This window comes from Martes martes (assembly GCF_963455335.1).
Source record: "Martes martes genome assembly, chromosome: 5".
NCBI classification, from domain to species: Eukaryota; Metazoa; Chordata; class Mammalia; order Carnivora; family Mustelidae; genus Martes; species Martes martes.
The window spans coordinates 38292645-38364733 of NC_137892.1; positions in this window are offsets into that span (position 1 = coordinate 38292645).

A 72089-nucleotide genomic window follows, 5' to 3' on the forward strand; every position below is an offset into this window, starting at 1 on the left:
GAACAAACTGATGGTTACCAGAGGGGAGGTAGGTGGGGGATGGGCAAAATAGGTAAAGGGGATTCAGAATACACTTACTGTGGGGCATCCAGGTGGCACAGTTAGTTAAGTGTCCAACTCTTGATTTTGGCACAGGTCATGATCTCAGGGTCATAAGATCAAGGCCCACATCAGGGAGAGATTCTTTCTCGCTCTCCCTCTACCGATCCCACTCTTGCTCTCTCTCTCAAATAAATAAATAAATAAAGAGTACACTTATTGTGATGAACACTGTGTAATATATAGAATTGTTGAAATCATTATATTGTAAACCTGAAACTAATACAACACTATATGTTAAGTATACTGGAATTAAATAAATAAATAATGAATAAAATAAAAAGGAAAAGGAATAGTCTAATAGATACATTATCCAATAACCACCAGGCAAATCACTAAAAAATAAAAAAGGATAATAAATATAACAAAATATTCAATCTCATTAACCAAATAAATGTTAATATGCCATTTTCATCTCTCCCACCCCCAAAACACCTTCATAGGAACATCTAGACTGGTGGTGATCAAATATTGGGGCACTATAAACCTAGCCAAACTGACACATAAAATTAACCATCACACTAAATGCATGTATATGAATTTCTAAATAAACGACTCCTTACTCCCTAATCTTATGCTTTTTGCAGCCTTTCCCATCTCACTAAATGCTCTTAGCATTTTTCCACCTATACAAGCCAGGTACCTACAGTTGATAGTTTTCTCCCTTATTACTATATCAAATCCTTCACCAGGTTCTATGTATTTCAATTTTTAAGTGGTGCTCCAATCTACTTCCTCTTCTCATCCTATGCTACTGCCCTGGTTCCAAACCCCCACAGCTTCTAGTCTGTACTACAGCACTCTTGTTCTGTCCAGTTTTCAACCTGGCAAACCAAGTCATCTTTAAAAATCCAAGTTCCTAGTTAAGAAATCTCCAAATTTTCTAATTTATCTAAGAATAAATATTGATTCCTTAGTACTATCTACAAGGCTATGCATGCTCTGGTCCCTGTCTACCCTTCTGAACACATCTCTTGCTTTCTTCCTAAACTGACTCACTCACTCTCCAACACTGCTGTCTTAGTTCCTGGAAACTGCCTTACTCATTATTGCCTGAAGGCCTTTGTATAAGTTGTTTATTCTGCAAGTTCCCTTGCTCCCTAATTCTTTGCATGCATGTCTTTCAAATTCCAAAGTCTTAGTTTAAATCTTCCTCTAAGAGCAGTTTTCCCTGGATACTCTACCTACAGCTAACCTTTGCATAGTACCTTATTCTTCTTCTCATTTAAATGGCTACAATATGCTGTGTGTAGATTTATTTATTGAATGTCCTTCATACTAGTCTGTAACTCCCAGGAAGGCAGCATGGACCATGGCTGCTTGATTTACTGTGGTACATTCATTGGTTAAAATACTGTATGAAGAAGGCATTTGTTCAGTATTAAATAGATGAAATAATGAACACAGACTTACCTAACAGGTAAAAGGGGCTAGTTTTTTTTTTTTTTTTAAGATTTTATTTATTTATTTGACAGACAGAGATCACAAGTAGGCAGAATGCAGGCAGAGAAGGCGGGGGAAGCAGGCTCCCTGCTGAGCAGAGAGCCTGATGCAGGGCTCGATCCCAGGACCCTGGGATCATGACCTGAGCTGAAGGCAGAGGCTTAACCCACTGAGCCACCCAGGCACCCCAAAAGGAGCTAGTTTTTATAATTTATTATTATCAAAATGACAAGATTATAATATAATTTGTTTTTGGTTAAATGGGGTGACTGGCAGCCCCTAAAGAGGAATGTCCATGTCCTGATTTCCAGAACTTATGAATGTGGCTTTATTGGAAAAAGGATTTTTGCAATGTAATTGAGATTCTTAAGATGAGATCATGCTGGGTTCTCTAAGTGGATCCTAAATCCAATGACAAGTGTCCTTGTAAGAGACAGAAGAGGAGAAGACACAGACACCCAGAGGAAAAGTCCATGTGAAAATGGAGGCAGAGACTGGAGTGATGCAGTAGTTGCAGGAATGCTGACAGCCACCAGAAACTGGGAGAGGCAGGGAAGGATTCTCCCCTAGAACCTCCACAGGGAGCATGGCCCTGCTGACCCTTTCCTTGACTTTGGACTTCTGGCCTCCAGAACTGTGAGAGAATAAATGTCTGTTGTTTGAAGCCATCCTTTTCAGAGTAATTTGTTACGGCAACCCTAGGAAACGAATACAGTGCTGAAGAATCTAAAGAAGAAACTACAGGTTTGTATATTCTGGAAGACACATTTTGAAATTTTCAGCAACCTTTTAGTATGAGGATGTTCACAGCATTAAAGTCATTAGAAGTGTTATATGAGTAAAATCCTGACATTACCAATTCAGAATATAAACCACTGTATTGTAATACTCATTATCATCACCACACAAAAAATTACTACTTATTTGCTGAGACGAAGGATGTCTGCATTTTTCTTTATGTTTTTATATCAGTGATTCCTACTTTTACGGATTTTTCTTCCTTAAAATAAATGCATCAAATATTATTATGAAATGGGTTCCATTTTTCCTTCTGCACAGAGGGAAGTTTAAATAGATTTAGCCGTAAGTTGTAATGAAACAATGATTATTGCTACTTAATACTTACAAGAATCTAAGGTCAGTATTTTTGCTAATTATACAAGTGAGAAAGCAAAGGCTCACAGAGAGTAAGTAACCTGCAAAATCTACAGCACTACTAGTCAGTAGAGAGTGGCACTTCAATATGGGCCTAACCTGTGTTCTAAGATACCATAATCCACATGGTGGATGCTGCTATGTCTCTTCTATAACCCATAGGAAGTGACTTGAAAAACCCATTCGTTTTAATTGGTTAGAAACTTAATGTAATAGTTCCTCTTAGGAGACATTTTTATTTGAAAGAATACCTGAGCACTAATAGTAGAAGGGGAGGATATTTTTAGGGCAATTCTCTTAAAGCCAATCTAGGATATGAAATTGCTTACTGTGCACACACAGAAGGTTGACCCTGAATCTGTAGGATATGACTCACTTGAAACAGATGAAAAATTGAAATCTGATTCAGTGATCTGGGCTGACTGTACAGTTTTATTCAACTGAATAGCTTCATATATATTTGTATGGAACATCACCTGTTCCGTTCAGGGAAAGGAACTTAGAGATATTGTGTCTTTATTATAACGTGGGTTGCCAAAGACCCTTCTTATATGATCTGTGGCTGCACTGATCAATGCTAAATAGCTCAAGGATGAGAGTGTGAGAGTCTTCTACCTTTCCAACCATTGATGATCTCTTACTCAGTATACTTTCCTAATGGTGAAAGCAACAAATAACCTCACTTTGCCAATCCAAAATCTTACATGGCAAAAAAAAAATTGGTTAGTGTTCAAATTCTCATTTTGTTACTTACTAGCAGTGTGATTTGAGTGGATGAATCAACTTTGCGGAATTTTGGTTCCCTCATCTTTAGCATCCTGATGAAAAAATATCCTGGTGTTGTTGAAAAAAAAAAACGCCTAAACACATAATGCATTGCCTAACATGTATTTTGTAATTAATTCACATTAATTTTATTTTTTGAACCACTCAACAAATATTTTTTGGAAACCTGCTATGTGCCAGTCAGAAAGGATCATTAATCGACTTAATGTGGGTGATGTGAAAATCTAATGAAAATGTTGTAGAGGTACCTGTCCTTTCTTCTGTTATCTCTGACAACCCAGCTCTGGGGAAGTTGGAGAAAATAAACTGGAATTCAATGGCTTCAGTGGAAGATTGGCCCAACAGGCTGCCATCAGAGGCCCCAGAATCCTCTTTCTGCCAAGCCATCAGTGGGCACTGTTCTAGAAACCAACTAATGAGAGTGTTCGACATCACTTTGTTGATAATGCTTTTTGACAGCTGTCAATTCTTAGAGAAGCCTAAATGGACAGGAAACTATCTGTGTAGGCCAAATTGTGTGGGATCAGAGACGAGTAGTAAATGACACCTCAAATCACCTAACCATATCAATGGAATGGAACTGAAAACGGTACTAAAAGACTTTGGCTGGCTTTATGTTACGATAGCATTTTTTTGCTTTAATGTTCTTCTTTGGTCAATGTGTTGGCTAGTTGTAATTCCAACCCTGTATTTTGACTAAATCACATGATTATATCTTCTTTAGTTACATACATAACTTGGCCAAAACAAAAATATTTACATAAATTACTAAAATTGCTCTGTGATAATAGGAAGCTCAAAATTTACAAAACCCAAATAGGTATATATTACTAGCAGGTATAGGGTTGGCTTATGAAGACTATCAATTGAATGAGTAGGGCATATATTTAATGAAAGAAGAAACAAGAAGCCTGTCCTCTGGGAGCTTGCAACATAACACTAGCATGAAGAGAGTCCCATAAACATATATGTAGCCAATGATAACTTTTTCAAGAGTAATGAGTGTTATTAGAAGGATAGGATAAAGGCAATGTGAATCTGGGAAGGCTTCATGGAAAATGTGAGTTTTGAATTAGGGTTTGAATGTTTTGAAGGGATAAGGCTTGGCAGAAAAATTGTTTTGGGCAACACAAGCAAGGAGAATGTCGCAAGCAATCTCTTCTCATTTTACACCCTTTCTACATCTTAAGGCTATATCATGATTTCAAGCACTTCTGATATGTTGAATATCCCCAAATTTGCATTTACAACCCAGTAGATCCAACTGCCTACTGACGTATATATTTGGCTTCTCCGTAAGACTCCTAAATGCAATCTATTTTAAATGAAACTCATCAGTAGCCCCCTCCTTGCTCCTCTTCCATACTGCCTCTCTCAGTGAGTAGCATTACTATCCATCTATTGACTTAAGGAATAAATTTATGACTCATTCTTGACCACCTACTCCCTCACTTCTCTTATCAGTGTGTAAAGTCTATCAATTTTAATGCAGAAATCCTTCTATTAACTATCTACTTTTCTCCATGCTCATAGCCATGTTTCTAGTCCAAGCCACCTGCAAGAACCTCCAAATATGTCTTTATGTAAGTACTTTGTCCCCTACAGTTTATTTTTTACCTTTTATCCAGAGGGATCTACAAATGCAAATCTGATCATATTTTTCTTCTGCTTAAGACTCTTCTCTGACTTTCCATTATTAGTAGGTTAATATCCAAACTTCTTAGCATGAACTTACAAGGTTGCTCCACAAATGGCTTCACACACCTCTTCACCCTCACTTAGTGCCATGCTACTTCTCACTCTCTTATCTCAGTTACATTGGATTCTTTCCAGTGCCACAAAGGGGCCATCATCTTTCTCTTCTCTGACCTTCTGCAAAAGTTATTCTCTTTACTTGGAAACACAATAGGGAGTATCCATTCATTCAGAACTAAGTACTTACAAACCATATTAAGGGCAATGAAAGAGAAGTATAGGGTGTTATGAGGAAGCCTAATGAGAATGGAGGCTGGTGGAAGCTCAGTAGGTATTGGCTAGTGTGGGATAAAGAACATTCCAGAAAAAGTGACAGAATGTTCAAAGGCTCTGAGGTGGAAAGAGCTGTCAAGTTAGGGGATATGAAAGGAAGAAAAAAGATAGTGAATGAGAAGGCAAGTGGGATAAGAGTTGAGGCTGAAGCAGGTGTGAAGCAACAGATAATAAAGGGTCTCCTGATCATGCTGAAGATTTTAGTATGCAGGAATATCAGTTGTTCCCGTGTGATGGGTAGTTGGGATCAGGAGAATCTGGAAATAAAGTTATTTGTCTGTAGAGTCCCAGAATTAATGCTGGTGGTTGTCATTTAGCTAGAGAAACAAAGAGGTGGAGATGTGAACACATGAACTCCAAATTATCAAGAATGAATCAGTTGAACTGGTGCTGGACCTTGGGAACAGGTGAGAGAAGCGGGACTGAAGAGGGTTCCACAGTTCTGTACCTGGTGCCCAGGTGGGTAAGGGTGCCCCTCGACCATAGCAGACAAGCTGAAATGATACAAGGGTTTGAGGGAAAGGAAGCTGGTTCAATTTTGTCATAATTAGTTTTAGATCTTGGCAGATCACCAAGGAGAGTTATTTTGTTGACAGCACAAAATACGTCATGAGAAAGAGGATGAGGGGTCAAGACCTGAAGTATTGATCTGAGAGCCGTCTGTGGTCAGGGAGTAGTTATGTTGCTTTGCAGTAAGCAAGACACTGTGACAATACAGAATTTATTAGACCAGGTCAGCTGGGTTCCTGGATTTTCATTAACAGTGCTTAGTTGCATCAGCATGGGGGAGCAGTGCTTATAAGGAAAAGGCAAAGCTGAAGGAAGGAAAGGTTAAAAAGAATGAAAAACACATAAACACCAGGTATTCACTGCCAGGGGTCAGCTTTGGGGAACAACTAAAGAGAAAATTGGGTTCACATCAACATTTAGGAAAGCCTTGAATAGTAACAGAAAAAATGGCAAGACCAGAATAGGACAGCACGTGGCCTAAAAAGTGTAGGCAGGTAGGAAGAATGGGCTGGTGATCAGACTTTGAACTCTGATAATGTGTTGATTTTATAGAAGGGGTATGTGTGTATGTCTGAAGCATTAGGGCAAGTGCCTCTTCCTTCTTAGATTTTTTTCTTTGTTTCTGTTTTTGTTTTGAGTGAGAATCTTGCAAAGACATTTGTTGACTTGGTGATCTTAAGCAAGTCACTTAACCTTTTTGTGTGTAAGCTCCACCCATTTTATTTTTAAAAATATTTATTTGTTTATTTCAGAGAAAGAGTGTGCACACAAGTGTGGATAGGGCAGGGGTGGGGTGGGGAGGTGCAGAGGGAGAGGAGAAAGAGGCAGAGAAGCAGACTCCACATGGAGTGTGAAGCCCACCACAGGGCTCTGGATCCCAGGATCCTCAGATCATGACCTGAGCCAAAACCAAATGAGCCACCCAGCCGCCCCACATCCATTTTAAATTAAAGAAAAAAATGCGATTCTATTAGGTGGCTATGGGCTCTAAGTGATCCAGTGTATGAGAAAGTGACAAGCAGCATGTCTGCCCCATTCTGTGTCTGCCTCCAAGTCCCAGAAGGTCACCAAGGGAGTAAGATCATTGCTTCTAGTTTCTACTCCTGCGTTGGAGCCCTTACAGTATTTTACAAGGCTTCTTCATTTAGGAGGAAATCAGATGCCATCTGCTTGACAACGCCTTAGATCTATTTCCATGAAAGAGATTATTGCCACAATTTTTGAATTCATGAGGATTTCATCGATGCGGCAATGAGCATCGGTGTCCTTGATAACTCTTTCATCTCTAGGTTACACAGAATAAGACGGCACCTGTAAACTCATTGTAATTTGCAGAGCTGTACATACCTTTGAAAAATGATTTGTAATTCTCATGGCTACCTCTCAAAGTATTTTTTAAATGACTGTGAGCTGAACAAGGACAAGCCAACCATGTAAGGCTTTAAAGAGGCACCTGACAGACACAGATATCACACATCTGTTTTGATAGTCACTGGAACACTAGGAAGAGGTCTAATTCCACTGATCACAAATATATTTCACAAGGACTTATACTTGGGTATTTTTTCATGTCCCTCATACATTCTATAAAAATGTGATACTTTTAGTATTTTGTTTTCCTTAACTTAAGGGAAAAAAATAAGTTAAAAAAAAAGTTATTTTTTTTTCTTTTTTAAAGACTAGCATGCATTCCAAAAGCGTTATAAACATTTTAACAATGCAAACAGAGATAATGTTATAAGGCTTGCTATGAATGGATGCTCACTTATTTCTGACTACAGCCAAAAGATGCCAACTATTAATCCCCAAATGGCCTTGCCAGCACAAGTTTATTTATTTATATTTTTTCTGGGAACATTTAGAGTTTCTACATTAGGATGCTGCAAATACATTTTATTTTTTTGAATTTGAGATCAGGACAAAACCATATGCAAATTATAAAACCGACATCCTAGAATGATCAGGACACATGTAGCATATAAGTAGGAGTTACTGGAGAATTTGTTCTTCTAGAGGGTGAGAAATGGAGTGTTTGATGGCCATGCTGTGCCAAGGCCAGGGGCTGTACCTGACCTTGTGAGGTCAGGCTGGGGTAGGGAGCAGGGGACAAAGACAGTCTTAAATCTCACCTACCTACAAATAATTACTCTGTAAATGGCTCACGGCAAAACTGGTTCATGTACTTCTTCAGAGAAGCCTCAGGCAGCAGATACAGGCTTTGTTCACATTTCTATTTGAGGTAGTCCCTCATCAGTATTGCATTCTGGATTCTCTTATGTAAAAATGTTGAAGGATGATGAGAATTAGCAACAATTAACTGTCAGTTTTAAAACAAACAGGATTTTTGCCTTAAATATTGTATTAATTCTCAGCAATAAATTGTAACACTTTGACCTGAAAAATATGGATTGGTCACTACTGTCTCATTCTCAAAGTGATAACTTTGGACTTACTCATAATTAGTAGCAATAGCCATAGTACAAAATCATAAACACAAAAGGGTCACACATACAAAACTTCTTTATTATTAGCTTTTAAGTTTTAACCAATTGAAAGTTGTTTTGTTCCTAGAGATTCTTTAACCAGCTCTATTTTTTCATTGTCTTCTTTTGTAATCTGTTTTCTCATTGCCAGCTAAATAATTTATTTAAAATGCAGTATTACTTAAAGCATATGATATTAGCATGATTTGCTCTGAGGGTGTTAACCTAATTTAAAATATTTTTAAATTCAGTTTTAATATCTCAGTGGTATTATGCTTTGTTAAAATTGCATTTCTGGAAAAACCCACTCATCTGTAACGGTTTAAACATGAACCCTTTACCTATATACTATATTAACTGAGTAAAAAATGAATTTCCTTTTTACTGTTTTTCTTTTCAATACATCTTGTGAAATCATAAGAGAATTCTGCAATTTATAGAGGGAAATTTGGCTGCCATTTGCTTGGACTGTGACATATGACTATAATTTGTAACTTTCCTTCCAACACTTGGTTATTTGTTATCTGAATATCTGAGTTTCAGAAGTATGAATTAGTGTATGAACAATGGAAAAAGAAAAAAAGGTATTCTATAATTCTCAGGAGTATGGTGTGCTACCATACTTAGAAATATGGGCTAAGACAAACGCATTTCGGTACAGAATTTGTATTCTGCTTATCTTAGTGATTTACATGACTCTGTGTGACTTGCATCTTCATTTGATTTTTACATCTTTTTATTTGTATTATTCATTCTGTTTTGTGTTTGGGGTTGTGCATGTTTTTGGCTGTTTCCAATTGTCTTAGAAACTATCAAAATCACAAACTTATTTTCTGGGTGCCTTTGAAAGAAAAATATATTAAAGGCATATAGGTCTTGTAGTATAGGGTATTTATTCCTTTAACAAACATTTATCAAGTTGCTGCTATGTGTCAGTTGCTGTACTGGGCACTGGGAACACAGATTTAAACAAGGCAGACATGGTGCTGTCTCAGAGAGAGTGGTTTAGTGGATGCTACAGAGGAGCAAACAGATGATTACAAACATGACGTGGTAAGGGACAGGTGGCAGCACTGAGGCACATAGGAGGCTTACCTGTCCCAGAATTGGTAAGTAAGGGAGGGCTTCTGGGAGGAAGTGGCTCCAACTTGATACTTGAAGGATGAGCAGGAATGAGTCAGACAAAAAGAGTGCAGGGTTTGGACTGGGTAATGGAAGGGAGGAGTGTTCTAGTCAGAGGGAGCAGCTTTGTTATACAAAAGACGAGAGGCAACAAAGAGCATCACAATGCCTTGGAAATATTAAAATTAGTTCACTCTGGTAGTGGCAATGGAGCACTAGGGATACAGTTATGAGATATATGAGAAGTAATATCGAGAAGTAATATTCTCAATATTAAATATCAATAAGTGGTATCTATTGATTGGATATGAGCCTGGGAAAGGTAAAAATTAAAAAGGTAAAATTAAATTAATTAATTAATTAATTAGTTTATTATTTGAGCAACTGGGTGATTGAAGAAGAGTAAGCTAATTGGGAACAAGGCAGACAAAACTAGTTTGGACATGATGAATTTTAGCAACACTGAGAAAAACACAATACCACTGGGACATTTACATGGAGATGGCTTAGACAGACATGGAATTCAGGAGAGAGATCAGGCTGGACTTACACGGCTGGGATTCCTTAGCATATAGATAGTATTCGAAGTTGTGGGAATGGACTTTAAAGAGTTTTGGGGGTCAGGATAATTCAATGGCATTTAAGCCCATAACAATGTGTAAAAGAGCTAGTTCAGAAACTTCCAAAACAGGGCCCCTGGGTGGCTCAGTGGGTTAAGCCTCTGCCTTCGGCTCAGGTCATGATCTCAGGGTCCTGGGATCGAGTCCCGCATTGGGCTCTCTGCTCAGCAGGGAGCCTGCTTCCCTCTCTCTCTTTCTGCCTGCCTCTCTGTCTACTTGTAATCTCTGTCAAATAAATAAATAAAATCTTTAAAAAAAAAAAAAAGAAACTTCCAAAACAATCGAGGTCCATGCTTTATGGGACCATGCCTTATGGAGTTACAGTAAGTTGTCATCAAAGAGCAGGTAAGAAAACCAAAAACCAAAAAAACTCACAAAACCTGGGGTGCTTGGGTGGCTCAGTCGATTGAGCCTCCAACTCTTGGTTTTGGCTCAGGTCATGATCTCAGGGGTCATGGGATTGAGCCCTGAGTTGGGCTCCACACTTTGCACAGAGTCTGCTTGAGATCCTCTCCTTCTCCCTCTGCCCCTCCCTCCCCACCTCGTGCTCTCACTCTCTCTCTAAAATAAATAAATAAAATCTTTTTTTTTTTTTAAAGATTTTATTTATTTATTTGACAGACAGAGATCACAAGTACGCAGAGAGGCAGGCAGGAGAGAGGAGGAAGCAGGCTCCCTGCTGAGCAGAGAGCCCGATGTGGGGCTTGATCCTAGGACCCTGGGATCATGACCTAAGCCGAAGGCAGAGGCTTTAACCCAGGCGCCCCAATAAATAAAATCTTAAAAACAAAAACAGCAAACCCCGAAAAACACCAAAACCAAAGAGCATGAAAGAAGCACAGAGGTCCTCTGATGGCTCCTGCTTGAAGGTCCACATGAACAGGAATGTTACAGCAATACAGTCTTAGCTTTGGTTTATGTTACAGAGGGAAACTGTCCTTAAAGATGGAGACAAAAGCATGATTTGAATTGAGGTTTAGAGATCCTATTGGACAGGTCCATTGGAGTGCCTGCCATACCAATAGCTTCCTTCTAAGGGAAAGTGACTTAACCACAAGCGGGCTGTGGGAGTTGCCTTGGGTGGTCACAAGTCCCCTTCTTAAAGATCCATCTGACTGGACCAGGGTGGTCCTACACTGTAACCAATGTCTAGGCTGGCCAGTATCCTATGAGATGGTTTGGCATGAAAAACTGCCCAAGAAGGCAAAATGGTGATTAGTCGGGTCAGATGTTCCAGCTCAGGAATTTGAACTAGGGCATCTGAGGAGGGAGTCAATTAGTTGGTTTGGGGAGGGAGAATAAGCTAAAAAAAACCCCACAAAAAGAGGACTTGTGGCAGCAAGAAAGATGAGTAAACTGATGGTATAAGTAAACAGAATTTATGAGTAAGCAGAAACTAAAACAGAAATGACAGAGAGTAGAAGCTAAGGTGGCTAATTGACACCGGTGAGAGGAACAGATGAGGCAGAAGGGAGCTGAGTCACCACCAGAAAGACGAGAGATCAACAAAATCCTGCTTCTAAAGGGCCAATAAGGTAGCCGCTGGAACCACGCTGGATCTTTCTTATTACCAAATATCCTCATCCCTACGGGTGTTCCCGATACTTGTTGTGCCCTTGAATATACTAGGTTCTTAGAAATGACGGTAACCAGAGAGAGTATTTATTGGAAAAAAGCTGCTTTACAGAGTCCTTCAACCCCAGAATTTCTTGCCTGACATACAACATGATGAAATACACCATTAGAAATGCATTCCTTTGGGCTAAAAAACTGGGGTCTCAAGATTCTTCAGTAAAATGTAAATGTTACTGAATGGTATAATATAGAGAGCCATTTTTCAACATGAAGAACAATTATTGAAGCTCTATTATGTATTGAGTATTGGGGTGTGTGTGTGTGTGTGTGTGTGTGTACGCGCGCACACATACATGCTTGTATTGTGATGGAGGTGGGAATGAGGCTAACAGAGGTAGAAAACGCTGAGGAGTATTAAGTATGCATAAGACAAAATCCTTTCCTTTAGAAGTTTAGAGTTCAGTTGGAAATATACTCAGGACTGGGAAGAACTTTAAAGATAATCTTAGACTGGGGCTTGTAAACTCAAATGTCCACAGGTATCAGGTTAGTAGAGAGTTTAATGAAGTGGGCAGAGAGGGAGTCCTGGTGAAGTGCAGAATGTGCTAGTTACACAAGGGTTTGTGGGCAGACCTGCCCTGTGTTTCTATGACAAAATTTTCAAAAGAGGCTCAGTTTTATATAAAATACCTTAAAATTTAAATTTTGGTATGTACTTCAAGTTAAAGCAAAGCAAAACAAAAATCTCTGGAGCTAAACAAAAAGCTCTGCAGGCAGGATTTGGACCTTGGGTCAGTAGCTGATTATCTCTGTTTCAGGGGGTTTCAAAATGTTTAAACATTCAGGACCTTCCTGCAAAATAAATCTTATGGTTAAATCTAACATAAAAAGAGGGATGCAGAAGAACTGGGGTTGAAACTGGGTGAGGAGACAGAGCTTTTGCTACCCTCATCTTTCTCTTCCATCCCTAATCAGGCCCAAAGGGAGCTTGACTAAATTTTGAAAACCACTAACATAGTTCAGTCCCTTAGTTTTATGGATGAGGGACAAGGAGGACCCAAGAGTCACTGGCCTAAGATAACAATATTTTAAGCATAATGCAGATAATGTCCGTTTTTATGTAATGTAAGCTTCTGTAAAGAAGTTAAGTGCTGTGGTTCTAAAGTACATTGCTTGGATTTGAACCCGCTTCTTAGGAGCAAATTTAAGAAAGGGCATGCAATCATTCTGCCTAAATTTCCGTATCTGTTAGCTAGGAATGATAAGTAATATTACTCACCTCATTAAGCTGTTGAGAAGATTAAATAAAATAACATATGCGTAGTATGCACTGCAGTCCCTGGCATACAGTAAGTGTCCAGTAAATGTCCGTTATTTTTACTGTAGAGTATCTTTGCCAGTCATTAACATCATAGCAGGATTTATTGCATGTGACAATTAGCTGTCACCTACAAAATAGTCTTGGAGGAAGGACATAAGTTTTGATGAGGGCACTTTGCATTTGAAGCGTGGGGATCTTTTTTTTTTTTTTTTTTTTTTTTGAGAGAGAGAGTTAGTGTGTGCACAAGCTGGCAGGGAGGGACAGAAGAAGAGGGAGAGAGAGAATCTCAAGTAGGCTCCGTGCCCAGCATGGAGCCCAATTCGGGACTCTGTCTCAAAACCCTGGTATCATGACCTGAGCTAAAATCAACAGTTGGATAGTTAACCAACTGAGCCACCCAGGAATCCTGGAGCATGGGGATCTTGTAAGAGATGACAGACACTGGTGGGTGGCTTTACCCTGGGAAGTTTTTGTTTTGTTTTTCCTCTGTAGGCATGGTCCTTGTAACTCCTTAGGACTTGAAGACTTCACAGCTGATTGGTAGGCTTCTGACGTTCATGTAAACCAAACCATCATTATGATCTAAAGGGCTGCAAAGGTATGCAGAATCAGATTTGATATTTGGGGATTAAATCTTTATAATACAAATAGTGTGTTGTTTAACCTAATTTGTGGGTCCACGCCCACTTTTCCACCCACAATGGCACATATGGTCCATTATATCCCTTGTCAAGCACCTGTGGGCGAGAGCTGTAATTGTCTAGGAGGCAAGTTTAGAAGCCTTTCTCAGTAGAGGCTGTCTCTACTGTCAGCCTCCTTGGGATAATTAACCAGTATGGACATTCTGCAATAAATTCCTGAACACCTACCATGTGCCCAACTTTAGGGTTCAACTGTTTTCCAGGCAAGATGGCTCTGTCAGCCCCCAGAGCTGGTCTGGATGGTGATTCCAGGGCCCAGGAGACAGCACCCTGCGCCAGACCCCTTCTGCAGCCCATAGTCCTTTTCACAGCAGGCACTTTAGGGCATCTGGTCAAAGAAGAGGCTGGAGTTTCTTGGCAGGAGGAAGCCTAACAAACAACCATAAAAGGATTTTCTAAATATGTCCACAATCCAATATAACCCTTGGTAATTTGATTTGTAGGAAATGGAGAGCAGAACATTACACACAGAGTGCTTATCTATAATTCATAATAATTACTGTAATGGGGAATCTATTGTATAGATAGATGTAGGAACACAAATTATACTCCCAGAAGACTGCAATTCTGGCTGACATAGCCCTTCACGCCCTCCTAATCTGCCTACCCTTTTGTGTACATCACTTAGTTGTCCAGATTTAAACCTTTGGGGGGCACCTGTTGAAAGCTGGTGTTTCTCCTTTTGGTTAGAGAGATCATGGACCCATTTTGGAGGAAGAACTCAAGTACTTCCTGAGCCTAGTTGTTCTCTAGTATTCTGGGTTTTGAGTGACCACAACGTAACATTTGAGAGTTTATTTATATGTGGTATTTGTGATCTCGTGTTATGATAGGAACAGTGTCCCTTCAATGGAAACAATAGGGCCTCTTCAGTTGCTTGTGCCACTAAAGGTTCCCATTCAATCGGGCAGAAGGCTGGTATGCTATTAGGGGATGTGGCCCCTTGAAAAGGGGCTGCAGGAAGAAACACATTTGTGAGGAGCAGTTAAAAAAAATGGAGGGAGGTAACCTTTATTTCTAATGCAGACTTCAGAACTGCATATTCTTTTACTCTACAAGTCCACTTATCTTTGTTGAATTCTGAGATCTGTACCTATCTATAAATAAATATATATTTCCTGAGAGTAAGGGTACAGTATGCCATGTACTTCACAAGAAAATAATTGTGGTATCTTTATTCTTTGACTTTACGCATTATTTTCATAACTAATCTCTCTTTCCAAATGCCCCTTCTGACCCTCGCATTCCACCCAAAAGAGCTTTCTGTAGCTGCTACTTCAAACACTGATAATAGTCTCTTTTAGTTGTTCTTTTCACAGTTTATAATTGTCCATCATCATTTGCTTTTGGTCTGTCTGGGAGACATTCAAAATCTGGCCACCACTTTATTTTTAGTGGCAGAGCGTGTCTACTCCTCAGCTGTTGGGAATGCTGGTCCTGGCTGCGAATCTTGTTTGCTTTAAGTTGCAATGCTTTCTGCCCCATGTGTTTTAGTTTTTGGAAGCAGCTGTATTGGTAAAACTTCTGGCTGAATTACCGGACAAAGCCCACATTATAAAAATCCTCAACTTGTTTGCTCTTCACTTCAAAAAGACTGTGGGCTGCCAGCTTGTCATACTCATATTACCCTCATGCCTGTTTAAGTTTTCACCAGCAGGCCTGAATCTCTTGGTCTCTGCTTTTTTTTTTTTTTTTTTTTGGCAATTGGTTGGCCTATAGTTATTTGGTTTGATACTGATCTGTCAAAGACAAACCATGAAGGGGCTGGCACGAGACAGCTGGCAGCTGATGGCTCTCCCGTTAGCAAGGAGAGGGTTTTGGAGGGAGGATTTTACTTTTTCCTCTGGTCATCATCTTTAGACGAGAGCTGAACCCGGCATAGAAGACTTCTGTTGGCTTTTGCAAAGCTGACTGCTCAGTCCTTAAACTCCGAATGTGTGTGGGGTGAGGGTGAGTCTGGATGTGTCAGCATCAGGGACCCTCTGGCAGTAAAGCATAGTAGGAAACAGTTCTATGTGCCTAGACATCAAGAGGAGGAGGAAGTTTCAGTTGGTTGGTGGCCCATAAAAGCACTGGGAATTCCATGCTATGCAGTTGTTCAATTGCTTAAATTGCCACCATATCACTGCTTTCATTACCCCTAAACTAATCCTTCTGTTACTCTACATGTCATCATGCTTACTGGGCCTTCACTGCCATTTCTGATTTTTATTATCACCATAACCTAACTGTCTTTCATCTTTCCTCATGATTGTTTTCTGTCTTGGAGGACTTCTGGATAGTTGGAGAGTTTAGTGGATGGAAGCTGAATTGATCTGCAGTTGGTTATTGGTATTTATATTGGATATCATGGATTCCATCCTCCAGTGTTCAAGATAAATGATAGGTGACAAGAGAATTAACTTCCTTTAGGTCTTTGGAGAGTCTGGCTCTGACAAGGGATGTCAGTGCATACTTAAATAGCAGAAGTCTAGATACAGCTTTTGGAATGTTCTCAGCATCAAAACCTCAGTTTAAATAGTAGTAAATCTTGTGCTTGAATTAAAAGCAGAAAAAAAATTTCTGAGCACTGCCAAGACTAGAGGTGCAAACTCTCAGCCTTTGGAGTTGATCTGGTTCGCAGATGAGATTTTGTTTAGCCTGAACATTTATACTTTGCCAAACGACTGGTTTTTTTCTTTCAGTTGAGTTCATTGTCATCACTTAAAAACTTAAAAATTGGGAGATTTCACATAAAAATCTTAATTTCCAGCTTCTTGGGAAACTATGTTCTGGCAATACTGAGCTTATATTCTTGCTTATAAAACAACTGATGGAGTGTAATAGCTGCTGTCTCTTTTCAATCAACAAGTTTAGCAAAGGCTCCATGAATCCCTGTCAATTCTGTTACTGAAGTCAGTATTAATTGCCATTCTCATTTGCAATTTTGCTTTTTAAAAGATAGTATTAGGGATCTTTAACATTGTGCCCATGTCACCTTGCTTTCATCTCCCATGTACTTACCTTCTTAGCTCCTAAAAAGATTTGCCTTTGTGGTGTCTGCCTTCCTCTTTCTATGAGAGACAGGAAATACAGAGCAGAAAATGACATATCCTCTTATCAAGACATTCAAGAAATAGGGTCTGCTAAATTTATTTTGTGTGATTTGTTTTTCTAAGACTCTCATGTCGGAATACTCTTGGTGTTAGGAATAATGTTTAAGGCAGATGCAAAAGAGACTTTGTTATCTCTGTTAGATATAAGTGATTCAGGATGGCAGTTAATACACTGGGTGAGGAGGGAGGCTGAGAGGTCACAGGACTGTGGAAAGCTTAAGTATAATGAACTGTGAATCCTTTGAAGGAAAACAAGCCCTTCATATCCTTCTCTATGCTAGAGATTACAAAAGAAAACCCAGGCTTGAACCCTACCTCCTTACCAGACTGCATCAAATAGGGAAATGTGAGAGTCATTGTGTATTGTGTTGAGGCTTGCCATAGTACAGACTTCCTAGCTGAGTTCTATGTGTGACTGTAGGGAGAGGACCATGGCCAGAAGAACCTCCTAAGAATTCGTTCACTACACTATGCGCCCCTTGGATTTGGGGCATTCAGTGCCAATCCAGCATCTGTGGGAAGAGGCACATCAAGGAGAAATCACATAAAACATCCTCTGACTACTTGACAAATATTTCTAAAGGAATACGTAGCACAACATTTGTTTGTTTGTTTTTAACAAGGAAATCAGGACAAAAAGTGATCAGCTCCTGGCTTTTTAAAGATCGGCTCCTTAGGAAGACACTGCCATTTGAAATTACTTAACATTTTTACCCAATATAAATGCTCAAGGCAAGAACTAGATTTTTATACCTAGCAAATAGCAATGTAAATGTCAAAGAACATATTCCAGAGCATTACACTTACAGCTCTTAAAATGGCATCTTAGAATGGTATTAATCACTGTCAGTTTTGTGTACAACGTTTCATCAATTAAATAGCAAGAGGACCTGTCCTTTCATGGAAAGCAAATAACACATATGGATTTCCTCTTAGCAATTAGCTGAACATTCTGCATTTCCTTCTTGCTTGCAAAAAGGGTTTGGACTGAAACCATCAACATGTTTGTGTTCTTCATTGGTAAAGCAAAGCAGATGTGTAACAGCTTCAGTGAATCCAGATTCATTTATAAAGTATCTTGTGAAACATCTTGATGTGGAAGCATTTCTGTATCGTTAGATCTTTTAGAGTTGGATAGAGGGTGACACCCTATAAAAGCTGCGAAGTGCTTTAAACTTTGTCGTGCCTTGAGCTGAGGTTTTCAAGACTGTGTCACTATGTGTATGCAGAGGGGAGTTTAAAACTTTCAAGCTTAATGTGAAAAATTTGTTTCCAGCAGGGACTAGTTTCAACTAGGTCTACGGATTTATAAAATGATGAGGCAATTTTATACAGCAGAGACTGATGATAGAAATGCAGTTTACATAAATGGCAATGGATTAGCACTTAAACCACTCTCCACGTATGTTTAAACAATCTTCCACGACCCTCAAAAATCTCCTTTTATAAACTTCATCATTTATCTGGGATTAAAAGGGCAATGTTTTGACAACATTGTTGATTTACATGTAACTCATCATTTGTTTACCATTTATCTGAGATGATTAGTGCCTGAACTTCATATGCCTGGAATGCGTATTACACTTGTTTACATTTTTGGTAGCTGATGCCCTTTTTAATGTACTTTTTAGGGCTCAGGTGACTTTGATGATCCTTCTAGTAGTAATCAGTCCCATCTAAGCCTGAGGGAAGTTGAAGATTTATAACTTTTCAGCACAGTTGAGTTTTAGTGATAATCCATCAAAGTTTTTAGTATTCTTCTCAGACCCTCATCTCAAACCTAGTCCGACAAGATGTATTGGTCTCTGAAAATTGGCCCTCAGGGCCATGAAATCCTGTAGAGAGTCAGGAATACAGCACCAGGCATAAGTATCCTCAGAGTGTAGATATAAGTGAACAAATAGAAATGTGGGTATCAATGCAGCAAGAGAAACTCTATATTGGTAAAGTACACAAACATAAATACATACAAACACATAAATTCTAAGCAGGATGTAATTATCATACTTCAATATTGTCTGCTCACCTAAAATTGCTTTTGCATTCATTTGCACTTCCAATGATAGATTATGGCTGTTGCCAACTATTTATTATCATTCCCCCCTCCCCCCCATCTAGGACCATCTTAAATTGATTTTGTAGCTTAAAATAAGAAGACATTCAGGGAAAGTGATTGAAAATAATTTCTATTTGTAGAATGATTTCAGTGGTTGGGCCAATGATTGTGCATTTCATAAATTTAAAGTTTAACAAGGTGGTGAATTTGTTTTTTTTAATTCAACAGAATCCCTGTGACAGCTGTTTGTTATGAGAAAAAGCATTCTGAGCAGAAGACAAACTCTGTTCCCTGGGTACTGCAGAAGGTGTGGGGATTCACATGTTGGGAGCTCTAGATATGTCAGCCACGCTGGGCAGAGTACCAAGAGGAAATGGCAGTAGGTGAGCATGGAAAGAGAATAAGAGGCAACTTCCACGAAAGGGGCCAAAGACATCCACAAATAATTTTTGGGAAGAATTCCTGTGACATTTGTATAAATTCTCCACATTACTTATTAAAGGCAATTCACAATCAAAATCTACAAAATCTACTTCCGGCCTTCTGTAGCCAGAGTGCTGTTTCATTGAATATAGTGCTATTCAGAGACTGGTCCAAGTGGGAGTCAGCTATGTCTGGGGTACAAATGGGGTTTTGGATACAAATCATTACCCTAGAACTAGGTTAAAAGTGCATCATCACTATGATTGTCTATGTGCTGGAATTAAATGTAAGTGAATATTCTGAAATCCGGACTGAATAGTTATCTCAAGGGAAGAAATTGCATAATATGGCATTATGCAATTTTATAAAATATGGACATATGGGAACATTCCTTCTATTGTGTTATATATCTGCCTATAGAACATATCTGTAATAGGGATAGCTAGATGCAGAGGTTTGGGAGAAATTTAGGGGGAAGCCATATAGTTCTAGAACTAGACCAAAAACAGGAAGAATAATATATACAATGCCCAGGTAGAATTTACAGTCAACAGTATCTTCTTAGATGATGTATTAGTGAAAGTATCAAGAGAAGAGCTGACTGAAAGGACTCAGCCTCTTTATCTTCTAGAAGATAAAACCTCTGGATGAGAAGGTCGTGAGACATCAATAAGAAAACAGTAAAGTAAGAAGAATATTCAATAGCTGGAAAGTAAGGTCATGGGGTTAGAGTAGTGAATTGCTGGTGGAAAAGTGAGGTGCGAAAGGTCAGAGAACAATTTCCTTGTATTATTATGTATAAGCCAGATCATTCACTGTGTCATTGATTCTTGGCCCGATTCTAACTGGCTAAGAATTGCTCTTAAAGATAAAGCTCTTAGATGAGATAAAGTTAAGATAGTCCCTGTAATGGCTACAGCTTCTTAAGAGGGAAGATGGCTGCTCCATCTGGCTCACTTGGGAACAGTTCTCTGCCTGGCGTGGATCTGGTGCTATTAGTCTGTGTTTTATAGCATCAAGTTGGTTGGTTTGAGATTAATGGCTGAGAATCAACAGAGGAAGTCTTAAAAATTCCCTTGTGCACAAACAAGCGAAAAATTGATTTTTAACTTAGACTCAATGGACACCCATTTACTGAGAAAATAGGAGCTGCTCTTGAGAAGGAAGGAGAGGTCAGTGACAGCCATGCTTGGGCTTGTTCAATGCTTTTGAGTTACCTCAGTGGACAAGAACAAATCCCTGGGGACTTGGCTGCCACTGTGGGACTGGAATTAAGCAGCTTTGAGCCCCTGGGTAAAGACCAACTCTCTTAGAAACTTGAGAAATTAGTAGGAGGTGCTATGCCAGGGACTGGAGGAAAGGTCTCTAAATGTAGTTAGAAATGCCACTGAAATGGAACAAAGATAAATAGCTCCAGAGTAGGGAAACGCCACCAACTAAGTGAGAGTGTATGGGCTTTCAGGTCATCCCGAGATTCAGATTTACCAGGCACTGCCCTGGAGAAGAACCGAGATTTACATTTTGAATTGACAACTATGAATCAGTGAGACCTCAGTGTTCAGCCTGAAGCAACCAGAACTGTGGGCGATCCACCAGGGGGCAGTAAATTGAAGCATGGTCAACCCAGCTCTTGAAGCAAATTTACTATTCATAGGGCACTTTTTGGATTTTATTACCAAACCAAGGAGCCATCACGATTCTTTCTAGAGGAAAAAGAGGCAGCTCTAGCAAACCTCCAGGAACACAAAGGCCTGACAGGCTGGCATGATTTGGGCAGCTAGAATGATATAGTTATGCTTCAGTTTCAGGGAGCCCGATTCACCCGCAAATAAAGTCGACTCAGGCCAGGAGAAGCAGACTGCAAACCCTGAAGACGCTGGTTATGATCAGGTTGGACACCTGCCTCCGTGTTTGTTTCAGGAGAGGCAGGGTGATCTTACGCGAAGTTGCTTTGGTTCTCTAGCTATCCACTCCTCCAGGTTTTGCAGACCTCAGGACACAAAAGATTGCTCAGAAAATCGGCCAGGGGGAGGGCAAGAGATGATCCTATCTTTGCTTTTGTTGTTTTAGAAAGGGCTTCTAGTGGCTGTCAGCTCCCTGAGGGAAAGAATTAAGTGAATATACCTTTCTTCTTACATTACCAGCAACACAGACTCTGCAGGAGGCTTGGACTGCCTCAGAAAGCTGACAAGTTTTGCTCCGTGGACGTGCTAAGAGAAACTTCGAAGGGTCACAGTGCCCAAGAGGAGTCACGGCCAGCTCAGTAAAGGAAGGTGAATCCAGAAACGGAGTATGAGATTTCATAATGTGAACAGAAGAGTCCCAGAGTAGCACACACAGAGTAGCACACACAGAGATCAGGATAGTCTTTGTGGAATATGACCACAATATAACCAGAAAGGTGCTGTAACAATACATACTAGCTAACATTTATGTTGCAACGGGCACGTGTTATGCACTGTTCTAAATGCTTACATATAACAATTTATTTAGTCCACACACTAGCCCTAGAGTAAGATACTATCATGATTGTATTTTGTAGGTGAAGAAACTGAGGCACTGAGAAGTAAAGACCCCAAAGCCTGGCTCAGTGACTCAGCCTGTGTTTTTACTACGTTGTTCTGTTTCACAAATGGGGCAGATAATTTACTGGTCAGTTTCAGGGGGCAGAGTACCAGAGTTGGTTATTACCAGAAAAGCAGTCGTAAATTTGGGGCAGAGGGAAACTCATGAAGCAGGCTATTTAGAAAGCATTTGGTGTGGAATGCTATGTATTCCCTGTCTCAAACAACTGTATAAACAAGAAATTATGACTAAAAAAATCTATATTATTCTTCAAGATTTCTGGCATTGAACTTCTCTTTGAATGCAGCAGTATATTTAAAAAAAAAAAAGGTCCATGATTCAGGTTGCAATGGTTGGTCTAATTTTGAAGAAATTTGGTCACTAGTTTTGCAGTTGCTATCTTCCTTCTTTTACATAAGGTCTTTCCTCAAAGTGCCGAAAGCTCTTTGAAAGCTGGAAATTCAGCATCATAAAGACTGCAGCAGGAAGTGGCACCACTCTGGCACAGTGGTTGTGAGCACAGTGTGGTGTCTTACCCTGTTTTGTGTCTCAGTTCCTCTTTTTTTTTTTTTTTTTTTTCCCAAAATCTCAAATTTTTTATTATGATTTTCATGCTATAATCATTGTCAATTCATACTTCTTATCTAATATAGGGGGGACAGATGTATATATTGTTTTCTTCCTTGTTGTAAACATTTTTATAACTTCTTCTATAATATATTAATCTGGAATTGCTAAAAATGTTTTAAATAATTTTACAGTTTTTAGCTTTTCCCACCAAAACTTTTTTTTTTTTAATTTTTTTATTTTAATAAACATATAATGTATTTTTATCCCCAGGGGTACAGGTCTGTGAATCGTCTGGTTTACACATTTCACAGCACTCATCATAGCCCATACCCTCCCCAATGTCCATTTCCCCACCACCCTCTCCCGTCCCCCTTCCCCCCTGCAACCCTCAGTCTGTTTCTTGAGATTGAGTCTTTTATGGTTTGTCTCCCTCCAAATCCCATCTTTTCATTTTTTCTTTTCCTACCTCCCCCCAACCCCCCCCGCCTTGCATCTCCACTTCCTCATATCAAAGAGATCATATGATAGTTATATTTCTCCGATTGACTTATTTCGCTAAGCATGATACCCTCTAGTTCCATCCACGTCGTCGCAAATGGCAAGATTTCATGTCTTTTGATGGCTGCATAGTATTCCATTGTGTATATACACCACATCTTCTTTATCCATTCATCTGTTGATGGACATCTAGGCGCTTTCCACAGTTTGGCTATTGTGGACATTGCTGCTATAAACATTCGGGTGCACGTGCCCCTTCGGAGCACCACGTTTGTATCTTTAGGATATATACCCAGGAGTGCAATTGCTGGGTCGTAGGGTAGCTCTATTTTCAGTTTTTTGAGGAACCTCCACACTGTTTTCCAGAGTGGTTGCACCAGCTTGCATTCCCACCAACAGTGTAGGAGGGTTCCCCTCTCTCCGCATCCTCGCCAGCATCTGTCATTTCTTGACTTGTTAATTTTAGCCATTCTGACTGGTGTGAGGTGGTATCTCATTGTGGTCAGTTCCTCTTCTTAATAGTTGTGTGACCTCAGGAAAATCACAGGAATTCTCTGAGCCTTAGGATAACTTCTGTAAAAGGTGGGAAATGATCTTAACTTAATAGGGTTTTGTGAGTATTAAATGAGATTGTGATTGTCAAATGGTAAAATGTCTGGGATATAGGAAGATTACAATGTAATATATTACTCTTATTATTATTAGCACTTCTCTTTTGTGATTGCTAGCATCATCTTCGGTCCAAACTGTAGAACACATCAAGTCAAGCTGGATACCAGGTAATCTACTGTAGTAAGCTGTAGCTTGTCATTAATAGCTATTGACAGTAGCAGCCATACTGATAATCCTCCACTTCTGAAATGTTTTTCACCTGGCTTCTAGTCTCCTCCTACCACACTGACCACTTCTCTCATCTCATTCCTAATTCCTGTTCATCTTCTCATCTTCTTAATGTCAAAGTATTCCAAGGCCTTGTCCTTGGAACTCTCCTTTATCTGCACTCCTTCTCTTCAACTGTCTCTTATTTTTTAATCTGAATACCTTTTAAAAAGTTAATTAGATTCCAGTATAATGAACATACAGTGTTACATTAGTTTCAGGTGTACAATATGGTGATTCAACAATTCTACACATTACTCAGTGCTCATCATGGTAAATGTACCCTTAATCCCTTTTACTTATTTCCCACCCACTACCCCTCTCATAGCCATCAATTTGTTCTCTATAAGTTAAGAGTTGGGGGCTTTTTTTGGTCTCTTTTTTTTCTTTGTTAGTTTGCTTTGTTTCTTATATACCATATATGAGTGAAATAATATGGTATTTATCTTTCTCTAACTTATTTCACTTGACAATATACCCTCTAGTTTCATGCATGTTGTTGCATATATCAAGATTTCATTCTTCTTTATGGCCAAGTAATATTTCATTATCCATTCATCTGTTGATGAATGTTTGGGTTGCTTCCATATCTTGGCTATTGTAAATAATGCTGCAATAAACATAGGGGTGCATGTATCTTTTCAAATTACTGTTTTTTTGTTCTTTGGGTAATACCCAGTAGTAGAATTACTAGATCATATGGTAATTCTATTTTTAACTTCTTAAAAAGATGTTATTTATTCATTTAAGAAACAGAGAGAGCGAGCGAACAAGTTGGGGGAGGAAGAAGAACAAGCAGACTCCATGTTGAGTGCAGACCTGAGGCAGAGCTTGATCCCACAGCCATGAGATCACTACCTGAGCCAAAACCAAGAGTCAGACGCTCAACTGACTGAGCCACCAGGCATACCTATTTTTAATTTTCTGAGGTATCTCTGTACTGTTTTCCATATTTGGCTGCACCAGTTTGTATTCCCACCAACAGTGCACGAGGGTTCCTTTTTCCACAACCTTGCCAACAGTTGTTGTTTCTTGCGTTTTGACCTAAGCCATTCTGACAGGTACAAGGTGATATGTCGTGGTTTTGATATGCATTTCCCTGATGATGAGTGAGGCTGAGCATGTTTTCATGTCTGCTGACTATCCATCCGTATGTCTTCGTTGGAGAAAAGTCTGTTCATGTCTTCTGTCCATTTTTTATTGGACTGTGTGTGTGTGTGTGTATGTTGAGTTGTATAAGTAATTTGAGTATCTTTTTAATGTCACATTCACATTGACTACTCCCAACTAAAACTCAATTTAGACTCATATATTCAATTGCATGTTAACGTCTCCACTTAGATGTCTAATACACACATCAAACTAATCATGCAGAACCTTTGACATTCCTCTAAAACCTATTCCATCCACATTTGTCCCTACCTCCAGTTTCTAAAAAAAAGAAAAACCAAAAGCAACCAAAAAACCACTAGAAAACCTTAAAGTATTCTTGTTTCCCCCTTTCCCTCATGTACTATATCCATTCTATCTCAACAGAAGACCTTATTGATTCCATCTTTGAAATATTTCCAGAACCTTACCACTTCTCACAGTACCTCTTCTGATGCCATCTAGATCCAATATACCAATATCTCTTGTCTTCATTTTTGCAAATGCCTCCTAACTAAATGGCTTTACTGCTCCTACCACTGCCTCCTTCAGTCTGCTCTCAACACCATATTCAAAGTAATCCACTTAAAACTTAAACTAAGATCCTGTCATACCTCTGTTCACACCCAGTGTCACTCAAACTGAAGCCAAATTAAAAAAAAAAAAATTGAGCTCATTTCCCCCCTACCTCTCTGACATTTTTCCATTGCACATACTCTTTCTCTAGCCCCACTGAGTTCCTTGCTTTTCCCTGAATATGTCAGACTCACTCCTTTCTCAGGGCATTTGCACTGGCTTCTCGCTCTACCTTGAATATCTTGCTCTCAAATATTGGTAAAACTTACTCTTTCACCTCACCTTGACCACTGTATTTATAATAGTAATCCCTCATTATCTCTATCTCCCTGCACAAGGTTAAACTGGACTAAGAAGTGTGACTGAATTCTTCTTCTGCAGAGCAATCAAAACCTATTAGTTTGCTCGGTATTTTATCTGTATTGATTTTGTCTTTTGTTTGATTCCACAATTTGAATATTTCAGCTCCATGAGGCCAGCAAATTTTGCTGTTATAGCTACTGCTATATTCCCCATGCTAAGAACAGCATCTAGTTTTGTTAAATCATAGAAACAGGCCTGGGTGACACGATAGACGTTCAGTAAGCACTGGTTGAAAAAATGAACGATTTGTTTATGATTTAGACATTGGTTTAGTGCCTTATTGTACCAATTACTGCAGTCAACAGCTGTATGCTATATGTAAATTTCAGTTCTTTTACAAAGCTTTTTTCAAATATTTGGCATGTAAATGTGTATACATATATTGATGTTGGCCTCTGCCATCTTAAATGTTTACAGTAACATCTCCTTCTGGGGTATGTAGTTAGGGAAATCATCTTGGTTCTCATTCCCCACTCTCCACCAAAAATAATAAAGAATGCCTCAGCTGAGAGGAAAAAAATGGAGATGTGTTTGCTTTTCTTCTCATTAGTGTTTTTAATTATTTTCTTTTCATTCTTACTTGTGACACCACTGGTATTGCAAACTACAGAATCCAATACTAAAATTTTCCTGCTGTTTGCAATTCAGGCAATAGCTGCCTTCAACCCTGCTCTTTCCTTGCCAACAATTGGAGGGGCTATTACATTACATGCATGGACTGTCCAATGAGCAGAAGGCCAGGTGTCACTTTGAGTGACAACCTTCCAGGTTGCAAAAACTGTAATTCTGTTCATTCAATTGAATGACCGTGTGGCTGTATGTCACTTTGCCTTCAGAATATCTCCTCTTAACCTCCACTGTTGTGACTGCTTTTTGGAGTTGATGCTGTAAGGAGAGGGTGGTGTAATGCAGAGAACACTGACAGTTTGAAGTATGTGCAAGCTGGAGCATATCTCCTGCTACAATGTTTATATCTTTGGCTAATAGTGATATAATTCCTCTCTCTCTTTTTTTAAGTGACAGGTAGTTGGAATTTGTGCTTTTGTTCTTCTATAAAAGGGAAAGCAAGCTCATGTGGTCTGTTAGGTAGGATTCATCTAGTTTTAAGATTTGGATCTAATTCCTCAACAACATTCCTATATTAACTTAGTTTAACAGAAATAATACAACTATGGTTGTGCTTAACTGATTCTGTCATCTTACTCAGAATGGAAATCACTGTGTGGCTAATTTAACTGCAGTTGTTTTCAATTGATATTACTGGGTGTCAAGACTGCCACAACGATGAGCCTGGAAATGAAGTGATCTGGTGAATTGGCCACAGGTGATAGTCAATGGACTGGTGTTTTTCTTAGCAGCATTTAGCAGGGCTGTTTTTTCTCAAGTGTCCTGTGATAGTAAGTAAAAACATCTATATTGCATTGACCAGATGGCAGTATGGTTGCCTTGATTAGCTCAACAATTTCCTAAAAATTGGGAAGACTTACTATTCTTCAGGGTCAGATCTTGAGTGGGTAGAAAAGGCACCTTACTTTGTGGTGTAACTGGATTAGGGCTCAGGCAATCTCCTCTTTATCCAAATAACAGCGCCATCGTACTATGAAGGTCCGGACCCCTAGGATGGGGACTGAGATTTCATTCTTTTGGAGAAGACTCTTCTCTGGCTCCAAGTCCTTTTTAGAAAAAGATACATGAATGTATCAGACACTGCTACGCATTGCCAAAATTCATTTTCTGCTCTTCCTGGAGATACAGCTAGACTTATTTCCCAGGCTTTCTTTGGTTATGTGAAATTATATGATAGAGTTTTGACCAATGAAATTTGAGTGGAAGTGATGTGTGTCACTTCTTTGTCAAGAGTAGTTAAGAAGTAGTTCTTTCCTATCTGCTGGCTAAATGGAGGCACTTCAAGGACCTAGATATGGGTGAGGTCACAAGACAGAAAGATCCTGAATTCCTGAATTGAGATTGCTTGACTAAAAACACCTGTATTGGAGTGTAACAAGAGTGTGTATGGGTGTTCTCAGCCATTGAGATTTTAGGATTTACTTGCAAACAAGCATTACTGCCCTCCTTAGCCTGTCAGATAGATAGAATGAATAGGGAAGGGAAGATTCTGGAGTAAATAGGATCAGTTGGACTGCTCTTGCACAGATAAAGCAGTATCAGCTGATTCTAGAGTCGGGGCAATGAAGAATAAAAAGAATTTTGAATAAATTTTAGACACTAAGGACAAATTAAAAGAAAGAGATAAGATAACCTCAATATTTTAAGCTGAGATATTAGAACAGTAGTTACCTCAAAGAGTGATAATTGGGAAGAAGAGCTGAAATGGGGATGAAGATCATGAAGTAGGTGCAGTGAATGTTGTTTGGCATACGAATAACATGAGGAGTTGGCAAAACAGAATGGGAGACTAGGTGAGAGGTCAGGGTGCAGCTTTAGATTTATGAGTCATTAACATCTGCAAAGATACTGAGAGGAATGGTAGATGAGAAGTGTAATGGTAGCACAGATGAGGATCCTACCGTTAAAAGAGAAACAGGAAACAGTAAAGAAGGCAGAAAAATAACCACTAGACAAATGAAAGAACAATATAATAGAGAAGAGAGTTTGCTAAGTAACTTAAAAATATTACAGATAAATGTTTTGAGTACTCAAAAACAAGGAATGAGAGCCATTTGCTTTGAGTTTTTAAGGCTTTCTTGGGGACATGCCTTTATATGACTGTGATAGATCTATACACCTATATATTGCTATTTTGTAATTTTAAAGGGATAGTCACTGGGATGGTCTATTGTAAGGTAGGACAAAGGAAGCTTGGCAAGGCATAAGATGCATTTTAGATTTCATATATGTTTTAATATCTGCCAGATATTTGTTGAGCATCTTTTATATATTAAGCATTAAATAAAATGGATAGAATGGGAGATGATCAGACTACCAACCATAATACAATCATAGGTGCCCTGATGTGCTTTGGGGACACAAGGCTGGGGTTCATGAAGTTTTCTTCCCCTGAGGGGATGGGTCAGAGAGAATGTGATATAAAAGCAAAGTAAATTTCAAATGGAGAGTACAGAATGAGCAAAGGCAAACAAGGACATGGATGGGAAAGAATTGAGGAATGGGGAGAGGTCAAGTGTGGCTACTGCTCATGAGGCAGGAAAAGATGGGCCTTTGGGACTTGTCCTGGAGCACTGTAGCTCTACTGAAGATTTTAAAAAGAGGAGGGACACACTTCTGTGCTTTGGAAACACGGTTCCAGTAGCTTTGAAGAGGCAGGATTAGATAGATGTAGGAGAAACAGGAAACACGGAGCCCCATTAAAAGATTATAACAATTGAAAGGCAAGAAATAATGAGGGTCAGTAAGTAGAGCAGGAGGCACAGGAAAGAAGGGAACAGATATGAACATGTTATAGAACTGGAAATGGTAGAATTCCCTGACAGGGGACGCCTGGGTGGCTCAGTGGGTTAAAGCCTCTGCCTTTGGCTCAGGTCATGATCCCAGGGTCCTGGGATCAAGCCCTGCATCGGGCTCTCTCCTCAGCGGGGAGCCTGCTTCCCCCTCTCTCTCTGCCTGTGCCTACTTGCGATCTCTGTCAAATAAATAAAGAAAATCTTAAAAAAAAAAAAAAATTCCCTGACAGACTGGATGTAGAAATGAGTGGAAAGCTTAAGAGAATTCAACAATGCTGCCTAAGTTTGAGGAAGCCATTACAGGTATAGGGGTGTGGGGAAATGGTATTATATATTTAGATTATTATCCACTACACCTAATCTGGGGGGAAAAATTGTCTTCAGCCTCAAGGAATACCCAGAATCCAACCACTTCTCATCACTTCCTCCTCTACTACTCTAGACCAAGCTGCTGTCCTCTTTTGCCTGGATTACTACAATGCCTTCTAGTTTCCCTGCTTCTACGCTTGGCTTTTGATAGTCTATCCTCAGTGCAGCAGCCAAAAATATTCTGCTAAAATATAAGGACAAGCCTCTCCTCAATATCTTTCACTAGCTTTCTTACCTCTCTCAGAGCAAAACCAAAATTCTCATGTGATCTACAAAGAATTGTCCAATCTGTCATCCTTTCTGCCCTGCCCCCTGCATCCATACATCCACACCTACACACCTATTATCTGCCATCTTGTTCCCTTAGCTCCAGCTTCATTGGCTTCCTTGTGATTCCTATAATAAACAGGTATACTTTTGCCTCAGACCCTTTGACTCGCTTTTGTCTGTGTTGGGAATGCTCTCTCTTGGAAACCTGCCTGCATGGTTCTACTGTCTCACTTTTTTCAGACCTTTTCTCAAATATCATATTTCTAGAGAAGCCTTCCCTGGTTATTCTTTAAAGGTAAGGATGCCCCCTTTCTTTCCCTTCTCTGCTTAATTTTGATTCTTAGCACTTTTCATTGTTTAACATTCTTGATTTTTACTTAATTTCCTTGTTTATTATGTCTTCCTCCCTAGAACGTAAGCTTAATGAGGATGGGATTAGAAACAAGGAGTGCCTGGAGGCACCAGGGTGGCTCAGTAGGTTAAGCTGTGAATTCTTCATTTCAGCTCAGGTCATGATCTCAGGGTCATGGGATCGAGACCTATGCTGTGCTCTGTGCTGGGTGTGGAGTCTGCTTGAGAATCTCTCTATTCTCCCTCTATCTCTCCTCCCACCTCTGCTGGTGAGTTCTCTCTCTCTCTCAAAAAACCCAAAACCCCAAAACCAACCAAACAAAAAAACACATAGCCATTGCTCAGTATTTGTTGAATGAATAAAAGTTCCAGGGAAATGCAAATCAAAATGAAAAGGCTAACACCGGGGAAATTATTTTAAGAATAAAAACCATTGAGAGATATTCCCAGATCTCCATCAGGCAACGATGTTACTTATTAATATTTCTTCAAAATGCTTGAAATAATATTCAAGATCTATTACCTAAGTAATAAAGTAATAACAAAATTATTATTGTTTTTAAATGTTGACCTGGGATTACAGAAAGAGTTTTGATCACATGTATAATAAAAGGTGTGGTCTAGAGATGTGTCTCTTAAACGAGGTGAGGAGTGGAATCAGAGGCTCAGCCAAGCAATCTCTGTGAATTCCATATCTACATCGGGAGGCTGGGTGCGCTGATTGCTGAGAGGTTGCAAGTCATTAAAGGGCTCAAAGTTCTCCTTATATTTATACATCTTTGAGAATAAAGAGGAATTAATTTCTGCTTGTTCTTTATTCTAAACCATAACACTGAAAATCATAAGACAATATACATCATTGCTCTTCTAACTGTTACAAACAATTGACTAATGTAACTATGAACCGTCAGCTTTGGATAAATGTGTTTTAGAGAATAAAGGAAGTGTAACTGGAGAACATTATAAATGTATAACACCCAAACTAAAGTAGTAAAGAAGGTGAAGATAATGAACACTTGGCCATGGAAATACCATGATCACCTCCCAGGGTGAGGCTCAGGTTGCGCTGACCTCTGCAATTTTCCCAAATGTGGGAAACTCAACTGAATAATTTGTTAATGGGAGACTGTGTTCATCGTCTTTTAAAAAATATATAATACTGGGGTGCCTGGCTGGCTCAGTTGGTAGAGCATGTGATGCTTGATCTCAGGGTCATGAGTTCAAGCCCCATGCTGGGAGTGTAGCCTACTTAAAAAAAGGGGTGAAAATAATAAAGTCAGTCTTATGAACTGCATGATTGATTCATCTATTTGTCAATACTGAATCTGTTTTGTGCTAGGCACTGTCTGGGAGACAGGGATGCAAGATTAACAAAAAATAATGCTCATTGCAGATAAAGTCTGTACTTTAATTGGGAACACAGACAGGAAAATGAATATTTTATTGTATAAAATATTATGATAGAATTACACAAAATATGCTATGGGAGGCAATGAGAAGAAAATGTCCAGTCACAAAGCCTTTTGTTTGTGGAAATAGAGGATGCAATTGTGCAGAGAAAAAGCAGTATACACAGTTTGGTGCATATATATTTATAGTAATGTTAAATATAAAAATATATTGAAGTTCAAGTTTAAAATATTTTTAATTAATCAAATTGATAGTTGAGTTTATGGATGATGCAGCATCTTCATAGATGATTATGTGTATGGCAGTTGAAAATTTGAATCTGAAGCTCAGAGTAGAGGGTGGGGCTAGAAAGCAGCATTTTGATGTTGATTTATAGGTGATAAAGCTATGGAAGTGAGTAAGATTACTCAGAGAGTACAGCAAGATGGTTCAATTATCTATCTATCTATCTATCTATCTATCATCTGTCTTTGTATCTATCTATCAGATGGGTGGGGGAAGAGAAGCTTGGGACAGAAATGGTGGAAAAACATCAAGGGAGTTGGAATCAATAATGGAGACCCATTTTAAATATCAAGGAGGAAAAATTTTGGAGAAAGAAATTCTCAATCCTGTCAAATGGTTTGCAGTATCAAATAAAATGACTAAAATATTATTAAAAGAAAATACTGCAGATAGCTTCTTTAGTTGATGGATAGACTCAATTTTAAACTGGTTTTATTACTCTTTAGAACACTGGGTACCTTCATATCTACAAAAAGTAACTCAGGAACTAGAGAAAAAAAATCATTAAATACAAAGTTTTCAATGTGGTCTTTTCATTGTATCAGCAAACATATTACCTGGTTTTTATTAGTCCAATAAAAGCTATGGCTTTTTCAAAAATTCAGGTTTGGATAAAGTCCACATGATTTCTGGATTTTCAAAATCTACTCTATAAGACCATAAGGAGGATATCACATGGATCCAATTTTATGGTATCTCTATATTTTTTCCAGGTCACTTGTTTCTTGCCCTCTTCTTTCCTAATATTTCCTATAGAGTTTCTCTGTGGTTTTCAAAATCCCACTAGCATATTTTTGTCATACCCGACATTCATCTTGTTGTGGCCTTAGATATTTCTGGAAGATCAAATCACAGAACCTAATAAAACACAGATAATGGCATTTCTGACTATGTGGTACATCCATTTTTTAATGAGTTTAGGGGCCATACTATCTGGTATATGGATGAGCAGGCACTAAGGCAATCTGGGTCACTGGCGGGCGTCAGTGTGATTACTGGCTGGAAGAAATGTGGATGAGTTGGTCTATGTCTAATCCTTTTGTGGCTTCCTGTGTGACACACTGTAATGAAAACATCACCGCAAATTACAAGAATTGTCAAAATGGACTACCAAAAGATTTTTTTTGCTCTAGAGTTTGCTAGCCAAAAATGTACGATGCATTGTGTCATATCTATAGCCTGCTCTTGCTCAGTGGATGTACACAAAAGCTGAGCAATTAACTTGCGATAAGAAAGCTAAACCCTCTTTGAAGTTGATGGATTGGGGTCTAGAGGGTAAGTGTTTCATAAATTGGAATACAGAAATAGGTTGAAAGTCAAGTTTCACTCTTTAGGCTAAACTCATATTTGCTTTTGAATACTAGGTATTTAGTTTGAGTATTAAAGAGAGTTACACGGTTTCTATATTTATTATTTAAGATTCTGGGTGTATGATATAACCGTTAAAAACACACAGACAGGGGCACTTGGGTGGCACAGTTGGTTAAGTTACTGACTTGGTTTCAGCTCGGGTCCTAATTTCAGGGTCGTGAGACTGAGTTCTATACTTGGCTCTGTGCTCAAAGTGGAGTTTGCTTAAGACTCTCTCTCCCTCTGCCTCTGCCTCTCCCCTCTGCTCTCTCTCTCTCTAAAAAATATAACTCTTAAAACAACAACAAAACCCCAAACAGACTTTCTTCTATAAAACTATTTAATTAAAAAAATAAATAAAACTGTTTAATCATTTAGGTCCTTCCAGGAAATTGATATATTAGTATATTAATTGTTTGCTTGGGCCATGCAATGTAGATTAAAGTTCTTGGGAAAATTAAAAGATCTTAACCAATTCACCACTGAAACCACAACTAGAGTAATAACAGATACAGTGCAGAGTGCTTTTCAATGATTTTCTCACTTCTGAGAACTTTGGAGATCTGTTACTATTACTCTCCCATTTTACAGATGAAGTATCAGAGACAGGCATATACAGGGAGCAAGGGCAATATCATGATTCAAACCCAGGGAGTTTCACTCCAGAGTGCATTTCCCTGGTCACTCACCCAGTCTTTGCCCACCTTTGCATAGTTTGTGCTGCCACATACTTTATCTCATTTGAGTTTCTCAGTACTAGGAGGCAGGCATGGAAGGATGCTTTGAAGATGAGGTTCAACACAATTACATGACTTATATAGGGTCTCATTAAAAAAAGAAAATCTGTGACAGAGCAGACTAAATTCTAGTTTTCTAAATTCTATTTTAGTCACTTGTTATCTGTTAGTCAACTCACTTCTTTTAGAGAAATGAGAATTTTTCTTATAAAAAAACAATGAAATACTCTAGTAGAGTATATGTGTGCTTTAAAACACATCAACATTTCTCTTAAAGATAACAAAAAATGAAAGCGAACTAACTTTTCTATGATGCATTAATTCAACAGGTAGTTGCAAGGCAGTTTTGAAGGGCCAGAAGTAAAACTGTGGAAGTATCTGGCTTAGAGGTAGTAGCTAAAATCATCAGAGAATAATGGGCTTCCCCAGGGTGAAATATTATGAAAGTATGTTATGGTCAGCAAGGAATGGAACCCCTCAAAAGATTTTGATGCATATAATTAAGTTTGAAGTAGTTCAAGACTATTACTCTATTATAAACGGCTATTCCCCCCAAACCTAAAAGACCAAATCAGTTAAGCATACACTTAATCCATGTTTAATATGTCCAGAACAGTAGGTACAGGAGGACAAACATGACTGAGACTGAGACCCAGGTTTCTGGGAAGGCTTTGTAAATAAGGAACAGGCACATGGCAATAGTTCTGATATGAGACAGGATGTGAGAAGTGCCACAAGAAAAGTAAAAAAATACAATGGGGTTCAAGGAAAGGTGAGCACACATCTGGTTGGGGGCAATCCAGAAAGCTTTGTAGGGAAACATGTTGTAGGATGGGTAGGTTTCAACATGGGAAAGAAATGTGTGGGGTGAGTGTAGTGGGGGAATTTAAACAGGGTGACTTTAAATCTACAAATTGAGAAAGAGAATGGGAGGAAGTTTATATTTTACCCCAATTTCTTAAAATTACACCTATTTTTAATGGTTCTCTGCAAAGAAGAGAAGCATGAAATGTATTATAATTAAACCTAAAACTTCTAATTGATAAGGCTTTTCTTCCAAGGAAGTTGAAGAATTGTGTGATGAAGATAATCTGAATGATTATCTTTTGCAGTAAGTAGGAACTAAAAAAAAAAAAAAATCGAGTGCCTAAGTAATTGGCCTTTCTAGAAAAATCACTGGTAAGTTAAAAATAGAGTTAGTACCATCTTTGGAGTTTCTTCTACTTCTCCACTTCTTAGTACAAATGATAGAGATTATAAAAGCTTAGTTCTGGGGGCGCCTGGGGGGCTCAGTGAGTTAAAGCCTCTGCCTTTGGCTCAGGTCATGATCCCAGGGTCCTGGGATCAAGTCCTGCATCAGGCTCTTCGCTCAGCGGGGAGCCTGCTTCCTTCTCTCTCTCTGCCTGCCTCTCTACCTACTTGTGATCTCTGTCTGTCAAATAAATAAATAAAATCTTAAAAAAAAAAAGCTGGAATTGAGAAATGGATACTAGTGAAATGAGTAGAAAAATGTTTTCTAATAAAGTTGCAATCTACAACTTTTTTTTAAAGATTTTGTTTATTTATTTATTTATTTGTCAGACAGAGAGAGAGAGCATGCACACACAAGCAGGCACAGTGGCAGGCAGAGGGCGAGAGATAAGCAGGCTCCCTGCGGAGCAAGGAGCCGGATGTGGGACTCGGTCCCAGTACCCTGTGATCATGGCCTGAGCCGAAGGCAGTGGCTTAACCCACTGAGCCACCCAGGCGTCCCGCAATCTACAACTTTTTTTTTTTTTTTAATTTTTTTTTATTTGACAGACAGAGATCACAAGTAGGCAGAGAGGCAGGCAGAGAGAGAGGGGGAAGCAGGCTCCCTGCTGAGCAGAGAGCCCGATGCAGGGTTCGATCCCAGGGCCCTGGGATCATGACCTGAGCCTAAGGCAGAGGCTTTAACCCACTGAGCCACCCAGGCGCCCCACCGCAATCTACAACTTTTTATAACAGTTTCTTCTTAACTATGGGGAAGTGTATGTACAAAGGTCCTTGGCTTTTCACAAACATCCAAAAGCTATTTTCTACTGGATAAAAATCTCTCAATTCATCATGCTAGAACGTCTGAGACTCATTAGAACATACCAAATACATACCACTTATCAAATGAATGAAAGTACCAGAAGGTTGTTATGTTGAACACAACCTACGTAACAAACATGTGTGGCAACTCCCCCAAGGACCTACTGGAGTGTAGTGGTTAACAGCAGTGAACTCAGTCACTAGCTAACAGTTCAAGACTCTTCCTTTTTTCAAGGAACAAAGCATTTCCTAGAAATTCTTATCCAAAAGTGTTTAAATTATTAGCACTTAAATTGTGTTTTAGCTCATATAGGCACCATCCTGGTATAGAACAAAAGAAATGGGAGGATGGGAATCCTGTGGTGAGTAAATCTGAATTTGAGAATGGCCAAATAGGTTTTACACAAACAATACTGTCAGACTGATTTAGGAGAAAGTTGAAGCTGTTTTAGTGGACTCAAACTTCAACTCCTGGAAAGGAAGAATGGAGTTTTCTTCTGAGTGAAAATAATGTTCTGGTCACATGATTTAGGGCCCTTCTAAACTGGCTTTCTTTCTATTCGATTTCAAAAATTTAGTGTACACTGAGAAAGCACTGCTTAAATGATGATAACAGAACACTCAGAAAGTCCTATGTTTAAATCACTCAAGTTCATTATTTTAAGAGCTTAAAAAAATTAAGGAGAATTTTGGGGTATTTTGCTGTTATTCCTGTATTCAGTCCCTAGTTTGTTTTTACTTAAAGATTCTAAATTATTCTTTAGAACAATTTTAGGTTTATAGCAAAATTAAGCATAAAGTACAGAACTTTCACATACCCCTGTCCCCTTACACACGCTACTTCCCACACTACAGGCATTCCACACCAGACTGCTGTGTTTGTTACAATGAATGAACCTATAGGGACGCCTGGGTGGCTCACAGGGAGTCTGCTTTCCCCCCTCTCTCTTTCTCTCTGCCTGCCTGCCTACTTGTGATCTCTCTCTCTGTCAAATAAATTAAAAAAAAATTTTTTTAAATGAATGAACCTACAGGAACACATTACTATCAACCAAAGTCTACAGTTTACATGAGGATTCAATTTGGTGTTGTACACTCTATGGGTTTAGACAGATGTATAATGACATATATCTATCACTTTAGTATCATTCATAATAATTTAACTCTCCCCCAAATCAGCTCTGTTCTGCCTATTTATTCTTCCCTCCACCCCTAACTCCTGGGACTATAAATCTTTTTGCCGTCCCCACAGGTTTTTCTTTTCCAGGACATCATATAGTTGGTACCATACAGTATGTTGCCTTTTTAGATTGGTTTCTTTCACTTGCTAATGGGCATTTAGGTTTCCTCCACATCTTTTCATGGCTTGATAGCTCATTTCTTTTCAGCACTAATATTCCACTGTTTGGATATACCACAGTTTATTCATTCACTTATTGAAGGACACCTTTACTACTTTCAAGTTTGGGCAATTACAAATAGACTGCTATAAACACCTGTGTGCATCTTAAGTTTTCAACTTCTGTGGGTAAATACCGAGGTGCATGATTGTTGGATCATATGGTAAGAGTACATTTAGTTTTATAAAGAAGCTGCCAAATTATCTTCCAAAGTGGCTCTATCATTTTTCATTTCCCACTAGTAATGAATGAGAGTTCCTGTGCTCCACATCCTGGTCAGCATTTGGTATTTTGATTTCTGGATTTTGTTTGTTCTAGTACAGTAGTATAGTTCTAATAGGATTTTGTTTTTTAATTTGTATTTATCTAAAGACATATGTGGAACATCTTTTCATATGCTTACTTGTCATTGGTGTATCTTCTTTGGTGAGGTCTTTATTTAGGTCTTTTCCCTCCCCACCCCCTTTTTTTTAAGAGATGGAGAAGGTGGGGAATGGGGAGGGAGAGAGAGAGAATCTTAATCAGGCTCCACTCCCAGCATGGAGCCCAACATGGGCACCTTAGGTCTCACAACCTTGAGATCACGCCCTGAGCTGAAACTAAGAGTAGGATACTTAACTGAGTCACCCAGATGCCCCTCTTTCTCCCATTTAAAAAATCAGATTGTTTTCTTATTGTTGAATTTTGGAGTTCCTTGTATGTTTTGGATACGAGTCCTTTATCAGATGTGCCTTTTGCAAATATTTTCTCCCAGGCTGTGGCTTTTGACATTATTTTTCACAGAGCATAAGTTTTTAATTTTAATGAAGTCCAGCTTATCACTATTTTCTTTCATGGGTTATGCCTCTGTTGTTGTATCTAAAAAGTAATCATCATAACCAGGGTCATCCAGATTTTCTCCTATGTTGTTTTCTAGAAGTTTTATAGTTTTGCATTTTACATTTAGTCTGGGAACCATTTTCAGTTAATTTTTAGGAAGGACATAAAGTCTGTGTCTAGATTCTTTTTCTTTCTTTTTTTTTTTTTTTGCACATGGATATCTAGTTGCCCCAATACTTTAAAAAGACTATATATTTCTCCACTGTTTGGCCTTTGCTCCTTTGTCTAAACATCAGTGGACTGCATTTGTGTGTGTCTATTGCTGGGCTCTCTATTCTAGTCCATCGATCTATTTGTCTATTAGTTTGCCATTATGGGGTAATTTTTTTTTAAAGTATGAAGATTATTATTAGTTGTTATTCTAGATTTATGAAGACAAAAGAAAAACCTCTTCTTACATGTTCTTCTTGTAGATAAAAATATTTTAGTTATACTGATTAATTTTTTTCAAGTCTGTGTGACACAGTAGGAGAAAAAAACTTAGTTTTCTTTCCAATGAGTTGTAAAATGGGATACTTAAATTTCTGGAGGAAAAATGTGGAATTTTGAGTCTTTTAAAATTTAATTTATTTTTTTGGGAGAGAGAGTGAGCACAAATAGGGGGAGGGGCAGAGGGAGAGGAAGAAGCAGAGCCCCAAGTGGGGCTCGATCTCAGGACTCTGGGGGAAGATGACTTGAGCCGAAGGCAGATTTCTAGTCTTTTCTTTCTGCGGCTGATACTCAGACTCTGCACTGGATCCACTAACTTTCTCCAGTTCTACCTACTCCTGCCTGGGGCACAGAAGGTTTCCATGCCTACGGGCTAGGTCCTGCAAGGTGAATTTGAATGTTAAAGAATCTGTTTAGTTGGAAAGAAGGGGTGTGGTGGTAAGAGTTTCTTTAGTCCTGAGGCTTGCTGAAGGGCAGAATCAAGTGCTCAAATACCTCTTCCTTCACTACATTTTCCCGCTCTTTTCGCTCTCCCTTCAGTTTAACTAAGGATTCCTTTGCAAATACACTCAACTGCAAAATGTAGTGGCTCTACGATTTAAGTGTTCTTGAAGCATCTTTTGCAAAACACAGATTCCTAGGCCTCACCACCCAGAAGTTAGGATTCCCTGGGTATGGTTCAGTCACAGGAATCTACCTTTTTTTTTTTTTTTTAAAGATTTATTTATTTATTTGACAGAGAGAGAGAGAGAGAGAACGTGCGTGTGCGTGAGAGAGAATGAGAGAGAGAGAGACAGAGAGAGAGAGAGAGAACACAAGCTGGGGGAGTGGGAAAAGAAGAAGCAGGCTTCCCGCTAAGCAGGGACTTCCATGTGGGGCTCTCTCCCAGGACCCCGAGTTCACAACCTGAGCCTAAGGCAGACACTTAGGCACCCCAGAAATCTACCCTTTTTTTAAAAAAAAATATTTTATTTATTTGATGGAGAGAGAGAGAGAGATCACAAGTAGGCAGAGAGGCAGGTAAAGGGAGGGGCGGGGGGTGGAGGGGGATGGGGTGGAGGTGGGACGGAGGGGGTGGGAAACAGTCTCCCCGCTGAGGAGAGAGACCGATGCGGGGCTCGATCCCAGGACCCCGAGATCATGACCTGAGCTGAAGGCAGAGGCTCAACCCACGGAGCCACCCAGGCGCCCCAAAATCTACCTTTTGAGCAAGTTCCTGCCAGGTGTTCTAATGTAGATGGCTCCAGAATGCACTTTGAGGCATTTTGTCATTGAGGTAGTTAAGTACTAATAAATTAAGTGCTAGAGTGTTAAGACAAATATGTAAAAATAAGCAGAAAATATGAGCTAAATATCATTTAAAATTCAAGATTTCACCAATTACAAATGCAAACAATCAAATAAAATAGATGCAATGCTCCTGAGAGGTTACTGCTTCTGAGATTCTCTATCAGGAACAATGAGGATACAAAGATGTACATGCTTGTTTATGTAACTAACGGATCCAGATTATAACTAGCCTCATGAGAAGGGCTACAAATGGTGTAACCATTTACTGACATACTTTGACCATGAGTATTCTTATATGATATTGCTTATTCCCCCAAATTTATGTTTTCTATGCAAATACATAATTAATGGGTCTAAAATAGAAATTAGATTTTTAGGAAATTTGTTTCCAAGTGCTGATACTTTCTAGGACAAAATTTATGTTGAAGCAAAAATTGATAGAACATGAGGGTGGAGCCCATTTCACCAGTTCATGAGTTAACTTTGTGATTATGAAATATTTTCTGATTTCATTTTTTTCCATTTGTTTTTATTAAAATTCCACACTGCCCATCCCCAGAGTATCTCAAACGTACCTCTTTCCTCGTGATCTATGTGGGTTTAGCTAACATGTATTTCCAACCTAACATAGGATCTTAATTTTTCACCAAGATGGTACTCATAAGAATCTCTTTTTTCATTTAACAACATACTGCCTTTTCTTTGAAAAATTATTTCAAGGGATGTTAAGAGAAATGTGGTACAGCCAAACTTTTTATGTGTCAAATTGAATACACTGAATATTCTCCTTTTAAAAAGTTAAGCTCTTTAGTATTTTTCAAGGAGTATCTATATATCTATATATACAGTATATTTAATCATTGGTGGATATATAATTTAACCTATTATCGTAACAGTTAGCTTAATTTTATTATTAGCATTTTAAGAACAATATGAACAGAGCTTTCTTATAATTTGTCTCTGGAAAGCGACTGTCAGCTGTCAATTCTATCACATACTCAGAACTCTTTATGGGTGAAATCCAACATTAGTAACTCCTCCTTTATTTCATGGACTAAGATGAATGTAATACCTTGTTTTACTCATTTAACAACTGTTCACTGAGAGTCCATCTCAGGCAGGGCATTGCTGTAGGTACCTCACTCAAAAGAAGCCATTTCCATCATTCAGTTCTAATAATTTTTTTCTATTAAAAACATTTACAGGGACGCCTGGGTGGCTCAGCTGGTTAAGCTGCTGCCTTTGGCTCAGGTCGTGATCCCAGGGTCCTGGGATCGATTCCCACATCGGGCTCCTTGCTCAGCAGGGAGCCTGCTTCTCTCGCTGCCTCTGCCTGCCTCTCTGCCTGCTTGTGTGTACTCTCTCTCTCTGACAAATAAATAAATAAAATCTTAAAAAAAAAAAAACATTTACAAGAGTGAATCTTTCAAACAATTAAAAAAATTATACAATGTGCTTTTGTAAATAAAGTCTTCTCATCTTACCCTGTATCCAATTCTGCAGGATTAATCATTTTCTCAGGTATTAAAAGGTATATTTTTTGATAATTTTCCACACACATACAAGAATATGCATACACATTTGTATACACTATTTATGACAAAATGGAACAACACTGAAAGTACTGTTTGACAATTTGCCTTTAAATTAGAGTAAACATAAACTGAGTATTTGTATATGCCAATCTTCTTGCTCTTACTAGTAGAGAGCTTCCTATTATTGGACATCAACTTAGCTTTTTTTTTTCTATTCACAATGACAGTACAGTGGATGTACTTACACATACAATCTGACACTCTTTTGCTAATATGTATGTAGGATAAATCTTCGAATTGTTAGCCCTGAAACAGATACATATTATCAAATGATATTTATGTCACATTTTCTATTGCTGTCTGACAAATTACCACAAATTTACCATGATACACATTTATTTTCTCACAGTTTCCAAGGACCAAGAGTCCAACATGGTTTAGATAGGTCCTTTGCTCAAGGTCTCACAAGAATGTTATTAAGGTGTCAGATGGGTCTGGGGTCTCATCTGAGGCTTGGGGCCTCTTTCAAACTCACATAGTTGTTGGCAGAATTCATTTCCTTGCAACTATTGAACTCACACTGGTTTGCTTCTTTAAGACCAGAGGAGAGATTCTCTGTTTCTGACTCTGACCTCTAGACTTTCTATTAAAGGGCTCCTGTGATTAGAACAGACCCACCCAGGATATCCCTCTTAATTAATTTAAAGCTGGCTGATTAATTATACCTTCAAGTCCCTTCACTTTTGCCATCTAATGCAATATAATCACAAGAATGACATCCCATAATTTTTACCATATTATATTGGTTAGAGCAAGTTATAGGTCTCACCCACACTAAATGTGAGGGGACTATACAAGGGCATGGACCATTGAAAGTCATTTTAGAAGTTCGTGTACCACAGTATTCTAAGAGTGTTATAATAATCTCTATTCTCAAAAAGCAGAAACAGACCCATAAATACAAAGAACAAACTGATGGTTGCCAGAGGGCAGGGGCATGGGGGCATGGGCAAAATGGGTGAAGGAGAGTGGAAGATACAGTCTTCCAGTTATGGAATAAATAAATCAGAGGGATAAAAGGTACAGCATAGGAAATACAGTCAAAGGTATTATAATAGGGTTTCGGTTTTATGGTGACAAATGGTAGGTAGACTTGCGGTGAACACAGCATAATGTATAGACTTATTGAATCACTATGCTGTACACTTGAAACTGATGTAACACTGTGTGTCAACTATAATAAAAAAAATCTATATTCTCACCAAACCTCTTTAAGAGGGCTTTAGAAGTCAAGATTTAGTCAGGCAAATAGAGGTCACTCTACAAATTCCATAAATCAGAAATTTTAGTACTTGGAATTAGAAGCTTCTATAACCATGGAAGGGCTAGGGAAACATCTAGATAGCTGCCAACAATGATTTCTGGCTGTAGCAACAGCGTGGGTGGTTCCTTACAACTTGCCAGCAAATTGCTAAAATCTCCAAGAATTTCTGGGAAGCTCTGACCAACTACCTCAGTCAGGAGCAGGGAAATGGGTGGGTCTCTAGAGCTAGTCAGAATCTCACATTTGCACATTTGTCTCGCTGCAGCAACCTCTAGAGAATCATGGTCCTTCCTCCTCTTCAGCTTCCTTAATTTGGCACAAATGTATCTTATTGGCATGGTACCTGGAACCATGCACCGAAAGGAATTTGGAGGAAGGTAATTCCTGGCTTCTCTCTTAATGAAACGGACTTTAAAAGGGAGTTAGTGATGCTGAGCTACCCACAACAATCTAGTGCCATTCTCCACAAGTATTTCAACACTAAAAATGATTAGTCTTTTAAAATTTTGCCATTCAAATAGTGTGAAAAATAGTTGTATGTGGTTAGTTTTAACTTCCATTTCCTCAGTCATCAGTAAGGTGAATTACCTATTTGTTCCAACATTTTAATCCAATTTGAATTGGGGCTCCTAGATGGCTCAAGTAGGTTGGGTGTTTGACTCTTGATTTCGGCTCAGGTCGTGATCTCAGGGTCAGAGACGGAGCCCTGTGTTAGACTCTGCACTCACTGTGGAGCCTGCTTGAGAGTCTCTCTCTCCCACTGCACTGTCCTCCCACCCCCTGCCCATGCTCGCTCTTTCGCAAAAAAAAAAAAAAAAAAAAAAAAAAAATCTTTATAATTCAATCTGAGTAGTGTGTATTTTATCTCTTAGAAGACACCGATACAAACTTGGGATATTCAAACCTGCTTCAACATAAAACATTCAGACTGCGCCCAGTCTCCTCATTCAACCACTGATTTAAAAGGAAAAGGAAACAGAGCCAATTCTGGAAATCAGCGTCATCTTTCATTTTCAGGCTTTTGTTCAAACTACTCTATCATAAAGAAAATGCTTAAACATTGGAAGATGCTCAAGGATCAGATGGCAGAGATAACTCTAAAGAGTTATATAGGGAATAATTAAAGGGAAAATAACATTTTTTTATTAGTGTCTGAGTTTCAAACTACTAAGATATCAATATTGATTGTTGTACTTTACATTTAAAAGCTCATCTGAATTTCTTCTTTTTAACTTCATATCTCGTGATAAACCATTGTTTCTAGACACAAGTGGGTAATAGACAAAAAATGTTATAGCCAAACCCCTATGTCATCAATAATTCACAGACTAAAAATGGGGCCTACTGGCAAACATTGCTATTTAAAAAAAAAATCATTAGGTTTAATCTTTACATGCTACTCAAACTTGGAAAGCATATACTAATATTTCTTTTATGTGACATTTTTTGTTTCATATATACTTTAGGCTCATTTTAGCTATTAAAATTATATGCCATACCCTATTAAGCTTTGCTTTTATTTTAGAAATGTCTATTGCAGATTCAGTGTTTAATTTGATCAACAGGGGGCACCTGGGTGGCTCAGTGGGTTAAGCCTCTGTCTTCAGCTCAGGTCATGATCCCAGGGTCCTGGGATGGAGCCCCGTATCGGGCTCCCTGCTCAGCGGGGAGCCTACTTCTCCCTCTCCCTCTGTTGCTTTGCTTGCTTGTGCTCTCTCATTAATTTGATCAACAGAAAACTAGGTGAACAGCAAATAAATTGCATTTCTTGGCAAGCCTGGAAATGATTATTTTTCATTTTGCTCATTATTGAATGTGTTATATTGTACTCTACAAAAATACTATCTCGATTACATGCACTGAGCAACAATTCAACCCAATATATGAATAAAATACAACATTTTTAGAATGGTCCTGAGCAATTGATCGCATGAGGTGGAGAACTGCTATAGTGAGAAACAAATCCCTAAAGCTCAATGGCTAAAAACAAAGGAAGTTAATTTTTACTCATGGAACAGCCTGATGCAGGTGTTTCTGATCTGCAGGCATCTTTTGCCCCATGGGGTGATTCAGGGATCTAGGTTTCTGTTATCTTCTGTATATATAATCTTTCAGAACATGAAAGATGTCCTCTGCATCTAGCTTGCAGTGGGAAAATTCCCAGTAAAATCTTTCCATTGATTAAACTGCATCTGGGAGAAGGCCAGACTAAATGTATGGCACCCAGAAAAACTATTCAGTTGGACAAAATAACTCAAGGAAATAAGCAGATTAAAAATTTAGGTTTCCATAGCTAAGCTTCCAGTCTCAAGGAGTGCCCCTTAAACTGAAAGAGAAATAGGGTGCATGTGTGTATGTGTGTGTGTGTTGCAGAGGGAGGGGATGGTAGGAGTGGTAGTGCTGAGAATGGAAAAAACAGAAACAAAAAACAGGAAATATGAGACTTGGAATGAACAATGGTCATTTCATCAGAAACATATTCTGGGGGGATAAAATCCTATTGCTAAAGAATCCACGAGACTGGACTAAAGGGACTAAAGGCTGTGATTGCTCAAGATTTAAAACAGGTCTTGCGAGTCTATCCTCTTCTTCTGTGCAGGTGACTGAGAAATCTGTGCAGCCCACATGGGGTTTATTCTAATGATCACTTCAACTGCAACCAAAGAGGACACAGAAAAGGGAAAACAATCTCAGGATGGAACCAGGGAGATTGTCCTAAGGTGTGGGATTAGGGCTTAACAAAGGAATATCCCCATATTCTTGACTGAAAAACCTCAAATTCTATAACCTTCAGAGTCATTACAGGCCAGTGGGTTCTATGTGTCTAATAACCATCCTATTTTCACTGTGGTTACCATTCCATCGCTGTGCATTGAGTGGCTGTAGGACAGATGGATTCACATTTGAAAGTGATTTGGAGGTGACTACACACCCCTCACAGATAATGGACTTTGATGAGGATGCCAAGAGAGTGGGCCTTCTGGCTTTCTCCCTTGAGGAGGACTTGAATGGGATCCATGTGTGGAAAGAAGGGAGCAAAGGAATGTTTGGTGCTTGGAAAGGCAGACTGACACACATATTTATGCCCTCCCAATGTTCCATCTGCTCCCCCACATTTCCCAGGCTGAGTCCCTGATTGTATGGAACAGAGTTCTTTGCAGAGTGCCAACTCAGGGCAGGGCAGGTAGCCTGGAAGGTAAGGAATGGAATTGAGAGAAAAGATAAAAAGTAGAAAGGTTGAAAATGTTATGACACATTTTGTTTATATTAAAATTTATCTAGGAATAATACGGAATCCATCAACCATCTGATAGAAATAATCGTAGGTAACGTTCATTGATCATTGATGTATGTCAGCTTCTGTATCAATTCATTTAGTCATTATAATTATTGCCCTGTGAGTTGGTCGTATTATTATTATTCCATTTTACAAATGAGGAAACTGACAGGGAATAAAGTTTAGCAATTTTTCAGTAGCACAGAGCTAGTAAGTGGCAAAGATGGTTTAAGTGACCTCAAGCAGATTTATAAACAGAGCAGAAGGCAAAGTCAGGAAAGGTTCAAGAACTAAGATTAGAGTACCAGAAAGCCCTGTTGTTAAAATAATTGGTATGTTTACCAGAAAGTGAAAAATTAAGGATGGAAGCACCAGAGACTGGTTATTTCCAGTTCTACTCTGTGGATTTGTCTAACAAGGTGACAGTTATTTAAGGGGAGAATTTTATGATAAAATTTTACTTAGATTGATTTTTCCCCTTTCTCTCTCTCTTTTTTAAGATTTTATTTATTTATTTGACAGAGAGATAGAGCACAAGCAGGCAGAGCAGCAGGCAGAGGGAGAGAGAAAAGCAGACTCCCCACTGAGCAAGGAGACCAACGTGGGACTTGATCCCAGGATCCTGGGATCATGACCTGGGCCGATGGCAGACATTTAACTGACTGAGCCACCGAGGTGCCCTTCCTTTTTCTCTTTCTGCATTTCAATTATGAACCTATGTGGAACATGTTTATTTGAAACACACCAGGTATTTTATAAGTGAAATTTCAAATTCCAAATACTAGTTTAACACTACGTAAAATTAGGACAGAAATTCAAATTGTACTTAAAAAACACTATGTATAAGATAAGTTATTCTTTGAAACTGGCTCTTTAAAGTTTCCCTAAATGTAACATTTTTAAAGGAAAAAAAGGAACAAATTATAGCAGTTTACATTGAACTGGTGGTGGTTGGTGATTTTAGCTTCAAGTTGAATGAAATATCTTATTTTTGAAACTGATTTGCTCTTGGTGCTACCAAACCATAAATGCCATCACAAACGATGAGGTATTACTGCCGCTACATTTTAAGAATTGCCAAATTTAAATGTGTCATGGATGATATTTACCTTTTCACTAGACACTTACTTTGGTGTCAGAACACTTATTTTATTTTTTATTGCAATAGTAATCACCCATTAACTTATTGGTCTTTTTAAAAAAATTTTTAAATTTCAAATTCTACTCTTTATATTACTAGAAATTAAAAAAATAAGAAAAGTGAATAAACTATAGTAACACTGTGGTCATTACACTTTTGTCTGTCTATACTTTTTCCATTAAAAATATATATATTTTAATGTATGTACTTAAAATATGCATATTTTAAAAAATATATGCAATCTCTAAAGATATATTTATAGATATAGACATATATAATTTGTGCTATATATATCTATATAGACATATATAATTTGTGCTATATCTATATCTATATTTATAAATATAGACATATATAATTTGTGCTGCTGCTATAATAGTATTAATTTTCTTTTCATTTTCCCAATGAAGGATGATGCACACATTGAAAATAGAACCTAGCCTAAAAGCCATGGCTTAAGACAAACATTTGAATTTGAAGTAATCCTTCCTGAAAGCCCCCTAAACTTCGTAAGAGATGCCCTGTAGCAACAGATACAGATTCTCTTGTGAGGGATGAAAACATTTCTTCCTTTTTAGTTATTATAAGAAGTTGCTCACTCTAAGATTCATGTTTGGAACTCACAGGGCCAACCAAGAATAACACCTATTTTAGTTCAAACAAGTACCTCTTGTTTCAGAAATGACTTAATTGATGTGACCTAATAGGCATACCATGCCCAATGGAGCAATCTCATCTTAGTATGTTTTTTTCTACATTTCTCATCACTGTTGCACAAGGGTTGACTTGTGTAATATTAATAATGTTTTCAAAGTCTATGCAACAATGTAATGAACTCAGAGAAGGCTGCACTGGCATAAAAAGTGCTGAGCAGGCACACTCCAATTAACACGGGAATCTTCTGCGATTCACATCAGTACTTCAAAAGCAAATTATATGCGTCATTATTTTGCATTTTATTCCCTGGGATAAATCTAACAATATTAATGAAATATCCAAGGAATGCCCTGAAATTTTAAAGGATAAATAAAATGTTATCTTGCCTTTTTGCATATAAATTTTGTTGCATATGCCCATGGAAATTGTGGCTCTCATGAGTGAAGGACTTGTTAAAAAAGAATTGCACAGCTGCATTTTGAGCCTGAAATTGCATTTAGTGTTAGGTAACTAGTAACCCCCATAAAAAATAAGAGGTTAAAATTATCCATCTGACTGTTCCAGAAATACATTTTTAGGTTTCCTGTAGCTTTAAAATAATCACATATAAAATGAATATAAAAGATCTTGATTAGTTTTTTACTTTTTTAACTGTAAAGTTCATTATGAAATAATAGTGCTCTTTTAAAATATCTTATTACTGGATAGATAATAATTTTTAATTTTTCTTAATATTTTAAATAATTCAACAGGAGATAATATAGGTAAGCTTGATGAACAAAAGATCATGATGTATTTCATTTATCTAATCAAGACAAATGAATAAAATATGAGTTCAGCCAAGTAAACATCCCAGGTAGACTGTAAATAGATTTTTTTTTTTAATGAATTAAAGAAAAAGCTAAGGGTAATGGAATGTTACAGTAGAGATAGTCTGGGGTCATTAACTGCTTGAGTGATCAGCACTAAAAATAATAAAGCAGACAAAAAGATTTATTCATTGTGTCTAGAATATTAAAAAAAATATTTGGTGACACAGAAAAGTAATACTTAAGCTTGTGAGCAGGTGTCTGATTGCTAATTTTATAAACTTACTTTTAAAAAATATGTATTTTGACCATGAAAATGTACATATTTAAAACAATGCCATAATCTTTTCAATGTCTCCTTCACTTCCCAAGAACAGGATCTAGCTGTGAGTCAGTAGATGGGGGCTGACCCTCCCAAAGGGTCAGGTTTCCAAGGCATGAAGCTTGCAATCAATGCTTTAGCACACTCTATTAAGAGAATGATTATTAAGAACACTGGCTGGAATGTGCATTTTGGCAGAATTTATTATAGATAACATTGTATTTCTGGTGGCATTACAAGGGATGAAAGCTCCATTAACCTGTTAAGCACAGAGGGTATAAAAATGCTAATAAGTAGAAAATCATGGAAACTGGGAAGGAAGATTTTTACTTCAGTGCTGTGTTCTAAATGAATGAAAGAGATTCGGAAAGCAGTTTGTACAGGGAGCTAGGTCTTAATCTCTTTGTCATAGAAAGGGAGGGACTTTCTGAAAATGGACACCTGCTTAATCTCCTCCCTCCTCAGGAAGCCCTCTGGCAGCAGAACAAGTTATGTGACTCCAGTGTGGGCACGTAGATGCGGACGTTGGCTACACTTTCCAGCACATATTGCTCTCCGCAGAAGTCTATGCAGTCGTATGGTTGTCCCTGGGTGGCCATCTGTGGCCATTCTGCAGCATGTCAGTATGCACAGAGTGCCTCAGATGTTATTCTAGAGACCTGGCAGGTTTGTTTCCATTCATGTGCTTTGGGAGGTAAATGTGCAGAGCTGCGTAATAGAGACAAGGACTGCCCCCGAGCATAGGTGCAGCAGACGTCAACCTATGTGGTGACATCTGAGGGGGAAAAAAGTGCTCACAAGTATCCAGTCTTGCTTCAAAGGTGCCATGAAGAATGAGATGAATAAATATGTTCTCTAAGTGTGCTGATGTGAAAAGGCAAATTATGCTGGCTGATTGCAGGGCAGTCAGGAATGTTCACTGATGCAAAATCTCACCCTGTTCTCACAGTCCTTGCTCCTGAACTCACACCAATCAAGCATTCATTTCAGGAAAGTAAGGCTTTGTGCTTTCTAGGAATAATCTTTGGAAAACTACTTAGTGCACTGAGGGAGAATTTTTTTTTAAGATTTATTTATTTATTTGAGAGAGAGAGAGAGGGAGAATGAGCGTGAACGTGAGCGACTGGGGGGAGGGGTAGAGAATTAGAATCTGCAAGCAGATTCCCCACTAAGCACAGAACCATAGGTGAGGCTCCGTCCTTGGAACCTGAGATCATGACCTGAGCTGAAATGCACAACTGAGCCACCCAGGCACCCCAAGGGAGAATGTTTTTATACCAATTACTTTTTTCATGAAAAAGATAGGAACTTGAATCAGGAATGATGGTTTGAGAAGGCCAGGATGGAAGAAAATAATGGTTCCATCTGTTTCCATTCATTTATTCAGTCATTCATTAGCAAATGCTAGCTTTTGTGCAGGAGACATGGAGATTAAGGCTGTTCCTGACCTCAAATTCTTGCCATATAGAAAACATATAATAAAAATATTTGAATAATAATTCAAGGCAAAAATACAATTATTGGTATAACTTAATGGTTGCTCCAAACAAGTCCAGTATCAAATTGTTTGCTATCTACCACCAAGGATGAGCTTGAAGTAATTACAAAAGGTAACATGCCTGGTAACCACTATCCTGAGTTTTCCTTGGATTAGCTCATTTAACTCTCACTACAGGTTTAGGAGACAGCTCTATCTTACTATCTCTATTTTACAGAGAAGTTAAATAACTTTTCCAAGGTCACTCCACTAGTGAGAAAGTGGGCATCTGAGCCATGCCTAGACAAAAATGCTCTAGACATAAAAACAGAAATAGAAAGGAAAAGAAATAATTGGAGCACTTGCCTGAGAAGACCTAATAGCTGGTGCTTTCAAAGTACCTGAATATCTGCTTGCACTAAACTTTTCTCTCCCAAATTAGAATTATAAATACATTCTTAATCAATGGCCCCTTTTGTTGAGATCAGTTTGATCTACCTAGTGGGATACATTTCATTAGAGTCTTCCAAGACCTCTCTGTCCATGTGGAAGGGCTCATCTTCTGCATTAATAGAGTAAATCTGTTTGGTGATATTTGAAGTAAATAAATATTTATTTTCTCCATTTCCTTCTGTGTCTCTTTCTTTCTCCCCCTATCTTCCAGTTTCTATTACTGGATTATTCTTGTTTTCTTTCTAGAATTGTTACTATAGATTAGGGCATTGTTCTAAAGTCTCTACCAAATGGTTTTAATGTGTATCTAATTGCTTTTCCCTGCTTAGAATCTATTTCTGATAATAGCACCTTGTTTTGTCTTTGGGGAAGCACATCTTGCCAACTTCTAGTTGAGGTAGTTTGGGGTGAAGCCAACCTCATTCCCTAGGGGTCTATGATCCAGACCTGGACAAACTGCTACATTTTTAGGTTAGCCAGGCCAAGCCAATGGCACTCAAGCCTGAGTTTCTCATCAAAACTCCTGGAAAAGAGAAATTCTTTCCTTGGTATTTATAAATAGATGAGACTGTAGCTACTGCTGGTCATACGGCCATTATGACAGAAGAACCTATAAGAGAATAGAGCTGACAGAAGATAGTAGAAGCCAGGAATAAGAACTTTCTGACAACATTTCTAGACTACCTGAATCCAGCTATACCTAGAAAATCTCTGTAATTTTTCCAGGCATTGCATATAAAATTCTTTCTTTGTGTAAGCCAATTTACTTTTTTTTTTTTTTTTTTTTTGCCTTGTAACTTAAAAAGTCCTGACTGATACAATGATCATATATTTTTGCAAATGTAGCAACTGAGACAGTTAGAAGTCATTAGCAAAGAAGGGTTTGGGTTTGCTAAAATGCACTGAGAGGGTTAGTCAAGAGCATAGAAGAATCGGGATATTTTACTGACAAAGACGGAGTAGTGAAAAAATCTCCAGATCATGGGCTTCTGGTTAAGGGAAGTAAGCCCTAGTATGAACAGGTGTAGCCCTAGATTTACACCATCATGTAAACTCTACAGGAGCAGGAACTTCATTTTACTCATCGCTATGTTCCCATCACCAAGCACAGTGTATGTCACTGAATGGGAAGTCAATAACATCATGAGTACATGAACATATGAGGACATGGTGCTGAGGGAGACTCCGAAAGGTTCATTCACTTCATCAGGCTAGGTACGGTGACCCTGGGTATTGTGAGGAAGGGAAGCCAGGTTTAAACTGTAAACAACGGAGCAACTCTGTAGCTAGATTGAGTGAGTCACATTTGGGAGGCTGGAGGGCAGAGTGGTTAGAACACATGCTTAAAATCAAGCAGAAAATTTGGATCTAGGCAACATAATTTACTTGTTCTCTGATCTTAGGCAATCTAATTTAATTTTCTAAAATTTAATTTCTTCAACTGTGAAACTGGAAATATAGTATCTCATGTGTTGTTATGGAGATTAAATGTGATAATGAATGTGAAATCTTAGCACACTGTCTGGCACGTGGGAAGGGCTGCTATCATTTTTCCCTTTTTATTGTTATTCATGTCATCATAATTATTATTACTATGAGTCAGAATAGTAGAGCGGAAGGCTCTAGACATTACAAAAATACCTCTCCTCTATTCCTGATCCTTTGAAAACATTTTAAACTGTATTTCTAATCTTGGGCAACTCAGATCTCTGAAGTACTGTCTTCTCTGTAAGATACACTCATGGAGAAATGAGGTTACACGTAAAAGCACTTGGTAAATTACAATGCATAATAAGAATCCAAAACAGTATTATTTTTTCCTACTTCTGTAATCTGTGCTTTTGGTATTTGTTATTGGGTTATTTGACCTTCACTCTCAAACCAAAGTATTCATAAGAAACACCAACGAATTTTAAACAGGCAGTTTCCTGGGCCTCACCCCAGGATATTCCAGTTCAATAGCTCTGGTGTTGGGGAGGGGATGAAGCTGCACTTTTAACCAGCTTTTGTACTGCCACCAATGCAGGTGAACTGTGGACATCTTTTAGGAAGTACCATTCTGTGATGTGTAACTAATTTCAAGACTGCCATGAGCGCTCTGGAATTCTAGATCCTGTTCAGTCCTGAAGCAGTGGTTGGTGAAGGCTACTATGAGAGCTGTGGCCCACTGTGCATCATCATTTCTATTTGTAGCTGAGTGGAGTTGGCAGCAGGCACAGGCTGGCGGCGGCTTGCAACACACTCCTTGTCAAAGCACATACTGTTTCTGCAGCTGGCATCTATTCCCTGTACATCCCAATTATAACAGTATTACTGAGTCTTGTGACAGTCACACATTTCATCACCTTAGGGGACTGGGCAGAGCAGGTTTGCCATGGCATGGGTGCCCTGCTCCCTCCTTTCCTCATATTCATCATTGCTTAGGAATCTTGTTGGTTGTGTTTGGCACCAAGTGTTTGCTGTTCCTAACTGGGGATGTTCAGAGCCCAGACCAGGTCAGAGATTATGTACAAGCTGCAGGTTGTGGAGAGTCTACCTGCTGTAAAACACTCATTTTTGAAGCATTTTTACTATTAAAGTTGTCACTACTACGATGATCACCATGCTTCTGCTCTCTTTTGCTGGGCCCGTATGCCTCAGCAAACCATTCCTACCCCTGGATGCACATGGCTAGCTCTCTATAATTTGATGGAACTATAGGGTGCATTTCACTCTACCTGCATAATGCAGAGTTCTGACTCTTGCATAGCTTTTTCCTCTTAAGGGAAGTAAAGGGACTTAATAAAATTGATGTTGTACCACTGTATGAAATATACTATTGATATATATTACTCAAAATGCCTCTATTTAGTAACCTGAAAAAAAAAAAGTAGCAAGTCGACCCACAAAGAAACATGTGTTGAGATCATCCATCATTTGGATTATTACTGGCAGTATGTTATATTTGAAGGTTACAATTAAGCAAGATACCAAATAAATAAGCTTTCTTCTTTTTATTTTTTAAAGCTATCCTGACATGTATGTGGGATCAATAAATGTTCCTGATAACACCTTCTCCTTTAGATCAGTGTAACATTTACAAGCTACTTGGTATCAGCTGGGGAAAAAAAAAAAAAGATTGCTTATAGTAAAATCTGAGATAACAGGCTGAATATAATCGATATAAATAAAAGGAATGACTGGCAAATGTAAATGTGAACAATAAATGCAGTAGTAGCCACCTTACAGACACAATGAATCTTAAGCTACACATGTGTGTCATGCAATATGTCTCAGAACAAATATTAGCAAAGGTCCTAGAATCTAAGAAGATGCAGGAATTAATAAAAGAATCAGCTTTTTTGAGTGTTGTGGTCTACAATTTAAAGGAAATAGGTGGAGTTTGGAAGAGAAAAAGAAAATGGTCATGGGCTTTATAAGCATATAAACCAAACTTATGTGAAGTTCAGAGAATGAGGGTTCTCTGGTTGTACAGGAAATAGCTAGGATCTGATATCAATTTAGTAATGGCCTTTAAAAACTGGATATAAAAATTAATATAGAAGGTGGTCAATTGTCCCCATTACATTTCAGCAAGAACAAAGGGAAATGTGCCTTAATGCAGAGTCTGATAGATTTAGATTTGAGGTTGATGTTTTTAGAAAGAGAACAATTCCTGAAGGATGGAATTGTGAGAGAGAGCTCTAAAAGACAACACAATCTCTACTGTTTGTTAGGATGGTTTTTGAGTGGCTTTGCTAATGCTGGAAAGGTCATAGTGTTTTGTAAAGTTCCTCAACCCTAGAAGTCTATGATTAAACCTAGTTGTAGCATGGTACACAGGAGGAACAGGCAATTGCTGTGAGAGAAGTTCCTAGAATTGCCTCAAACTAAAAGGTTAAAAGAAATGACAGGGAAGTTTTCAGTTTAACTTGGAGCACATAGCTAGAACTGTAGGAAGACTAGTGACACGCACTGATCTGAGGTAAATTTCCTGTTGGAGAAGTGCCACAGAGACTGTGAAAGAGTGGCATGGTTGAAAATATCAAATAGAACAGTCACAACCCAGGGAATTGATAAGACAATTCTCATCCTAATTTTTATACATGATGATGAACAGTCATTTCTTTGAATACAATAAGCACCACTGATTTCCTTATTCTTTCAAAACACTGATAAAATTACTTTACCCTAAAATTAATTTTTTTATTGTGGTAAAACACACATAGCACAAAATTTACCTTTTTAACGATTTTTAAGTATACAGTTGGGTGGCATTAAATACATTCACATTGCTGAGCAACCGTCATCACTATGTCTCCAGAACTTTTTCAGATTCCCAAACTGGAACTGTGTACCCATTAAATAATAATTCCCCATCCGTCCTTCCAATAAAATTACTTTTATAATTAATCATATTAATAAACTGTTGATTAGTGGGTATGTAGTAGTTTTGTCAAGAGGAGAAATCTAATTATGGTTATCCTACCTTAAGGAAAAAAAAATGTGAGCATTTATTACCATCCAAAGGATATGCTCATTCATGGTAACAAGTCATAGAACTGGAAGAAGAAAAATCTATTACAATTTTTTTAAAAAAATTTAAAAAACAGGGCACACTGGAAACTACAGAGGTCATTCTTTCCTCCCCCTCACCAATTTGTACACATGTAAATATTCAGGTTTGGGTTGGAAATACTTTCTCACTTGAAACTATATTATTACCAGGCTGTAGCTGTAATATAGTTGATGTTTGGGCTTATATTAGTAAATCATTGGCTCACGGATGACAAGAGGATGATGAATTTTATGTTACAGAAACACATCTCCAGACTGCTGTGCCTTCCAAAGTAGTTACATTTTGGGCTTCTAATGACCACAATTCAGTAATAGATTAAAAATACCAGTAATTTCGATGTAGAGAATTAAACATTCTGGATTCAACTTCATTTTAGCTGCTGTAAAATATTTGTTGTTTATGTTTCTAAAAAAAATAGCAGTGCTATTTTTATCATTGTTTATTGGCTATAAGATCAAAACAAAACGGGCTCCATTAACATATATAATTGTCTGTAGGATGTGCACAAAAATAATTTAAAAACTGAAATGGTTATTTAACCATCTAAGTAAAGTAAGGTCTATGTCAAATTTCATTTTTTTAAAAAATTAACTCTTCTCATTAACCATTAATATCTTCTCTTTATCCCTGTTGCTCTGCAATTTCACCATGCTGTGCCTAGGTTGGGGCTACTTTTATTTATATGTTTTGCCTTTTATAGCTAAGGGAAATCTCAGTTATTAGCTCTTTAAATATAATTTATCTTCCAGTTCTTTTTGGTAGACCGTATCAATCTATCTTTTGGTGCCACATTCTGAGTGGGTTGGTTAATCCTATCTCCTAATTAATCGAACCACTCTGTGTTAATAAGGAGGTTTTTAGAAAATTCAATAAATACTTGTTTTAAATTTCTAATTGGTTCTATTTTTTTAAATCTGTTCTTAATTTGTTTATGCCTATGTTGTTTCATTCTTATTTTTTCACTTTTTGTTTTTTTTTTTAAGATTTTATTTATTTATTTGACAGACAGATCACAAGTAGGTAGAGAAAGAGAGGGGGAAGCAGGTTCCCTCCTGAGCAGAGAGCTCCATGTGGGGCTCAATCCCAGGACTCTGGGATCATGACCTGAGCTGACGGCAGAGACTTTAAGACACTGAGCCACCCAGGCACCCCATTTTTTTCACTTTTTAAAGATAAAATTATTTTTTAAGGAACTAAAAGACTTTATTACACTCATTTTGAAATTAAAAAAAAAATTCCTGCTTAATTGGTAGTGATATCATGTGAATGACTATTCTAGGGCTTTGAAATAATCACTCCTAACTTTGTCATGAGTGAGCTGTCCTCCCTGACTGCCTGCACCTTCTGTCCCCCAAACTCATTACTGCTTGCCCTCTAGTTTTGGGCAAGATCCCCCTGCCCTGGGATCTTGACCCAGACCTTAACACTGAGCTAGCTGGTGAGCAGCACAGCCTGGGTCCTGCCTAAGAGAAGTCTTTTGGTATTTCAACTTCTGAAGGGTCACAGTTTTATTTAAGGGTAGCCTCAGGCAATGGAGAGTTTTGACAGCATCCATATATTTTTAATTTTAATTTTCTTTTTTTTTTTAGCACGACAGTTCGTTCTTTTCTATGTATGTATGTATGTATGTTTGTATCTATCTATCTTTCATTATTGCTGTCTCTGGCTTCGAACTAATAGTGTTAACCTGCCTATAAGCCCAAGGTCTACATGCTGAGGAAATTAATACTAAAATCTGTTTATGAACTTAACAAATCAGCTAGTTTCTTTGAGCTCAATATTTTTGTGTATGCTCTAGCTTGAAATTTGGGAGGTGTATCAGCTGATTTGGAACAAAGCCCCTCTAGTTATTAAATGATTATTTCAATGAGAAGAGAAGGGAGACATGAGTGATAAGGGGCTGTATGGCTTCTAATAGCTAGGTGATTCATAAGTACACATCTACAGTCCATTATTTTGATATTTGTATATATTTTATGTAAAAGCAATTTTTGCCTTGAATGACGGGCAATTATCTCAGATATTCTCAGAAAAAAGTGTAAGTTTGGGGAAAAACACTTGGTGATGCACATAATAAGGGTGAAAATGGAAATATCTATAGTAACCTATGGTATTAATACTGTAAGAAAAATTGAAACAACTTAGTTTGAAATTTGAAGTGGGTCATTGCCTTGAGTCACTAACTTTGCAAAGTTTTCCTGAGTATATTTCTTTTTCTAATGAGTTGTCACATGTGCTTAATGTCAATAACCAGCAAGGTGCTTCTTGTGATTCAGAATGGTTGCATTTGTCTGAAATATTGAGCATATGAGTCGTTTGTAAAAACTTGCACAATAATTAAACTGGAGTAAAGCAATGAGGTATAAAGAATATACTCACAAGCTAAATTTAAGAGTGATGTTTTGTTGAGCTGCCAAGAAAAAAAAAATATTCTCACACAGCTTTATGAATGATATTGAAATCTTTGACAACAGTATCAGGCTGTTACCTCAATTTTAAATTGAAAGTTCAGCCAGATGTCAGCAAATCTGATGAAATGGAACTGGAAAAGACTTGTGTCTTTTATTTTATTTTATTTTTTTAAATTATTATTTTTGTCCTCAAAGACTCAGTTTTGCTAAGACATGATTCACCCAAATCTTGCCTAAAGGGAACCTTGTGTGTGTAGAGCCGAATTAAGTGAAGCAGACCATGCTTTTCAGCTGATCCATACATAAGAAAATCTGTTCTGGGAGTGGACAGAAAAATAGGGGTTAGGTAAACGTGTCTCTTTCTATCCTTGAAGAGAAGGCTGGGCAACTGGAAAGAAATCTTTATGCATACTGCTGGCAGGAAAATTCTAATGGTACTTTAAGCCTGATTTGGCACACCATGTAACTCTTCCAGGCACAATGCACAATTTTCATAAGCAGATTGAACTGAAAGATTCCCTGCCATTGTTTTGCCATTCAGCTGACCCTGAGTGTAACCACACAAGACATTTTAGCCTAGGTTCTATGCAATATTTTTTACAGAAAAAAGACTGATAATTAGGGATTCACAAAAGCTATGGACATGATTTATAAAAGCAATGATTTATTGCTTATTTTTAAGTGTTAAATGGAAAAATTGCTAAATATGTTTCTTTGGAAATTTCTATGACCCAAATGGCTCTTTTTATCAAACCAGTATAGTCTATTTTTTAAGAATTCATTAAGATGTTCAGAAAAATCCAGTAACCGTGGATTTTTGAAATAAATATGGTTTGTTAATTCCCCATCTCTTCTAGTAAAAGGTCAGTAAAACTTTTTGATCTTTTTTCTGCTTTTCCTGGAAATATCACTTGTGTTTCCATTATGTATTTTTTTGTGTGCAGTTCCACAAGTTTTTTATTTAAAGATTTATTTATTTGAGAGAGAGAAAGAGTGTGCAAGTGGAGAGAGGGGCAGAGGGAGAGGGAGAGGGGCACCAGACTCCCTCCTGAGCGTGATCCCCAGATCACTACCAGAGCTGAAACCAAGAGTCAATTGCCCAACCCACTGACCCACTCAGAGGTCCCCACAAGATTTTGTTTTGGGAAAGAATTATTTTTTTAACGTTCTTCACTATGTCAAGTACGATAAATGTAATCAAAGGATAAATAAAAATAACAGTTTCCCATTTTTCAGTGAAGAAATGAAGTGTGCCCATATTCCTGTATGCTTCAAAGAAATTCAAGAACTTGGCAAACAAGGATGGGGGGTGGGACCTTGAATAGCGATTGGCTCACTTTGCTCATCTAAGGCACAGGCATGATAAGGAGCTCTCTGATTAATAATACTTTAATAATAATAGTAATAAATAAGCAGTTCAGTTTAAAATCTTCTGTCTATTATGCCTAGGTTACTCTATTTTCTGTTTTTTATTCATAGGATATTGAGCTCTGACTAGGAACACCAACACCTTAGTAATATTTCTTTAAATGTCTTTGTTCTGGGACGCCTGGGTGGCTCAGTTGGTTAGGCGGCTGCCTTCGGCTCAGGTCATGATCCCAGCGTCCTGGGATCGAGTCCCACATCGGGCTCCTTGCTCGGCGGGGAGCCTGCTTCTCTGTCTGCCTCTGTCTGCCTGTGCTAGCTCGCTCTCTCTCTCTAACAAATAAATAAATTAAAAAAAAATGTCTTTGTTCTATCAAAGAGTGTTAGCAAGAATTTTTTTAACCCTGGCAGAACTGTACAAATCAGTGATTATGTTGAATAGTTTTCAGAACATAATGTTATGTTTACAAGAATACAATAAAAAGTGTATTTACAACAATCCAATCAAATTTCTAGTTTGCCAAGAGACTGCATTGCAGTCAAATGCTAATGAATTTTAATTCTTAATCATTCTATTCTAAATATTATTTTCATACAAATCATGAAAAATAGTGTGAGATAAAGATTTTTTTAGTTTCCTAATCTGAGACTTACAACAAAACCATAAGAACCTACTTCCATATATTTTGCTTTCTTTAAAAATTTAATTCAAAATGTTTAAAAACATTCAGAAATGAGGGATGTCTGAATGGCTCAGTGGAGTTAAGTGTCTGCCCTTGGCTCAGGTCATGATCCCAGGGTCCTGGGACTGAGTCCCACAGGGAACCTGCTTCTTCCTCTGCCTGCTGCTCCACCTACTTACGCGCTCTCTCTCCCTTTCTCTCTGACAAATAAATAAATAAAATAATAAACTCTTTCAAAAAAAAATTCAGAAATGAAAATAAGTATGCTGTGATGCACCTACTTCACAACCTAAGAAATAATACATTATCTATACAATTAAAGCTAAAATTCATCCCTCCTGATTCCACCTGCCTTTACCTCTGCCCTCCTCTGTGGAAACCACTCTCCTGAACTTTATATTTAGAGTTCCTGCAGATTTCTTATAATTTTACATTATAAATATGATTTTATGTATATGATACTATACTGGCTGCAGACTTCTGCTTATTGCTTTTAATGTTTCATCCATGTTGGTATATGTGGCCGCACTTTATTCATTTTCTGTGAATGGCACCATCATTCATCATTCTTTCTTTCTATATTTGGACATAAGCTATTCCAATTTTTTTCAGTATTACAAACAATGCTGTATAAGTAGCCTTGTATTAATACCTTTATTATTGATGAAAGTTTCTCTAGGATGTAGAACTAGAAGTAAAATTGCTGGGTCATAAGATATTCTATCTTCAGCTTTATTATCAATTGTTAAATTGTTCTTCAAATCAATCGTAGCAAGTTTATATTCTCACCAGCAGCGAATAGCAGTGAATTTCTATGTTCTTGTCAACTCTTGATATAGTCAGATTATTGTTTCTTAATCTGATTAGTGGGAAATGTTATTTCATTGGTGTTTAAGTGGTATATTCCATTCCAAATAAGGAGGGGCCTTTTTTATTGACTGATTAATTATTCATAATTCCTCTTTCGTGAATTGTTTAGCTTACAATGTTTGCTAATTTTCTTTGTGGTATTTATCTTTTCCTTATTAATTGGTAAGTTTTTAAAAAATTATGCATACTAATCATCTATTTGTTACATGTATTGCCTATACCTTCTCCTGGTCCATGCCTCATTGTTTGATGCTTTTAATACTTTCTTTTTTTAAAGAAGAGTGACAGATTTTAGTGGAAGAACTAGTATATATGTATAGAACTAGTACATATGTTTATGCAAATACACATATACCTATGCATTTATGCATACATAAATAAATAATATACACACACAGAATAAAATACCTAGAATAATATATACCAAGATGTGTCTCCATGTGCTGGAATTAAATTTTTTTTCTTTTTAAGATTATCTGGGACCTTTTAGTTTCCAGTCAGCATGTAAGTGGGCTGGAAGGTGCCACTTTATTTTAACAACAAATAAGAAGCTGAACAAACTGAAAAATCAACAACTTTTCTTAGATCCATATGAAAAGTGAGGTCACAGGACAAACTTCCTCCCCCAAACTGGAAAGACAGGCAAATACATAGAATCACAAATCACCAGAACAGAATATTCTACAGAAACCAGTGCCTAGCAAGGAAAACCTGACATGTAATTGACATATTGCTGGGGTTGCATGGTGAGCAAGTCCAAGAGATAAAAACTGCAGGGGTACCTAGTCACTGTGGTGCCCCCACTTTGAAATTCTTCATGTTCTCCCAGTCAATATTGGAGAGAGATCCCCACCTACTTCTGGTAGAGGGAGCAGAAAAGGAGAAATATGCCAAAGCATTCTATACTTCTTACCAATGTCTGTCCTTAGGAGAAAATAGTTAACCATATCCTAACTTTTTTTTTTTTTTTTTAATCAGCACCCAACTGGCCTGTGGGGGGAAAAACACTCAGTTCCAATTGGCTTGAGCCTTTCACATGGAGGAAGAGAAATATCCAATTCCTGCCACACTAGCCATTCTGTCTCACCTAAGGAGTGAAAACCTGAGAAGCCTATGTGCAGTTTAGAGTGCAGAGGCAAAGGCTGACTAAAACACTGAAAATTAATCACAGGGGTGTAGAGTGCTGCTTCGCCCCCCCAAACCTTACACCAAACTGTTAAAGGACTGAAATCGGTTCCTTTTACCCAGAAAGAAGATCACGTCTGGCTATCAAGAAAAAAAAAAAAATCACAAGACACATTAAATGGCAAAAAACTCAGTTCGAAAAGCCAGAGGATGCGTCAGAACCAGATACAGATATGGCAGAGATGTTGGGATAATTAGACTTGGAATTTAAAAGAATTATGATTAATATGCTAAGGGTTCTAATGGGTAAAGTTGACAGCACATAAGAACAGATGAGTAATATGAGTAAAGAGATGGAAATTCTATAGAAGAACCAAAATGAAATGCAAGAGATAAAAACTGTAACAGAAATGAAGAATGTTCTTGATGAACTCTTAGGCAGAATACAGTCAAGGAAAGAATCTCTGAACTTGAGGATTTCTCAACAGAAATCTCCCAAACTAAAAAGCAAACAGAAAAAAGACTGGGGAAAAAAAAAAAAGTCCCCAAATGAAACAGTTTCTGAGGACTGCATACAATGGCAAATGTAATAACATACTTATAATGGGAATGTTAGAAGAAAAAGAGAAAAAAAAACCAGAAAAGAAATATTTGAAAGAATAATGACTGAAAAATTCTTCAAACTAATGTCATATCAAAGTACAGATCCAGAAAGCTCATGGAACACCAAACAGAATAAATGCTTGGTATATGTATTCATAATATATCTAGTCATATTATTTTCAAGCTATAGAAAATCAAGCATAAATTTAAAATCTGAATGAAGTCGGGGGGGAGGGGACAACTTTCCTACAGGGGAGCAAAGGTAAGAACTACCTCAGCTTTTCCTCAGAAACAATGCAAGCAAGTAGAGAGTCGGGTGAAATATATTTAGGATGTTGAGAGAAAACTCTCAAACCAACCTAGAATTGTGTATCCTGTGAAATTATCCTTCAAAAGGGAAGGAGTACTAAAGACTTTCTCAAACAAATTTGAGGAAATATGTTAGCAACAGAACTGACTTGCAAGAAATGTTCACAGTTCTTTAGAGAAAAGGAAAATGATACATACCACAAATTCAGATCTACATAAAGAAAGGAGGAACACCGGAGAAGCAATAAGTGAACAGGTAGTGGAGGAACCTGAAGCAAACTAGATGGAATATACCTCTTAAAAAAGCGCAACCACACATCTTTTCAAGAAACTCCGGATATGTGTATTTCCTGTAGCTGAGGTCACTGTCAGAGAAAATAATCTAAAGGTTTTGCAGACTTCCTGGAGTCTTTCTTGGTTGTTCACTTCAACTACATTGTTGTAGAGGGAAGAAAATGAGGATAGAGAAATGGAGATCCTGTACTCTGGGGATGAGGCTTTTTCCAGTCAGTGTTCCTGTTGTCTTGGGTTGGAACATCCTTCATACCTTGCCAATACTTCCTCTACTGCTTCAGGGCTTCCCTTCTCCAAACATGAGGAAAGAGAAGGTGGAGTCTATATGAAGCTGCTGAACCTCATTACCCAAAAAGTGTGGGAGATCCAGATTTTTTGAATTTCGAATTATTTAAGAAAACTTTATTAAGGTATAATTGATATGTAACAACCTGTATGTATTTAAAGTGTACAATTTGAAAAGCTTTCATCATACATACAAACCCATGCAAATGTCATAATCACAATAAAAGTAGGAAGAGAGGAAAATTTCCTCAATTTGATAGGAATATCTACAAAAAACCCTATAGCAAATGTCATATTTAATGGTGAAAAGCTTAAAGCTTTCCCACTAAGATCAGGAATAGGACAAGGATGTCCCTTCTCAGCACTGTTTTTCAATATTGTACCAGAAGTCCCAGAAAATAAAACAAGACAAATAAACAAACAAACAAATAAAAGGTATACAGACTGGGAAGGAAAAAACAAAACCGTATTTGTTCACAGATGACAGATTGTATATATAGAAAATCTGAAAGAAATGACAAAAAAAAAAAAAAGCCCCGAAAAACACTAGCGCTAATAAATGACAAAAACAAGGTTGCAGGACACAGTTAATAAAAAGGTCAATTGTTTTTCTATAAATCCACAATAAGAAAGTAGAATTTGAAATTAAAAAGACAATATAATTTACAATAACACCCCCAAAATGAACAATGTAGGTACAAATCTAATGAAGTATATATAAGATTTATATGTGGGAAACTACAAATCTCCAATGAAAGGTATCAAAGAGCTAAATAAATGGAGATACATTCCATGTTCATGGAAAGGAAGACTCGATATTTTCAAGATGTCAATTTTTGGGTAAAATAGGTGAATGGGTTTAAAAGCACTTATCTTGATGAGCACTGAGTAATATATGGAATTGTTGAATCACTATATGGTACTCCTGAAATGAATATAACACTGTATGTTAACTACACTGCAATTCAAATTTAAAAAAAAGTTTTACAAAGAAAAAGAGATTAAAAAAAAGTCTGTTCTTCCAAACTGGATCTATAGATTTAATGCAATCCAAATCAAAATCCTAGCAAGTTATTTTGTGAATATTGACAAAGTGATTCTAAAATTTACATGGAAAGGCAAAAAGATTCAGAACAGCCAATACAATATTGAAGAGGAAGGATAAAGTTGGAGGACTGACATTAACCAACTTTAGGACTTAGTATAAAGATACTGTAATCAAAATAGTGCGGCATGGGTACTTTTCAGATTGGCTTTTTTCACTTAGTAATATGCATTTAAGTTTCTTCCATGTCTTTTCATGGTGTGATAGCTCATTTCTTTTCAGCATTGAATAATATTCCATGTCAGGATGTATCACAGCATATTTATTCATTTACCTACTGAAGAACATGTCAATTGCTTCCAAATTTTGGCAACTGTGAACAAAGCTGCTATAAATATCTATGTGCAGACTTTTGCGTGGACAAATTTTCAACCCCTTGGGGTAAATACCAAGGAGTGGCCCTTGTGCTCTTGATTTTTTAAATTATTATATTTTCCTAGTTATAACCTCTAAGTACAGTGCTGAATTAGTCATAATGGGTGGGTGCCCCCCCAGCTTTATTAAGATATAACTAATTTATTATTTTACAAGTTTAAGGTGTACAAATGATTTGTATATGTTTATGCTATAAAATTATTACCCCAATAAGTTTAGTTAACACATTCATCACCTCACATACTTAAAATTTTTAAGATATACTTTCTCAGCTACTTTCAAATATACAACACAGTACTGTCACCATGCTGTACATTACATTCATAGAATGTATTTATCTTGCAAGTGGAAGTTTGTATCTTTAGATCATCTTCACCCATTTCTTCCATCCCCTGCCCTCTTCCTTTGGCAACTGCCAATCTTTGCTCTATTTTTTAAGTTCATTTCTCTTCAGGTTTCACATATAAGTGAGATCATACAGTATTTGTCTTTCTTTGTATGATTTATTTTACTTATCATAATACTGTCAAGTTTCATTCAAGTTGTCACAAATGGCAAGATTTTCTTTTTTGTGACTAACATTCCTATATATAGATATACATATATATTTTATATATACACACATATGCACATATATGTACATATATACACACACATATACACATATGTATATATTTTCTTTTTCCATTCATCTATTGAGGAACACAGAGGATGTCTTGGCTACTGTAAATAATGCTGCAATGAACAGGGGTTTAGCTATCTCTTCAAGACAGTGATTTCATTTTCTTTGGATATATATGTAGAAGTAGAATTTCTAGATCATAGAGTTGTTCTCTTTTTAATTTTTTGAGATACCTCTATACTGTTTTCCATGGAGGCTATACTGATTTACATTTCCACTACAGGCTACAAGCATTCCCTTTTCTCCATATTCTCACCAGCACTTGTTATCTACGTCATTTTGGTAATAGCATTTTAACAGGTGTGAGGTTATTATTTCATTGTGGTTTTGATTTGCATTTCCCTGATAATTAGTGATGTTAAGGATCTCTTCATGAACACACTGGCCATCTGACCAACTTATTTGGAAAAATGTCTCTTCAGGTCCTTTGCCCATTTTAAAAAATCAAATTATTTGCCTTTTTGCCATTGAATGTATGAGTTCCTAATCTATTTTGGATATTAACCCCTCATCAGATATTTGCAATATTTTCTCCCATTTTATAGGTTGCCTTTTCATTTTGTTGGTCATTTCTTTTGCTGTGTAGAAGGCTTTTAGTCTGATGTATCCTACTTGTTCATTTTTGCTTTTGTTGTTTGTGCTTTAGATGTTATATCCAAAAAGTCATTGCCAAGACCAAGATCAAGGAGATTTTTCTCTATGTTTTCTTCTATGAGTTTTATGGTTTCAGTCTTTACTCCACTTCAAGTTAATTTTTTGTGAGTGTTTTAAAATGGGGGCCTAGTTTCATTTTTTTTTTTTTTGCATGTAAATATCCAATTTTCCCACACCATTTATTGAAAAGACTATCTTTTTTCCATTGAAGATTCTTAGCTCCTTTGCAAATATTAGTTGGTTGTGTATGTATGGGTTTATTTCTGGGCTCTTAATTCTGTTCCCTTGGTCAATGTGTCTTTTTTAAAAAAATACTGGTACCATATGATTTTGATTACTATAACTTCATAATATAGTTTGAAATTAGAAAGTATGATGCCTCCCACTTTGCTCTTTCTCAGAACTCCTTTAGTTATTCAGGGTCTGTTGTGGATCCATACGCATTTTAGGTTTTTTTTTTCTAATTCTGTAAAAAAAAAAGCCACTGGAATTTTGATAGGGATTTCATTGAATCCATACTATGTTTAGTATGGACATTTTAACAATATTAATTCTTCCACTCCATGAACATAGAGTATCTCTCCATTTAGGTTGTCTTCTTCAATTTCATCAGTGTCTTAAGTTTTCAGTGTATAGATCTTTCACTTCCTTAAGTTTATTACTATGTATTTCATTGTTTTTGATACTATTGTAAATAGAACTGTTTTATTTCTTTTTCAGATAATTCACTGGGCATTCTTATCTTACTCCTGAATTTGGTGGAAATTTTTCTCAGGCTTCACAAATAAATATGATATTTGCCGCAAATTCTTTATCAGATTAGAAATGCTCTGTTATTATTGAGAGGTTTCTCAAGAATGAGAGTTGAATTTTATTAAATGCTTTTCTACATCATGAGATAAACATATGGTTTTCAAATTTAAATTGCGAATATTAAAAAATCATAATAAAAGATTTTCTTATGTTAAATTATCCCTGAATACTGGAATAAGACCAGCTAAGTTATAATGTTTTTAAACATTGTGGAGTATTCATTGTCTAATAATTTCTTTAGGATTTTTGCATCTGTGTTCATAAGTGATTTGTTTTCTATCTGTATATTTTGCTAGCAATCTTACCTCAATGATTTTTTCTAATTAAAAATACTTCCTTTTGTAGATCAGTTTTCATCCCTTCTTAAAGGGAAAGATGAAAGAACTTTGGTGTCTGAATATTGGGAACACTTATTTTTAAAGGAATTCACCAAGATTTTATACATATTTTCCTTTTTTTCCTTCAATCCTGGAGCTATTTTTCTTCCTACATTTCAGTTTTATTCTCCTTTCCAATCAATTAGCACTTAATGACTACAGAATTCATTCATAATTTATACAAAATTTTATGACTATTTTCTATTGCTGTTTAGAATGTTAGTTATATGTGCACATCTCCCTCATATATGTTATAAATACTCTATACACACTTTAGTACTTTATTTTGAATTTTCTAGGAGTTCAATAGTTATTTTAATTTTGATCTGACTTTTATTAATGAAAGTATCACCTTTAATGAAAGTAATACTGAGCTTGGTGATCTAAGTATTTTGGGAAAATTTGAAATATCTTTTTAGTCTGTAATTCTTAAAATTTTTTTCATTATATCTTTTATTCTCATTTTTGATCAACTCTGCTTCTCCAGGGTACTTTTTTCTCTCCCTGAAGATTGTAGTTGACACTTCTACATGGTCAGTTTTTCTAGGTCATTGACTGGGTCATTGAGGTAAGTGTCAGAAGAATGAACGATTATTTTTGGCTATAACATCTGATTATTCTAGTCCATGCCATATTCGCTTATTCCTAAAAACATGACTGTCAACAAAATTTCAATGAATCCTGAATAGCTTCTGAAGGGATACTGAGTTCTTTCACTTTAAAAGGCAACACAAATCTTCTCAGTGGGAAAATAAATGATCGAATCTCACCTCATTCCAAATGAATTAGAGAGTTGGCAGGCTTGTGTGTCTGGAGCTGACTTACAGTACTTGATGCTAAAATGTAGCCCCTTGTAGTAGTTATAATAAATTAAGGCTTCTGTCAGAGGCTGAAGTCATGAAAGTTAAAGGAAAAAATATATTGCTACCCTTTATATTTTGGGCTCTGATAGGAATTTTGGTCTGCAGCAAGTTGACGGCACAAAATGGACAAATTCAATATTTTAGGATATTGTGCCAAATTTCATGTGTAGAAGCCTATGAGTGTCTTGCATTAAGTGGTGAGTTATAGCAGTGAAGGCCTAGAAAGTGAGAAACGGCATATTTCTTCAGGCCTGTAGGGCATGCAAGTTCCACAGTTCTCCCTCTTGAATGACAACATGGTCCAAATTCCTAGTGAGAAGCATGCTGGTGTGTTTCTCTTTCATAGTCTCTTCTGAATAATGTGAGGTGTTGTTAATTTAAAAACTGTCACTCACAGGGCATAAAAATGTTTTTCAGTTAGAAGTCCAGTGACAAGCAGAAGACAACAGCAGCAATAGATACTCTGAAAGAGGTGATAATTTTTTGTAGCTAATTATGATTATTTTTCTACGTGAAACATTGTTTAAAAACCTACTGAATAATATATGCTTTGATAAGGTATGTTTGGAAAAAGTGGCATTCCACATTAACTCTGCCAAGTAATTTGACATTAAAAAAAAAAAGTCACTACTGGTCTCATTCAGAGCTGGAATATCTTTGCCAGGATTATTTTTTTCCTTTTATCTATATGATCTTTTGTAAACTGACCAAGTAAAAACTGGACAAGAACCTACAGATAACCTGGAAGTGGTTTTAAAGTATTAGTGTTCTGAAATTGGATCTATTTTGCCTCCCCATTCCTTTCCTTTCCTGATAAATTTCATAGTAACCCAGGACTCTTTCTGCTATAGAACACTGCAGCAGCAATGTCTGTAGTAGTCCATCTGTCAGTGGACTGAAACTAATTTCAATGATGTGACTCACTTGTCCGCCCAGTTATTATTTTAAAAATTGTTACAAATTAAATGGGCATCCTCTGGCTTCAAATGGAGAGCCTGATATATTAGCAGTGGAAACAGTCTAAAATATTAAAAAAAGAATCTAAGAATGGCTCACATTACCTAAACACACTACACAATCAATAGCAATGGAAAACAGTAAGAGTTCATACAGATTCTGGTGCTGGGCAGTAAAGGGTATGAAAGTGGAGATTAATTTCCTGACTTCTGAGGATAATTCAAGAGAAATGATGAACAAAAAATAATGTATCAATACAGAACCAGAAAGTGAAAAGAAAGCAGATCTATTCCAAATGTGATTTCAATTTCATTATATTTTGAATATTCAGTGGGAAACTCCTAAGGTTTTAGTTTCTCTTTGGGAGTAAAATGGGTTCTTAAAAGTGCATTCATCTATGCTGCTAGAGTATCGTTTACTAACAAATGATTGCAGCTGTACCCAAGTGGCCTAAAAGAGTTTTAATGTTGCTTCCAGATGTGCCTAATTTATTTCCACGGTATAATGTTTGCCTTGGGAGCGTTGGGTGATTTTCTCACTTATCAGTGCCAATTTCGTGGGGGCAGGTAAAATTTTAGTCCTCTTCTAGATGGGGAAATAGAACAGGAAGATATTATGGCTTCATTAATATTAAATGAAAAACCTTTAACAATCCGGGATAAAATATTAAACGTAGTGTCTATTTCATGAGCTTACACACCTGGACTTGTTTCTGAATGGGCTTCCTAGGACTCTTCTTGCCAATATTCATATTATATAAATGGTATCTGTCAGGAATTTTAAAACTTGAGAAATTTTGAAAACTGCCCTCTAAGTTTGGCTTTCAAAAACTCCAGTGGTTGCCTTGTTATTAAATGTTAAGAGGATGAAACATCTACTTTTCAACTACTTGAAGGAAAGCTACTTAATTACAACTATGAATATTCTTTGAATATTGGATATGAATATTAAGGTATTTATTATAGAGCAATTATATAAATTTAATATGGAGCACATTCAAATGAAGACGAGTTTAAATGTAAAATCCACAACGTTTCTAGAACAATCGGGATACTTATTATTAAAGCTAATTTGGTGATACACAAACCATGCAGCTGGATTTCAAGAAATTTTTCACAAAGACAAATCGAGTTTTTGAAGATATTTAAACATATTCAACTGAGTTTAAATGCTTTTGCTAAAATAGATAATCTAATATGTATCAGAAGCACAGAAATCATCTTGTGAATGGTCACTTAGTGTCTGTACTGGAACTTAAACCTTGGTCTCGTGTACTATACTTTTAGTGCTCTTTTAAAATAGAATGTTGATCTTTAAAACCAATGAGAACTACTTTCCCAATACCTAAGTAACACATTTCGGAAGAGCTTGAATATTCAATTACTTATTTCTAGTGCTAAAGCCACAGGACAGTGTAATCTTCCCCAAAGGATTAAGTGCTTTAGTCAATGACTAAAACAAAAATTGAAATATTGCATATTGCCAAAATTATCTTGAAAATCTTTTATTACTCTTGAAGAAACAAACAAGCATTTTCCTTTCACATTGGTCAGGAAACCCTGAAAACTACCCACACGTTCTTCACACAGATTTGCCAAACATAAGCATGTCTTCAAGGTTTTTTGCATTCAGTAAGTGACTAATACAAACAATTTGATGTTCAAATGCTTCCTATTTTCAGAAGTAAAAGTCTCAATGATACAACCAGAGTAACTTGGTAGAATGTAAGATCATGAGGGCTGAGAATTCTGTCAGTTTTTTTCACTGTTAATTCAGTCCCCTCCTAGTTAATTCAGTCCTCTCCTAGAACAATACTGGTCATAGAATAGGTGCTTAACAAATAATTTGAATAAATAAATAAAACATGAATTAAATATGTTAAAAAAGTAAATGAATGAAAGTTAAACGAGTATGTCTCATAAATCTAGTTCATGGAGGTTTTAAGTTAACACAAAAATACCTAAAGAATTGGTTACATGGAGTTAGATTAAATAACTGAGGTTTTTGGCTTTCTAAATATTTCTGTTGGCTGATAATAATCTTGTATATTTTTGGATCAGGTGATTAATTGCAATAAATTTTAGTTGTTATATGTTGACAACTTCATTCACATGCAGGCTAGTTCCTGAATTAATTAGATATTTTGACATCAGACAGATATGGTAGAAATTTGCTATTGTAAAGTTCCTATGTAAAATAAGATATATGAGATATGAGAAATAAGTTGTTGTACAAGAAACTCTTATAGGAGCCACATTCCTTCCTTCCTTCCTTCCTTCCTTTCTTTCTTTCTTTTCTTTTCTTTTGGGGAGAGAGAGAGGGTGGGGCAGAGGGAGAGGGAGAGAGAATCAAGCAGGCTCCATGCTCAGAGTAGAGCCCAAAGCAGGGCTTGATTTCATAATCCTAAGATCATGACCTGAGCTAAAATCAAGAGGCGAATGCTTAACAGACTGAGCCAGCCAGGTACTCACCCACCTCACCCCTCGCCCCGCAATCATCTC